This window comes from Microtus oregoni, unplaced genomic scaffold (assembly GCF_018167655.1).
Source record: "Microtus oregoni isolate MIOR12 unplaced genomic scaffold, Mior012 000022F_ref0000154, whole genome shotgun sequence".
Classification (NCBI taxonomy): Eukaryota; Metazoa; Chordata; class Mammalia; order Rodentia; family Cricetidae; genus Microtus; species Microtus oregoni.
The window spans coordinates 10,890,744-10,961,529 of NW_024543081.1; the positions used below are offsets into that span (position 1 = coordinate 10,890,744).

Consider the following 70,786-nt stretch of genomic DNA (forward strand, 5'->3'; position numbering starts at 1 on the left):
ACTGGCATGGACTTAGAGAACATGTGATATAGCTTACACACACACACACGCACACACACACACACACACACACACACACACACACACACACAGAGAGAGAGAGAGAGAGAGAGAGAGAGAGAGAGAGAGAGAGAGAAAGAGAGAGAGCAATTAAGGGCAACAGAGATCACAGCACTTCTGGCTGCACATAATGATGTTGAAGCCACAGGAGAGACAGGGATCTGGGTCCCCAAGATGTAGACATTGCAGCTTCCTAGTGACAGGCTCTGTGGGGTCTGACGTTACTTTGGACTTTTTAAATTAGTGCAAGGTGTGATGGAAAAACCCGGAAGTGTGACATCACATGGCTGCTGGCAGGTGAAGTGTTAAGAAGGAGTCAGATATAATTGGAATTTTCTTCGGGCAGCCACTCTGCTCCCAAATAAAGACATGGAGACTTATCATTAGTTATGAATGATTGGCCTTAGCGTAGGCTTGCCCCACTAGCTCTTTTTAACTTAATTTAACCTGTTTTTGTTTATCTATATCTATCTTGTCTCTGCTTCCATTGGAGTCCTGTGATGGACATAATAGTACCTGAGTAACAGGAAGTGCAAGGCAAGGGACTTCCTAACCTATAGAAATGGCAGAAACATCTGGCTGCCTGGACAGTCACTCAAGGTTCCTCTGCACCATTGGGGCATCTGTCTTTGGTCATAGGCCTAAAGTATTTGACAGGCTTTTCTGTGAAGCAGGAATTTTAAAGAACTGTTTCACCTTGTCTTGGCAAAGTTCAACGGTCCTTTTTCTTTATGTTCTGATTGTTCGGTTTATACAGTATACTATCAGCAGTTGTGGCAAAGGCAGATTCTTGACCAAATGGACAGCTTTGCCACAATGAAATCAAACTCGATATGGAGGTTCTTCAATGCCTATCACCCTTTGATGATGTAGATTGGTGCTGCTAAGAGCAGACATGTCTCACTCTCATGACAGTCTTATGCCAAATGTATCCTAGTCTAAACATCTTAAATGTCATATTTTGTAGGTCTCTGAAGCATTTGAATATCACCTATCTAAAATATATTTGTCTAACCTTGAAAACACATCTAACAGTACTTTAAGTTTGGTTGTCATAGATTGGTAACCACTAACCTGCATTTTAATTATCATGAGCAATAACTTTCAGCACAAAAATTTTATATGCATTTTTAATAAGCTGCATTGATTCAACGACTTAGAGTAGAAACACACACACACATACACACATATATGGTATAAAATAACCCTAAATTTGTATCACATACAAAAAACTCTGCCAATGTAAAATGTTTGAGATGAATAGTTGTCTTTTTATCCTTTATTTTTATTTACCCACTAAATGATACAAACAACCAGAACCCACTAAATGACTAAAAACATTGGGGATGTGGTCATTGTATTCTCTAGACTGCTTCTTATTGTCTGAGGGTAATGGCATCCCCAGAGAGCCCTGAAAAAAATGAGATAATCATGAAATCTAAAAAAAAGTAGCTATAGCCTTTGTTGTCCAGCCTGTGTAATGGGAAAGTGCAGGCTTCTCTGAAGTCCTGGCTGGAATAGTCTGTGAGGCTGGACCATCTCAGCTAGCAAGCTTGAAGTTCTTCTTAATGCAGAACTCTGAAGAAAGTACAGCAGATGCACTCTGCAAGGCTGGATCACTTGGGTCACCCATTTTCATTGGTGTCTGATCCTCTATCCTGAAAACATACAAACTTTCAGAGGTAACATGTATATCAGCATTACGACAAGTATGGATTGTGTGTTGTACAGGAGCCAGCCAGAACAGAACAGAACAGAACAGAACGGGGAGCATGGTTCTGTTCCTGAAGACCCTTCTGAGTGGTGAGAGGGATCTTTGCCCACGGCGGGAGCCAGGAAACAGAGCAGGGTCATTTTGTAGCGGGGCCCCTGGCCAGCAGGGAAATCTGATCCTGTTTTAGAAGACCTATTAGATAGTATCAATAAGAGGAGATGGGCAGGTGCCAAGGCAAGAATTCACCCAACAATCTGAAAAACAACATGAAAACACCAGAACCCAATGATCTTACAACAGAAGGACTTGAACACCCTAACACAGAAGAAGTGGAAAAAAATGACTTTATGAAAGCAATAGAGTCCCTTAAACAACATGTAAAAAATGCCCTTATAGAAATGGATGAGAAGTACAACAAAAAGTTTGAAGAAATGAGTAAATACGTAAATGATATCCTGGGAAACCAATAAAAAACAATCAAACAGGTAATGGAAACAGTTCAAGAACTGAAAACTGAAATGGAAGCAAGGAAGAAAACACAAACTGAGGACCGGCTGGATATGGAAATTCTAGGTCAACGAGCAGAGACTACAGAAACAAGCATAATCAATGGAATACAAGAGATAGAAGAAAGAATCTCAGATTCTGAGGACACCATAGAGAAAATGAAAGCACAGATCAAAGAAAACAGCAAAGCCAACAAATTCTCATCACAAAACATTCAGGAAATATGGGACACAATAAAAAGACCAAACCTAAGAATAATGGGGATAGAAGAAGGAGAAGAGTCACAATTCAAAGGCCCAGAAAATATTTTTAACAAAATTATGGAAGAAAACTTTCCCAACATAAAGAAAGATATTCCTTTGAATATTCAAGAAGCATACAGAACACCAAATAGACTGGATCAAAAAAAAAGATCCCCTCGCCATATAATAATCAAAACACAAAACATACAGATTAAAGAAAGAATATTAAGAGCTGCAAAGGAAAAAGGTCAAGTAACTTATAATGGTAAACCAATCAGACTTACGCCTGACTTCTCTATGGAAACCATGAAAGCCAGAAGGTCCTGGATAGAGGTACTGCAGAAACTAAGAGACCATGGATGCAAGCCCAAACTACTATACCCAGCCAAGCTATCGTTCACTATCAATGGAGAAAACAAAACATTCTAGGATAAGAACAAATTTAAACAATACGTAGCCACAAACTCAGCCTTACAGAAAGTAATAGAAGGAAAATCACAACCCAAGGAATCCAACACTGCCAACAATACCTACAAAAACTTAGGCATCTAGCGACCCTTCACCAGCACAACTCAAAGAAGGGAGACACACAATCTCTACTACCGAAAACAATAAGAATAACCAGAGTAAACAACCACTGGTCATTAATATCACTTAATATTAATGGTCTCAATTCACCTATAAAAAGGCACAGGCTAAGAAATTGGATACGAAAACAGGATCCAACATTCTGCTGTTTACAAGAAACACATCTCAACCACAAAGACAGGCATCTACTCAGTGTAAAGGGATGGGAAAAGGTTTCTCAAGCAAATGGGCCTAAGAAAAAAGCAGGCGTGGCCATATTAATTTCTAACAAAACGGACTTCAAACTAAAATCAATCAGAAGAGATCGAGATGGACATTTTATACTCATAACAGGAAAAATTCATCAGGATGAAGTCTCAATCCTGAATATCTATGTCCCTAATATAAAAGCACCCACTTATGTAAAAGAAATATTACTAGAACTCAAGGCAGACATCAAACCACACACACTAGTAGTAGGAGACTACAACACACCTCTCTCACCAATGCACAGGTCAATCAGACAGAAACCTAATAGAGAATTAAGAGAATTATTGGAGGTAATGAAGCAAATGGACTTAACAGACATCTATAGAACACTCCATCCAAATAACAAAGAATATACCTAATTCTCTGCAGCTCATGGAAACTTCTCGAAAATTGACCACATACTCAGTAACCAAGAAAACCTCCACATATACAAAAAAAAATCAGTGTCCACCTGTGTCTTATCAGATCACCACGGGTTAAAGTTAGAAGGCAACAACAATGCTACCCCCAGAAAGCCGACAAACTCATGGAAACTGAACAGTCAACTACTGAACCATACCTGGGTCAAGAAAGAAATTAAAGTCTTCCTTGAATTTAATGAAAATAAAGAGACAACATACTCAAACCTATGGGACATGATGAAAGCAGTGCCAAGAGGAAAGTTCATAGCACTAAGTGCCCACTTAAAGAAAATGGAGAAAGCATACATTGGAGACTTAACAGCACACCTGAAAGCTCTAGAAAAAAAGAAGCAGACGTGCCCAGGAGGAGTAGAAGACTGGAAATAATCAAACTGAGGGCTGAAATCAACAAAATAGAAACACAGAAAACAATCCAAAGACTCAATAAAACAAAAAGTTGGTTCTTGGAGAAAATCAACAAGATCGACAAACCCCAAACTAATTAAATGACAGAGAGAGAACACGCAAATAAATAAGATCAGAAATGAAAAAGGGGAGCATAACCACAGACACAGAGGAAATTCAGAGAATCATTAGAGCTTTACTACAAAAGCCTGTATGCCACAAAACTGGAAAATGCAAAAGAAATGGACATTTTTTTTAGATAAGTACCATATACCAAAGTTAAACCAAGACCAGGTGAACAATCTAAATAGACCTGTTAGTCGCGAAGAATGAGAAGCTGTTATCAAAAACCTCCCTTCCAAAAAAAAAAAAGCCCAGGACCAGATGGTTTCAATGCAGAATTCTACCAGAACTTCCAAGAAGAGCTAATACCTATACTCCTTAAGGTATTTCACAATATAGAAACAGAAGAGTCATTGCCAAATTCCTTTTATGAAGCTACAATCACCCTGATACCAAAACCTCACAAGACTTAGCCAAGAAAGAGAATTATAGGCCAATCTCACTCATGAAGATCAACGCAAAAATTCTCAATAAAATACTGGCAAACCGAATCCAAGAACACATTAGAAAAATTATCCATTATGATCAAGTAGGCTTCATCCCAGTGATGCAGGGCTGGTTCAACATACGAAAATCTATCAATGTAACCCACCATATCAATAAACTGGAAAAAAAACCATATGATCATTTCATTAGATGCTAAAAAAGCATTCGACAAGATTCATCACCCCTTCATGATAAAAGTCTTGGAAAGATTAGGGATACAAGGATCATACCTAAATATAATAAAAGCTATTTACAGCAAGCCGATAGCTAACATTAAATTAAACAGAGAAAAACTCAAAGCCATCCCACTAAAATCAGGAACACGACAAGGCTGTCCACTCTCTCCATACCTCTTCAATATAGTGCTGGAAGTTCTAGCAATAGCAATAAGACGACATAAGAGTATCAAAGGGATTCATATTGGAAATTTGCAGATATTCGTTATTTGCAGATGATATGATAGTATACATAAGCAACCCCAAAAACTCTACCAAAGAACTCCTACAGCTGATAAACACCTTTAGTAATGTGGCAGGATACAAGATCAGCTCCAAAAAAATCAGTTGCCTTCCTATACACTAAGAATAAGGAAGCAGAAAGGGAAATCAGAGAAGCATCACTTTTCACGATAGCCACAAATAGCATAAAATATCTTGGGGTAACTCTGACCAAGGAAGTGAAAGATCCATTTGACAAGAACTTTAAGTCTTTAAAGAAAGAAATTGAAGAGGACACCAGAAAATGGTAGGATCTCCCTTGCTCTTGGATTGGAAGGATCAACATAGTAAAAATGGCAATTCTCCCAAAAGCAATCTATAGATTCAATACAATCCCCATCAAAATCCCATCAAAATTCTTCACAGTTCTGGAGAAGACAATAATCAACTTTATATGGAAAAACAAAAAACCCAGGATAGCCAAAACAATCTTATACAATAAAGGATCGTCTGGAGGCATTACCATCCCTGACTTCAAACTCTATTACAGAGCTCCAGTATTGAAAACAGCTTGGTATTGGCATAAAAACAGAGAAGTTGACCAATGGAATCGCAGAGAAGACCCTGACTTCAACCCACAAACCTATGAACACCTGATTTTTGATAAAGGAGCTAAAAGTATACAATGGAAAAAAGAGAGCATCTTCAACAAATTGTGCTGGCAAAACTGGATGTCAATCTGTAGAAGAATGAAAATAGATCCATATATATCACCATGCACAAAACTCAAGTCCAAATGGATTAAAGACCTCAATATCAGTCAAAACACACTGAACCTGATAGAAGAGAAAGTGGGAAGTACTCTATAACACATGGGCACAGGAGACCACTTCCTACGTATAATCCCAGCAGCACAGACATTAAGGGCCTCATTGAATAAATGGGACCTCCTGAGACTGAGAAGCTTCTGTAAAGCAAAGGACACTGTCACTAAGACAAAAAGGCAACCCACTGACTAGGAGAAGATCTTCACCAACCCCGCAACAGACAAAGGTCTGATCTCCAAAATATATAAAGAACTCAAGAAACTAGACCGTAAAAGGCTAATCAACCCAATTATAAAATGGGGCATTGAGCTGAACAGAGAATTCTGAACAGAAGAAGTTCAAATGGCCAAAGGACACTTAAGGTCATGCTCAACTTCCTTAGCGATCAGGGAAATGCAAATCAAGACAATTTTAAGATACCATCTTACACCTGTCAGAATGGCTAAAATAAAAAAACACTAATGATAGCCTTTGCTGGAGAGGTTGTGGAGAAAGGGGTACACTCATCCATTGCTGGTGGGAATGCAAACTTGTGCAACCACTCTGGAAAGCAGTGTGGCGGTTTCTCAGGAAATTCGGTATCAACCTACCCCTGGACCCAGCAATACCACTCTTGGGAATATACCTAAGAGAGGCCCTATCATACAACAAAAGTATATGCTCAACTATGTTCATAGCAGCATTGTTTGTAATAGCCAGAACCTGGAAACAACCTAGATGCCCTTCAATGGAAGAATGGATGAAGAAAGTATGGAATATATACATATTAGAGTACTACTCGGCAGTAAAAAACAAGGACTTCTTGAATTTTGCATACAAATGGATGGAAATAGAAAACACTATCCTGAGTGAGGTAAGCCAGACCCAAAAACAGGAACATGGGATGTACTCACTCATATTTGGTTTCTTGCCCTAAATAAAGGACATTGAGCCTATAATTCGCCATCCTAGAGAAGCTAAATAAGAAGGAGAACCCATAGAAAAACACATAGGCATCCTCCTGAATATTAAGCTTCATCAGGTGATGAAAGGAGACAGAGACAGAGACCCACATTGGAGCACCGGACAAATCTCAAGGTCCAAATCAGGAGCAGAAGGAGAGAGAGAACGAGCAAGGAACTCAGGACCGCGAGGGGTGCACCCACACACTGAGACAATGGGGATGTTCTATCGGGAACTCACCAAGGCCAGCTGGCCTGGGTCTGAAAAAGCCTGGGATAAAACCGGACTCGCTGAACATAGCGGACAAGGAGGACTACTGAGAACTCAAGAACAACGGCAATGGGTTTTTGATCCTACTGCACGTACTGGCTTTGTGGGAGCCTAGGCAGTTTGGAAGCTCACCTTACTAGACCTGGATGGAGGTGGGTGGTCCTTGGACTTCCCACAGGGCAGGGAACCCTGATTGCTCTTTGGGCTGACGAGGGAGGGGGAGTGTATTGGGGGAGGGGAAGGGAAATGGGAGGCGGTGGCAGGGAGGAGGCAGAAATCTTTAAGTAAATAAATAAAAAAAAAAGAAAAAAAAAGAAGGTGAACCCATAGAAAAACATATAGTCATCCTCCTGGATATTAACCTTCATCAGGCAATGAAAGGAGACAGAGACAGAGTCCCACATTGGAGCACTGGACTGAAATCTCAAGGTCCAAATCAAAAGCAGATGGAGAGAGAGCATGAGCAAGGAACTCAGGACCGCGAGGGGTGCACCCACACACTGAGACAATGGGGATGTTCTATCGGGAACTCACCAAGGCCAGCTGGCCTGGGTCTGAAAAAGCATGGGATAACACTGGACTCGCTGAACATAGCGGACAATGAGGACTGATGAGAAGTCAAGAACAATGGCACTGGGTTTTGATCCTACTGCACGTACTGTCTTTGTGGGAGCCTGGGCTGTTTGGATGCTCACCTTACTAGACCTGGAAGGAGGTGGGAGGTCCTTGGACTTCCCACAGGGCAGGGAATCCTGACTGCTGATGAGGGAGGGGGAGTGGATTGGGGGAGTGGGAAGGAAATGGGAGGCGATAGCGGGGAGGAGGCAGAAATCTTTAATAAATAAATAAATAAATATAAAAAAAACCGAAATAATTCAAAGTCAACAAAGCACCGTACAGGCTCCAAATTCCCTATGTATTTACTATCTTTACCTGGTTTACACTTTTTATATTACTTTCCTCTTTCTTTAAGACTTTACTTAGTTACTTTTAAACTACTATTCTTTCCTATGATCGTCTATACCCACTTTATTTTCTAAAGCACCGATGCACATTGTAAACTGTGTAATGGTTTTTCAGTCTGCTTCTGATCTACTGTGCACCTGTGTACTGTGACCATGTGAGCCAAATCTTAAACTGTTAAGTGGCAGCTCTGCCCTCTCCCTGTGGCTCTCTTGGTTGGCCACATCCCCTCCTTAGGTCCCTGAGAGCCCAGCCTTATGTCTGCAGGCCTGGCTGGCAGCTGTGTTTAACTAAGAGCTCCTTTCCTCTCCCCCAGCTCTAGGACTGGCAGTGTTTCACTTAGCTTGTTCTTCCTCTTAGTGTGCCAGCTGATCAAGGCTCTGTCCACAGCAGCTCCTCTAAAGAAACTTTATCCTGCCTCACCCCCTTTTCCAGCTTGCTGAGGCCCCTTGGGGAAATTTGGTGCCCATGTTGGATACCATTTGTGGTTGGAATTTTCTTTTGGCCTCCAAACCACTCCTAAATAAAGACACGGAGACTTATTTTTAATTATGAAAGCTGGACTTTAGCCTAGGCTTGTCTCTCTAGCTCCTTTGTCTTACTTTGATCTGTTTCTCTTCATCTACATTTTTCTTTGGGTATCTTTACCTTTCTTTCATTCTGTATGTCTTACTTTCCTGCTTCCTTCATGTCTGTCTGTCTGGTCCCTAGCATCTATTTACCTGTGTCTTCTTTTCTTTTCCTCCAGTCTAAAATCCTTCTACCATTTACTCTCCCTGCCAGGAAATTCTACCTATCCCTCCTCCCTCATTATTTCCATTCAGTTTTTTTGTTAGACCAATAATGTGCCTTAGACAAGCAAGTTAAAACAGCAACACATCTTTGAAAAGTTAAATGAATGCAAGATATCTTTCCATAGTTAAACAAACCCAACACATCATTGCATAGCTAAATATTCTGCAACAGTCAGAGGAGAGAGGCACAGCGTCTTGTCTTATTTCCATCTCCACCCCTAGGACTTCCTTTCAGTCCCAAGCCCTACAGAACAAAGTCACATGTAACATGACTATCTAACTCATGCCTGTCACTTTGAGTATAAAGTTCTTTGATTTGGCAAGATGTTGAATGTTTCAGGATATTTGACCATATTGTGAACACCAAGATTGGAAGAACCCCTTTCTAGTTGTGGTGTGGCTAAGCCCTAACACAGATCATTATTCCAAGTGCTTTCTACTTGAATATTGTAAACAGGATTAAATAAGGTCAATCATAGATCAAGAGGCAGAGCAAGTGACCAAATGACCTGAAGGGAACGTACGAGTCAGGAGGATGGATAGAGATACACAGGAAGTGAAAGGAGGGACGTAGAGTTTGGAGAGAGAGTTGTTTGAGGCAGTACAGGATATGACAATTTTGGGTGGGATCACGGATGAGGTGGAAGGTCAACTGCGTGCTTTTATTGCTTCTCTGAGCTGGTAGACTTTGACCCCAGCATCTGGCTCATGAGTATTTATTGCTAAAGTGAAACGACTGAGATTTTGTTGAAAACAACATCTGAAAATTTTAGAACATTGCAGAGGTAGAAGGCTCAGGGCACCCTGCAGAGCCACATCTGTTCTGGCCTTCATCCACCAGAGGGAGCTGTGTATCTAGGCCTTGGGAGTGGCCTTCTGGGAATCAACTGCAGGAGGAAATGCCTCAAACTTGACAAAGCTCTTAAAACACAAGGGGAGATGTGGATCAATGAAGGTCAGGGTTTCTAGAAAGGGACAGAACCTGTGCCACTGTGTACATGGAAGCCACAGAAGCCTGTAAGATTTTCAGTGTAGAATATTCCTTCTAGGCTGGGCGGTGGTGGCACATGCCGTTAATCCCAGCACTTGGGAGGCAGAGGCAGGTGGATCTTTGTGAGTTCGAGGCCAGCCTGGTCTACAAGAGCTAGTTCCAGGACAGGCTCCAAAGCTACAGAGAAACCCTGTCTCGAAAAACCAAAACCAAAAAAAAAAAAAAAAGAAAAGAAAAGAAAAAAAAGAATATTCCTTTTATTCACCTTGGCTGCAAGAACCTAAAGGCTGGACCTGAGACGGGTCCAGGTGGACACTGAGCAGAATCAGCACCCAGACCAGCCATATAGTCAGCAGTAAAGGAATTTTCCATGCAAGCCTGCATACCTGATTCAATCTCTGGATCTCATATTGATTGGAAAGAACTGAGTCTGTAAGTGTTTATTGTCTTCTACATTCTCACAAGGGCTAGTACACCTACACACATACACAAACCAAGCAACTCTTATGCCATACACACTTACACATATGCATGCACACTGTGCACACACTCTTACACATATACACAGCACTATGAACATACACTCGCATACATGCATTCATATGGACACATTCATATAACATGAACACATACCATGCAATATGTATGCTGTGATAGAGAAAGACAGTGCAGAGTTTCCTTCATCTCATATTCTTGCTGAAGCCATTTTAGGTTTGATTAGAATTTGAACTCCTTGGTAGAAAACTACCCAACTTGCTTCTAGGGAACCTGAGATAAAGAGGCCCCGGCTAGATTATTTTAGCTTCTAACTGCCTACTTATGCAAATCTCTCCAGCTAACTGCTTATCTTGGCTTTGTTAAACTGCTTGCTTGTGCAATAACTCCCACAGAGTTGCCTAAGACCTAAGTAGACTGTGGATTTTGCCTTTAAAAGTCCCTTTTTCTAAATACACAGTGCTACAGTTAGGTCTCGAATACCTGAGTGTAATCCCAGCCAGCTGAAGTAGACTTTCAGTTGTCTACAGACTGTGTCTGAGGGGTCATCACTAGTGGGTTTTCTCTAACAACACTGTGCACGAAGCCACATGTACACACACTTGCATAAATTCATAGATACTTACACATACCTGTCCACACACATTAATAAGAATAAAGGTAATTTAAAAGCTACTAAAAGGAAAGATGCCCTCAGCTACTCTCTGTGGCTGTCATGTGTGTTGAATGCAGTTTCATTGCTCCAGCATATCCTATGGCATCTTGGCAAAGACTTCTCAGAGCACAATCCATTTATGGGTTTGCAGTAGAGTCTGTTGACTGAGCCCAGATGATCTGAGTTCCTGTCCAACCACCCTGAGCCCTGACTGATGCCTTCCTGACTGACTTGGAAAGGTGAGAGCTGTGGGTTGTAGTGCTGGGTAAGGACAGGCAGGACAGAGTCTGTTGTCACACTTCCGGGAGACAATGGAAGGTCATTGTAGGCCTCCATCTGTAGCATGATTAATAGAAGCCCAGAGACAGATAATGGGGTTCAATCTGAAGGTCAGAAGAGCAAAACAGCCAGTCAGTGGCTCTTACCTCTACCTCAGTCTGAAATGATGATCCTGCCTCCAGGAATCCACAGAATGAGACTGACTGAGAGCTGTCTCCTCCTATCTTATATTCTTCTGTAGGACTGGGATTAAAGCCTGCACCACTTTTGCCCAGTTTCTATGGCAAATTAGCATGTCTACTGTGATTAAATCTGTGTCTTACCACTGCCTGGCATGTTATGCTGATCAGGGTGGCTGTTTTACTCTCTTATCCTCAGGCAAGCTTTATTTATTAAAATACAAGTGAAATATCACTACATTTCCTCTTCTTGTCTAAAATAAAAGATGACTATAAGTAATATGAGATAAACTATATACAATAAGTACTATGACTATATTCAATATATACAGGCAATAAATACATCAACAATGTCCCCTCCACTTGCGTTCAACATTTTCAGCAACAGCACTCCATATCTATCCTAGATTAGTGAGTCCAAGGGCTTATACTAATTTATTTTCAATCATAACTTGCTTTCTGCAAAGAAACAAGGAAAACTATAACTATCTAGTCTTCAACTTCCTCAGAGACCCAAGAAGGAAACAATATCAGCTGAGTAAGCAGGAAGTGTGAGCAAGCAACTTCCAAAAATACGTGAGTAGTGACGGGATCCAGGAATTATATGTGAGGCTGATTCTAGTATTTTACTTATGTCATATTTACATATGTCATACCGCATGAACATAAGCATACGTTCTGTGGCTTGTGTTTCCGTAGGTAACATCCTATCATACCATGAGGAGTGAAGTAACCATTCCGGTATGGGAGTTTCATGAACACCAAAAAACAAAACAAAAAACAAAACCCCAGGCCATCCTTTGCCCAGATGAGCTTTCCCAAGTCAACAGTCTGAGTCACAATGACCCCAGTGAGTCATCACTCTTCCCAAGCTGACTGGCTTTGCACTTCCCACCATGCTTAGGGAAAGAAAGCACAGAGCTAGGAATGGTTCTAGGTGTCACTGTTGGTCTTCACTCCAGTGAAGCCAGGCAGTTGAAGCCAGCAAAGGGAAGGGCACACAGGACAGTCCAGGAGAGATATGCCTAGGTTCCATTTGTTTTCTTCCAGAGGAGTGCAAAGGACAGTGATTAACTATCTGTTGAATCTGGGAACACTGCTGGCCAATGACAGCCAGGGACTCAGTTCCACCTTCCTGTTGTAGACATGGCACATCATGCAGCTGACATGGATTCCAAGACCCCAGTCCCCATGGAAGTCACACTGATCTTACAGGACACAAGTGCTCACGTGGCTGAGGGGCCATGGACTGAGGATGAAGGGAAGCAAACAGTGCTAGCAGGCAGATGTTACCAGAGCATCCAGGTCATCTCCCATGAGATGGTGACAGACCAGGAACCTGTACAACATACAGTGTGTGACACCCCTCACCTGCTCGGTGCACTTACCTCTCAGGGCCTCACTCAGCCTGAAGTAGGAAGATCAGACCCAGTCAGCACCATTGCTTCTATTTCACGTTATCATACGTGACACACAGAAGAGAGGTGGAGACCTGAGGAGAGGCAGGTGTGACAACTAGCATCCAGGCCTAGCCACTATGTCTCTGAAGTTACCATGTGAGCGTCCTGGAGCAAGCCAGGAGGAAGCCACCAGCCTGAGCCTATGAGTGACCAGAGCACAGTTGTCTCTGTCCCCCCATTCATGACTGTGACCCAGGTTGGTGTCCTGACCCCATTCACAGGTCTGTTCAGGCCAAGTTGGAGCTGGACAAAGACACTTGTCTGTGCTCCAACCTAGAGCACCATCCTCTTGATTAATAAATAAATAGGTAAATTTTAAAAATGTATAATGGTAGACAATATTACCATCCAGAAATTTAATAACATTTTGTTTCTACTATGGATTGTTATGACAAACAATGCTGCTATGAACATAGTTGAGTACATGTCCTTGTGGTACTATTGAGTATCCTTTGGGTATAGACCCAGAAGTGGTATTGCTGGGTCTTAAGGAAGGTTGTTTCCTAATTTTGTGAGAAGTCGCCATACTGATATCCAAAAGGGCTGTACCCCGTGGCACTCCCACCAGCAGTGGAAGAGTGTTACCTTTACCCCACATCCTCTCCAGCATAAGTTGTCATCAGTGTTTTTGATCTTGGCCATTCTTACAGGTGTAAGATGGAATCTCAGGGTTGTTTAGATTTGCATTTCTCTGATGACTAAGGATGTTGAACATTTCCTTAAGTGTCTTTCAGACATTTTAGATTCATCTGTTGAGAGTTCTCTGTTTAGGTCTGTACTCCATTTTTTAATTGAATTATTTATTCTTTGAATAACCAATTTCTTGAGTTCTTTGTATATTTTGGAGATCAGACCTCTGTCTGCTGTGGGGTTAGTGAAGATCTTTTCCCATTCTGTAGGCTGCCTTTTTGTCTTGTTGACTTTGCCTTTTGCTGTACAGAAGCTTCTCAGTTTCAGGAGGTCCCATTTATTAAGTGTTTCTCTCAGTGTCTGTGCTGCTGGGGTTATATTTAGGAAGTGGTCCTGTGTGCCACTGTGTTCAAGTGTTCTACCCACTTTCTCTTCTATGAGGTCTTTGGTTTCATGTTGAGTTCTTTGATCCATTTGGACTAGAATTCTGTGCATTTCAATAGACATGGATCTCTTTTCATCCTTGTACATGATGATACCCAGTTATGCCAGCACCATATGTTGAATATGCTTTCTTTTTTCCATTTGATATTTTTGGCTTCTTTGTCTGAAATCAGGTGTTTGCAGGTGTGTGGGATGATATCCGGGTCTTCTTTCTGTTTTCACACCAATACCAGGCTGTTTTCAGTACTGTAGCTCTATAGCAGAGTTTGAAGCCAGGGTTTGTGATGCAGAGGTGATCGAGGGTTCAATGGAGCATCAAACATGTCCTCGCTCATTCTGAGACAATGGCCTCAGGCCCCCAGCGCTCTTCCAGTGGGGCACATCGCTGACTGACTTTGCTTTACCTTCTGATGCTGTACCTTGAGGTATGGTCCAATGCTCTTCTGCCCACTGTACTCACAGTGCCAAAGGCTACATAACCACGGTGGTCAGTTCCCTGAGGAGAAGCTGAAGCTACTCCCATAAGAAGTACCCATCGAGAGAAGAGATGGCATTAACCTCTTAGCTTACTTGTCCTGGACTTTCCTGACCTCTTGCAACACAACCTGACTGAACAGTAAACACAGCTATTTGTCTCAAGGCAGAGAACAAAGTGCAGCCTTCTCCCCTTCATAAGGGACCAGGTGCCCAGTTTGTCTTCAGAGTGTCTTTCCTGATCCTAGGTGTCTGGATCAGGGATTCCCATACCCAGCCTGGGGAGCAGGGGCAGCCATGGTACTGCTGACTGGAGATGGCCTGTGGTCTGTGGTCCTATTCACAGCCATCTTCCTATTCCTGGTGGACCTGATGCACCGACGCAAGTTCTGGACTTCCCGCTACCCTCCGGGTCCTGTGCCCCTCCCTGGGCTGGGCAACCTTCTGCAGGTGGACTTCGAGAACATGCCCTACAGTGTGTACAAGGTGAGAGATGGCAGTGGAGGGCAGTAGAGGTCATGGTGCCCCCAGAAGTACGTGGTGGTGCTGATGCCACAGGATAGACAGGAAGATGACCACCAAGAGGAAGAAGGCTTAGTGGTTGCCTTGTGGCCCCTGTTCCATGTCTTAGGTCTCTGTGGACTTTCTACAAGCAGAAGCTCAGTATGGAAAAGGCCATTGAGGCAGGCAGGGAGAGTGGTTGGACAGGACAGAAGTTAGGGATACCACAGGTCCATTGTGATCCCATCAGTGGCTGAGGTCTTAGGGACAGAGGGGAGGATCAGGATTCTTGGTAATGTGTCAGTCAGGATGGGCTTCGTCTGCTATAATCTCTTGCTGCTGTGTGGTCTCAGGCCTTGCTCAGGAACCTTAATTTCCTCTTGTATGGATAGGTATGAAGATGGCAAGGCCATTGCTCTGGCAATGTCACCACTAAATGACCATATCTACTACGAGACCTATCTGGGTTTAGAAGACTGGCTACACCAGTCACAGGAAGTTAATTTTCAGGCTAGAGATATAGGTCAGTGATAGAGCATTTGCCCAGCATAGGAATGGACCAATGTTCAATAATGAATGCCATAAAAAGAAACTCAAGTTCATGTGTGTGAAATTCATGTTCATGTCAGCATGTACACACTCATACAGACATGTGATGAGCTTGGATCTTCCACTATGCTGGGACCTCCACTTACTAAGCATTCTATCCCTCTACTTCAGCTTCGTCAACGCTATGGTGACGTGTTCAGCCTGCAGATGGCCTGGAAGCCCACAGTCGTGATCAATGGACTGAAGGCGGTGCGGGAAGTGCTGGTGACCTGTGGAGAGGACACTGCTGACCGCCCTCCAATACCCATCTTTAATCACCTGGGCTATGGGCCCAAAGCAAAAGGCAAAGAGCTATAGTGGGGACAAGATATAAAGAATAAGACTTGAGGGGCAGTAACCAGAAAATGGACAGGTCCCAATGGGGGGGGAGGAATGTGTTCAGATAGTGGAAGGGAAATCACTGCATGGAGGGTGGAGCCTCCAAAGCTGCACGTGCTGATTGTGATAGCAAAGTGCTGGGGCGCTGATGGCTCAGACTGACCACAGAGAAAGGTTGGGAGCAGGGCAGACAGCACAGCCACGTATCCTTGGTTACACACAGATTTCCCCGCAGGTGTGGTATTTGCACCTTATGGACCTGAATGGCGAGAACAGCGGCGATTCTCTGTGTCCACCATGCGAGACTTTGGCCTGGGCAAGAAATCCCTGGAGCAGTGGGTGACGGAGGAGGCTGGACACCTCTGTGACGCCTTCACCAAGGAGGCAGGTGGGTGATGGGTGAGATGTAGAGATGAGGGCAGGCACTTATGAGCAATATCATGACTTGTTTGCATCTCTGCTCCTAGGCCAAGCATTTAATCCCACCACCCTCCTGAACAAAGGTGTATGCAATGTGATTTCATCCCTCATTTATGCCCAGCGCTTCGAGTATGAAGATCCTTTCTTCAATGGGCTGATGAAAACATTAGAGGAAAGTTTTGGAGAGGACACTAACTTCACTGCTGAGGTATGAGACTCAGGACGGTGTGCACGAAACCCTAACCTTTAAATCCTATCAGAATGAATATTCATTCAGGGTTGATAGGGTGAGGTTGCTTTGAAATAGTTGAATGCAGGAGGACAGGCCTTGCTTGACCTTGGAAAACCTTAGATAACTGGAGGAGAGGAGCAAACCAAGATCACACACTATAAGAAGAGGGTAAGCCTCTGCCCCTGTCTAATGGAAACCACACAAGGCTCTTAGATTTTGTTCACCCTGGGCTATAAGACAGCCTGAAGGAAGAACCTGAGGAAACAGCAGGGGTAGGTGGGGACAAACATTTCCTGAGACATTTGTGGAAGAGGCTGAGGCCCGAAAGCACCTAGCAGAAATCCAGAGGCAGAGAGATAGAAAAGGGAGGTGATGGAGCTTACCCAGCAAACCTGGCGATCTGAACCGGAAGTCTGTGAACTCTATGGGAGATAGAGCTGACTCTGCATGTTGTTTTTGGCCACGAAACAGGTACCATTGTGCATGTGAGAGGTGACAGTATGCAGGTGCGTGTGCGCGCGCGCGCGCGCGCGCGCACACACACACACACACACACACACACACCTTAATTAGGAATAAAAGCAACTAGACCTATTCTCTTTCTTCCATAGTTGCTGAACGCAGTCCCGGCGCTTCTTCGCATCCCGGGGCTGCCTGGCAAAGTCTTCCCCAAGGTGACAGAGTTCATGGACTCACTAGATAAGATGCTGATTGAACACAAGAAAACCTGGGACCCGGCACAGCCACCCCGAGACCTGACAGATGCCTTCCTGACTGAGATAGAGAAGGTGAGGACAGCCATCAAAATGGGGACGGGTTTTGGGTTGAAGTGTTCTGTGAGTTGTGATGGCAGGCAAGTGGTGGTTATGTGCCACTTATGGACAGTACCCTCAGGATACATGGGACGCAATGGTGGATCAATTTGGCCTTACTACCTGTGACTCTGAGCCTAACTTCTCTGTCTGGACCAGGCCAAGGGGAATCCTGAGAGCAGTTTCAACGATGGGAACCTGCGTGTGGTGGTGGCTGATCTGTTCACTGCAGGGATGGTGACCACCTCAACCACACTGTCCTGGGCCCTGCTGCTCATGATCCTGCACCCGGATGTGCAGAGTGAGCCTGGCTGGGGCTGTGAGGGAGGGTGAGGAAAGAAAGATAGAAGTATTTGAGAAGATGGGGGCTCCACTATCACCTTGACCCAGACTCCCACAATTCTGATGGCAGTCTCAAATCACCTACTCACCCAGTGATAGAAGGTCAAGGAAGAACAACTAAGGAACTGCTTTGCTGAGGGGAGGCTGTTCTTCCAGGCCGCGTCCAACAGGAGATCGATGAAGTCATAGGGCAGGCGCGGCGTCCAGAGATGGCAGACCAGGCCCGCATGCCCTACACCAATGCTGTCATTCATGAGGTGCAGCGCTTTGGTGACATCGCCCCAGTGAATTTACCACGTATGACATCCCGTGACATTGAAGTACAGGGCTTCCTCATCCCCAAGGTAGGCATGGTCACCTTTGTCTCAGGGTCACCACTGGGGAAACAAAGGCTATAAAGACCAAGAGCTGTACATCCTGGATTTGCAGATGGTGAAGGGACCAGCCTGGGTGTGAGTACACTGCAGCCATTGCCCAGGACTCCCCAGGGAAGAGGGATGGCTAGTGGAATAAGCCACAGGATTGCAGGGAGCACTGCACACAGGGGCAGCTTCTGATTTGGGCACTTAGGATAGCTTTGTCATATGACCTTGTATGGTACCAGAAAATGATTCCAAGGGGATCTGAGTTTGAGGTGAATGAAGGAACTCTGTGTATATAGGGAGAGGTTGTGCATGTGACCATGGTAACCAGGGTATTGACAGCCCTACCCCAATCCATGATCACACCATGTGCCTCCTGCCAGGGAACGACCCTCCTCACCAACCTGTCCTCAGTGATGAAGGATGAGACTGTCTGGGAGAAGCCCCTCCAATTCCATCCTGAACACTTCCTGGATGCCCAGGGCCACTTTGTGAAGCATGAGGCCTTCATACCATTCTCAGCAGGTCCTGTGGGATGCCTGTCTCCATGTCTCTTCCCAGGGTTCCTTGGAGGGCAGAGCATCCATCAGGCCCCAGACTGACTGAGGCCCTGTTCTATTTACAGGTCGCCGAGCTTGCCTGGGGGAGCCCCTGGCCCGCATGGAGCTCTTCCTCTTCTTCACCTGCCTTCTTCAGCGCTTTAGCTTCTCGGTGCCCAGTGGACAGCCCCGACCCAGCGACTATGGCATCTTCACATTGCCAGTTACCCCAACCCCCTACGAGCTCTGTGCAGTTGTGCGCTAGCAAGAACAGCAGCTCCATCCTTTTCCCCAGCTTGTGCTGATTGATGTCCAATAAACCTGGTCTGTGGCTGCTACTCAGATTCCTGGTCCAACCCCCATCCTTGTCTCTATTGTGTCCCAAGACAACAGGCTACAATCTTTCCTCTCCTCCTCAGACCTCCCCTATGAACAACTTTAATGTTGTAAGAAGAGTTTACTGAGGCAACAGCAATGGCACAGGCCTGCAGTATAGCACGAGGGCGGCTGAGGCAAGAAATTTTCAAGTTCAATGCCAGCCTGGGCTGTATGGCCTTACTACTCATTGAGATCCTTTCTCAAACAAAGGAATTGGGTGGAGGAAATCAGGAGGTGATGCAGACATGGAGGAGGGAATGAAAGGAAGAATGAGAGGAGGAAGCATTGGGGGAAGAGAGGTCGTTGTGCTGGTGTCCAGTGATTGACCATAGATCACATGAAAATACCCATCGACGGCTGCTGGGTGGGTGACAAGCCATGGCAGAAGTCACTACCCTGTGGCTCTTGTGAGGAAATGTGAATTGTTTGTGCTGGGAATCAGAACAATCCTTGCTTTGGTGACAGATGTTTGTAGATGTCCCCAAGATCCCTGAAGTGTCACAAATGGTTATGAGGTCTCTCACTACTAGAGAAACTGCTGTCCTCACAGCTCAGCTTGCTGCAGTGAAGGGATGCAGGAGGACATCTGCTGTAGGAAAGGTGTCAGAATCCAGGAGGATGGGAGGGATCCTGCTGTGCTGACTGGGGCCATCTCTCCAGACCAGGGAGAGTGCTCCTGTCCAGTACGTGGGACAGATATAATGTGTTGTGCTCACTAGGAAAGCTCATGAATCTTGGAGTCTTGAAAATTTGGAGGTTTGACGGGGCCAGGGAGAATATGGGGGTATGTATCATCCCTCAAGGATCACCTTGATGTCAATATAATCTGAGACCAGACAGCAACATCCCAAGCCCCCATCCCCTATGTCATGCCTGGAGACACAGCTGTGCAGACCCTGATATTGCTTTTGCTTTTGTAAAAAAAAAAAAAAAGAAAGAAAAAAGAAAATGTCCTCCCACTGACTCTCTGTCATAGAATGTTAGGGAATCCCCCACCACCCATCAGTAGTCAGACCTGGCTTTTGTAATGTTCAGGACCAAACACTCACAAGCTGCTGTAACTTCACAGTCCTGCCTCCTCGCTGCCTACAGGAATAGCCACATCGATTGCCAGCATTCCTCTTTATCTCTCTTTCCCCCCTCTTCATTGTATGTGCATGGATATTTGCCTTCATGTGTGCAGTGCTGGGGAGGACAGGAGAGAGCATGGGATCTCCAGGGACGCGAGTCACAGTTAGTTGTCAACCTCCTGTGGATGCTGGGAATCAACCCTGGGTCCTCAGGAAGAGAAGTCAGTGTGCTTCCCCGTGGAGCAATCTCAACAGCCCTCTCTCACCCCTTGAATCATGATGGAAGGCCTTACTCTAGTCTGAGGCGACGGCCTATATTTCCTTAAATTCTGCATGTGTGGTGTGTCAGACAAGTGACTTTTTTATGTCCCTGGGAGCAGGGGTTCACTGACAATTGTGCCCCATGCTCAAAGTCCTCAGCCTAACATAACCAGCATGCACAGCTGCTGTGGACTCTGCCCACACCTCCTGATGCCCTTCAGATAGTAAGCACCTGGGGAGGGAAGAAGAGGTGGGAAACTGAGGTAAACCTTCCTAGAGCGCTCTGGCCCCTCCCCTCAATTAGACTAAAGAGAAAACACAGGCGCTCAACTCAAGTCATAAGAAAAAGGTCAGCTTTGCTTTCTTTGTTGGGAACTAGCTGTCAGGTGACAATATGATGTCTCCTTCCTCTTATCTGGCTGAGGTGGTTGATATAAGATGTTTCCAGAAAGACCTAGGAGCCATGCTGTATCCCTTAGGTAGCTGACTGGAGATGAACTGTGGCCTGTGGTCATGTTCATTCAAGTCACCTTTGATCCCACTAAAGGATGAGGTCTTGAGGGTCTGGAAGAGGAATCAGGGTCTAGTGGAACATTTTAGTCAAGAAAGCACATGGAGAGATGTGCTGTGTGATCTTGACGACATTGCCTGGCTCAAGGAACCTAGCTTTATTTGTATATGGTAGCATGCTAAGAGGCCCAATGGTAATTCCGAGGCTCTGCCAAGGTCAAGGTCACAGCTCGGACGATGTATCCTTCCGATAGGCACTCTTTGTTGAACTCACAAGATGTGGCATGCCCAGAAACAAGGTAACAGATAGAGCAGAGGTACATAGGAGGGACTGGGTACAATAAGTACCAAAACTCTCAAGACATGAAGGTTTGTGTGCTGAGTCTGGTTCTCGCATTCTCACAGACCTCTGCTTGGAGGTACTCTGACCCTTATCTTCAGTTCCCAAAATACTACAAAGATGTGTCCCACTTACAGATAGAGTGAAGACTGAGGCTATGATCAATAAAGAGGAGGCTATGCAGGGGACAGTGGTGCAAACCTTCTTCCAGTCTCCATCTTGGGCCAACCATGCTTCATGCCCAGTTCTAAAGTCAAAGATTGTGTTGGCAGAGTCGGTCGGATGTGGGCATTGGGCTTAGTGAGCAACAGTGGTGGTGTGTGATCAGCCAATGAAAGGGAAACCATTGAATTTCAAGGTGGAACACCAGGGACATGTGCTAGAGGGTGGTGGCACATTTTGGAGGACCCATGGGTGGAACTAGACCCCGATGAGAAGAGGAATGTGGCAACAGGACAGCATAGCCAGGTCTCCTTGGTTACACTTACATGGTGTATGTTCAGGTGTGGTCTTGTCATCTTATGGGTCTGAATGGTGAGAGCTGTGGTGATTTTATCAACTCCTGCCTGGAGCAGTGGGTGACTGAGGAGTCCACTGTCTTCCTATCCTTGTTCCTGTCACCAACCTGGTTGAGAGGTGGTGTGTAAAGGAGTCAGGTGTGTTTAGAATTTTCTTTGGGTTGTCAACGAGCTCCCAAATAAAGACATGGTGACTTATTATTAATTACAAATGCTTGGCCTTAGGGTAGGCTTATCTTGCTGGCTCTTTTAACTTGATTGAACTTGTTTTTATCCATCCACATTTTGCATTGGGGTTTTTAACTTTCTTTCATTCTGTATGTTCTACACTCCTACTTCCTCTGTGTCTGGTTGCCTGACCTCTGTTGTCTCTCTGCTGTCTCCTTTTCTTTCTTCATTAAGCCTAAATTCCTTCTCCTACCTATTCTCCCTGCCACAAAGTCCCACCTACACATATTCCCTCACTATTTGCCATTCAGACCTTTATTAGACTAATCAAGTGTCCTTTTGCAGGCAAGGTAAAAACAGCAACATGTCTTATGCTGCAACAAAAACAAATGCAACTCTTCTTTGCATAGTTAAGCCAATATTCTGCAAGATTTCCCCACTTTTGTCTAAATAAAAAGATTTTCATTTTAATATAATAAGACTATATATAATAAGAACAATTAGTAAGTAAGAATTACACTTATAATAGTCCATTTGCATTTGGCAAATTCAAAGAAAATACTTCATTATCCTGTCCTATCTTGGTGAGTACAAGGTTGTTTACCTAATTTTCTTTCTATACTAACTTGTATTACCAACCCCAAATTATCTTTTTTATACCTCAAAACATTTTTACAGAACAATTTAAGCTATTATGTTTCTCAACCTTATAAACTTTACATCTTTTTGTGTAAGCTTCTGAATTTGGTAACAAGGAAAACTATAACTAAACTATCTCATCTTCAACTCCATCAGAGACCTGAGAAGGATGTAATATGGCCTAAATAGACAGGAAATGCAAAGCAAGAAACTTCCAAAACTATAGAAATGACAAGCATCGAGCTGCCAGGACAGTCATCCAAGTTTCCTCAGTACCATTGGAGCATCTGCCTTTGACCACAAGCCTAAGATATCTGACAGACTTTTATGTGAAACAGGAATTTTGAAGGACTGTCCCACCTTCTCTTGACAAAGTTCAGAAGTCCTTTTTCTTTGTGTCTTGCTTGTCTAGTTTATACAGTATACTGTCAGCAGTAGAGGCAAGGCAGTTTCTTGCACAAACAGCTAGCTTTGCCACCATAAAATCAAACAACATATGGAGGATCTTGGATGCCCATCATGCCTAGATGAAGTACATTGGTGCTGCCAGGAGCAGACATATCTCACTGCCATGAAAAGTCTTATGTTGTTAAACATCTTAAATATTATATTCTGTAGGTTACTGAAGGGTTTAAAGATTACCTAATATATATTTGTTTAAGCTTAAAACTATACTGACATGACTACAAGTTTGATTGTCATAGATGGCTAATATTAACCTGCATTTTCTAATTATTCTAAACAGTTTGTTATAATAGTTTTCAAGGACTAGAATTTTATGTTATAATTTTAAATGAACTGTGTAAGTACAATACTTTAAATAAGAATAGAAACATATATGCAGTATAACAAAAATAGCCTTAAATTTGTATCACTATATTAAAAAACACACCAATGTAAAATATTTGAGATAAATAATTGTCTTTTTATCTTATATTCCTATCTTCCCACTAAATGATTAAATCATCTATAACCCACTGAATGACCAAAAATCACCCACCCAATCTCTTGGGAATATGGCTGTTGTGTTCTCTAGACTGTTTACTATTATCTGGGGATGACAGCATCCCCAGGTGACCCTGAGAAAACTGATGACAGCATCCCCAGGTGACCCTGAGAAAACTGAGATAATGGTCAGGTCCTAAGAAACCTCGGTATAACATTTGTTGTCCTTACTCTGTGGAATGGGAAAATGCAAAGCTTATCTGTAGTCCTGGGTTTCTACAAAGGGAGAGAACCTGTGCCCTCTCTCTACATGGAAGCCACACAAGCCTGTGAGATTATCTGTTCACCCTAAGATGCAAGAGCCTAAAGATTGGAATTGAGGAGGAGGCAAGTTTGGGGTGAAAAAAACAGGTCTGGGTGTAAAACTCTAGAATAACTCTAAAGCCATTTCTGACAACTCTGAGGCCAATTTTGAGGCCTCTCAGCCTTAGTGCCCCCCTTGAGAACCAAGGATCTAACAACTATACATTACATGTACTGAAATATTGGGAACTTTCCATCATCTCCCTGAGTTCTTGTGAATGTTCTCCAAATAGAACTCAGTTATTGAATAGGGGCAAGATAACCGTTAGGTGTTGACTCTGTTTCTGGTGTTTTGACTCAGTCCCTGGGAAAGGGGCAAAGTGACCCTCAGATGTTCCCTCTTACCTCATCTAATCTGGCAGCTGCTCTCCAGCCAATTATTGGTAATAGCCCTTTTGAATAAGCCAATCATAATAGTTAAAGAACAACCCCAGACACCCCTTATTTCTGTGGCTTTTTACTTTTAAAAATAGCCTGTACCAGACATTTGGGGTCTTTTTGGCTTCTCGAATGCTGAAAGACCCTGTCATAACAGACTTAATACAATCCTCATGCTTTTACATCAACTGTGGTGTGAGAGATGGTCTCTTGGAGCAACTCCTCCTCGGTGATTGGACTCTAGGATCCAACACTGGGTTCTAGTAAAAGAGTGTGGGAACTGAGGCTGATCCAGGTGGACACTGAGCAGGATCAGCACACAGGGCCAGCCAGATAGTCAGAGGGTAGAGAATTTGCCAAGCAAGCCTGGAGACCTGATTCAATCTATGGATCTCATTTCAGGTGGAAAGAACTGACTCTATAAGTGTTTACTGTCTTCTACATTTTCACAATGGCAAGTATGCCTACACACACACACACACACACACACACACACCATACCATGAAACACCTACAACATACACACACTTACACACATATGCATGCACACTATGCACACATTCTTACACATATGCACACAAACTATGCACAAACACACACACTACACTCATATACTGTACATGTGAACACAGTAATACATCTTAAACACATACTATATACACACTGTGACAGAGCTAGACAGTGCAAAGGTTCCTCTATCTCATAGTCTTGCTGAAGCCATTTTATGTTTGACAAGAATTTTAGGTTTGATTTGCTTGATGGAAAATCCCATGGAAAATTGTCTCACTCTATTTTAGGAAACCCAAGTTCAAGAGGCCCCAGCTACCTTATTTTAGCTTCTATTTATTTTGTCCAGCTAACTGTTAATCTTGCCTTCTATTAAACTGATTCCTTGCACAAAACCTTCCTGGGAGCTGCCAAGCAAAATAGCAGGATGTGGTTTTTGCCTTTAAAAGCCCCTTGTTTTAAGTGCACAGGGCTACATTTGGGTCTTAAATACCTGAGTATAGTATAGGAAAGGATGGAGAGAAACTAAGACAGAAGAAAACGAACTAACGCATCCAGCAAATGACAAAAGCACACCTAGTATCACACAAAGAGACCCACTGGCTACTGGGCTGGTGACAAACTACTAGAAGAAGTCAAGGCTCTGAGTCTCAGAGTGGTAGGGGTGGTGTGGGGTGGAGTCAGAATGGTTTCTCTTGGTAATTAGCACAGTTCTTGCTTGGGAGACAGACACTGGTGGCTGTGGGAGCTCCTTCAGCCCATAGTCTTTAAGATGCCAGCCCACCTGGGTGTGGTCTCTTACATTATAAATGCTGAGGTAAAGTGCACACTCACTATCTCTCTTCTGACTGCTGGATTCAGTTTATGTTCCTCATTCATGCAGAGGACTGTGATCTGTGAGTCTACCCCTAAATAAATAACACTTTACTTACTCAATTCTGAGCTAGTGTGGGATTTCTTTTTTGCGTCCATCTGCATCTAACACAAAGGATAGCCATTGTCCAACTCCAAAGTCAGCTTATATATATGTGTGTGTGTGTGTGTGTGTGTGTGTGTGTGTGTGTGTGGTGTGTGTGTGTACATACATATAACTAATCTCTCTCTCTCTCTCTCTCTCTCTCTCTCTCTCTCTCTCTCTGCAAAACCCCACCACAGTGTAGCTAAGTGTAGCAACTTGGAAATTTCCCATGCTCACACATGCTCCCCACCCCCACTGTCATTTTCCCTTCCGCATAGTGACATGTGCAGCTTCCACTTTGTGCTCCCTGCTCATGAGCTCTGGGCTCCTTGCTCCATGTACAGAATTGATTTAATTGCTTTTAATTTGTCAAGCAAATCATATTTGTCAGTATTTAACCAAGCACCAATGAGAGAAACCATAGTGGCACAGGACTACTAGTGCCATGGCCAGTAGTGTCTCTTTACCACATGGCTGCAACCGTGCCGCCTGCTGGCCGATAATGATTATTGCACCTACTCCAATTCACTATAATTGTAAGATCTGAAAAACTACAAACATTACAAGTAACATAACCATCCAGGAGTATAATAATTATTTTGCTTATGCTATAGATGGTATTTTGCAAGGCTTATGTGATTTTCCTTATACATCCCTTTATTTGATGCTAGGGATTAGTTTTGTTTTTCATATTATTTAATTAAGAAAATGGTTTGATAACAGAGCCAAGAATGAGGCACTTTTAGAAATGATACAGTCTTTACAGACTAATAATGAACAGTTAGCTGGAAAAAATCAGCACTCTGGAGAGAGATACCATTAATTTAACAAACAAAATTCAGTCAATGTCAAAGGGTGCTGAGACTTTATCTGAAAGAATTTGTGATGCTGAATATAATACTCGGATCTGTTGAAAAGTTATGATAGATTAATGGATAAGATATCTCTCCAAGAAGCTAATATTCACACCATCAAAAATATATCCAAGGATGAGACATTATTGTTACTGGACAAATTTTATATCTTGGAATCCTCAGTGAGGGCATTAGAACAGAACACCGGACAGGAGATTCAGACTCTGCAAAAGGCAGTAGTAAAAATATTTGAAAAGATTGAGAAATCTATTGAAACTGATGAACAGGGACAGAAGGAACAAGGACAGGATTTAGCCTTATCAATACATGACAGACTCCATGATGACTTACCCAGAGTTTTAACAGCCTATCTGGTAATTTCCTTGGAAAGACCATCTGTCACAAAGTACCCTAAGGTGGTGGTCAAAGAATATACAGGGGAACCAATATGTTTGAGTGATCTAAAAAACATTAAACAAACAATAGTAGCTTACAGACCACATTAACCACTTGTTAGGGAAATGGTGAAAATGTAGGCTTCAAACAATAGGGCTATCCCACACAACTGACTTCAGTTAATCTCAGCGGTCCTAGAAGATGGACTTCAGCTGCTTTGGAAGTGTTATTTGAGAGAAGAGGCAAAAATTTTAGAACAACAGGGGAAAGCAAAAGAATTTGAGACTTCCCAAGATCAAACTCTTGGCAAGTACCACTACTCTGATCCTCAGGACCACACTTCTATGATGAATGCACCTTGTCCCTATGTAGCACAACAGCTTTAAATGCTTGGGACAGAATTCAGGATCTAGGAAAGAGAATTGAATCATATATTAGGGTTAAATAGGACCAGAGATCCCTTTAGAGACTTTTAACAAAGATTAACTAAGGCTGTACAAATAGGAGTAACAGACCCAGAAGCTAAACATACACTTACTGAATCATTGGCTTTTGAAAATGCCAACTTAGAATGCAAAAACATCCTTGGGCCTTTGAAGGTCTGATCAGTATCCATAGATGAATGGATCTTGCATACAATGAATGTTGAGACATTTGACTATAGAACTGAGGCTTGGGTAGGAGAAGTGAGTTCTAGTAGTATAAGGAGACACCAAAATGCCAAATGTTTTAATTGTGGTAGAATAGGACATCTGAGAAGAGATTGCATACAAGGAATTCCTAGGAATAATGTCTCCTCTAGGAATGGCAAGAATAGACAGTCTAGGTTTCAGCCTTCTGGTATATGTAGGAGGTGTGGCAAAGGCCTACATTGACCAATGAATGTAGATCAACAGAAGACAGGCAAGGCAACCCGATACCATTGGCAAACTCCTTGGGGGGCCTCTCACAGGCCCCCATGTTAAACAAGGTCCATTCATTCCCAGTCACTGTGGAGAACATGTCTTGCCAGGAAAATTAAACAATCCAGCGCCTACTTTTTTTTTTTTTCAAAAAAAAGCATACTGTTCTGGATGATGGAATACACATGGAGAATGAATCAAAAACTCCAATAGGAAATAGAAAATGTATATTTTGTCAGACTTCTATAAATAATCAAAGACCAAAGATAAGAGTATGTATAAATGACAGTGTAATTGAGGACTTAATAGATATGGATGTGGATGTGAGTATATTCACTCCAGAATCTTGGCATTCGAATTGGCCTCTTCAAGAGGCAGATATTCTATTCCTAGGAATTGGAACCCTATCTCAGATGAAACAAAGCACAAAATGGGTTGAATGCATAGGCCCAGAAGGACAAAAAGGAAGGCTGAGGCCATATGTAGCTAATATAGCTGTGAATTTATGGGGCTGTACCTATTGCAGCAATGGAATACCCAGATTAATATTTCTGTTTCTGGGAAGTATATTATAAGGTATTATAAACAAAGGTCACCAGTCATTCAGGCTGTACAAGAAACACAAAGCATCTAGCAAACCTTCAGAGGTACTAATGACCTTGCCTTTAAAATGGTTAAGTGAGAAACCAGTATGTGTTAAACAATGGCCTTTAACAGAAGACAAACTTAATGCTCCAGAAAAGTGGGTACAGGAACAACTAGATGCTTAGCATATTGAAGAATCAACCAGCCCTTGGAATTCTCCTGTATTTATGGTTAAAAACAAATCCAGAAAATGGAGAATGGTTACAGATCTAAGAGCTGTCAACAAGAATATTAAACTTATGGGCCCTATGCATTCTGGAATTCCTCTGCCTTCTCTATTACCAAAAGGATGGTCTCTCATAGTTATTGATTTAAAAGATTGTTTCTTCACTATACCTTTACAAGAAAAGTATGGAGAAAAATTTGCCTTCACAGTACCTAGTTATAATAATTCTCAGTCTATGAGGAGATACCAATGGACTGTCCCCCCACAGGGAATGCTCAATAGCCATACCCTGTGCCAATACTTTGTAAGTCAGCCATTGGAAATAATACATAAATAATTTTCTAAGTCTATAATTTATCATTACACGGATAACATTTTGCTATCTGATTCAAGTGCAGATACTTTAGAAAGAATGCTTGAAAAAGTAAAGAAAGTTTTACCTAAATGGTGATTACAGATTTCTCCTAAAAATGCAAAGAGGAGATTCTGTCAATTACCTAGCTTACAAAATAGGTTTACAGAAAATTAGAACACAAAAGGAACAAATTAAGAAGGACCGATTGTGATCTTTTAATGACTTTCAAAGATTGTTAGGAGATATGCCCAGTTAATGACTGGCTATTGGAATAACACCTGATCTAACAATTCATTTAAACAAAACTTTAGATGGTGACAAAGACTTAAATAGTCCCAGAGAATTAACAGCTGAAGTGGAAAAAGAATTGGTGGTCGTTGAAGAGAAATGGCAGGAAACACATGTGGATAGAATGAGTCTAAATCCTAACTGTATTCTAGTCATATTGGCTTCCAGAATGAACCATGGTAAAGAGCTTATGTTAAACTTTTGGAGGAATTAATAGCAATTATCCCAAAACCAAGAGAATTGACCCTATAAAGAGAAATTCTTGGATTCTTCCCCAAATTGTACATAACACACCAAACTGCAGCCCATACATTTTATATCGATGCAAATAAAGTAGGAAAAGGAAGGTTACAAATCAGAAGAACTAAGTAAGGTGGAACAAAGCCGTTATAAGTCTGTCTGAAAGGTAGAGTTATATGCTATTCTCATGGTACTGAGGGATTACTGATTCACAATATACAAAAAGATTTGTCTTGCATATTGAAACCACTGAATTGATACCAGAAGGTACAAAATTGACTTTATTATTCATTCAGGTTCAAGACATAATCAGGAATAGACATAACATACATCTGATGCCACACAGGTCTGCCAGGTCCTCTAGCACAAGGTAATGCAAATATTGATTGATTATTGATTTAAAATGTACTGTAGGCCTCAGAATTGCATGAAAAACATCATGACAATAGCAACAGTTTAGAGAAAGAGTTTCCAATGACTAACATGGCAACAAGTTAAGGAGATTATAAAGAGATGCCCTACTTGCTCTTCCTATAACCAAACACCATTACTTGCAGGGAGTAACCCAAAGGGAATGACATCTGGTAGATGGATGTGTTCCACTTTACAGCATTTGGAAAATTAAAATATGTAGACCACACCATTGACACATCCAATGGGTAATTGCCTTAAATTCTGCAAAGGGTATTTCAATAATCATACATTTATTCAGCCATTATGGGTATACCTGTGAAAATAAAGACAGATAATGGTCCAGTATATGTCTCTTAGAAAAATGAAACAGTTTTTGTTTATTACAATATAAAGTATATTGCAGGTATACCAAACAATCCTACAGGTCAGGCAGTTATAGAAAGATCAAATCAACTATGAAGGATATGCTAAACAAACAGGAGGGATGGAAATGCTTTATTAACCCTGAATTTTCTTAAACCAAATGGAAAGGAACAACAACAGCATTGGATAATAGAAAACCTTCTGAATTAAATCAGTCAGTACATTTCAAGGATGTGTTGACCTCACTATGGAAACCAGGAGATGTGTTTTCACAGATCTCAAGGGATTTTGCTTTTGTTTCCACAGGAGAAGAAAACTACAGATACGATCAAAATTAATAAAGATTCACTTTGAAAAAGAGAAACCTCTTGAGAAAGACAAATGACAGCTCATCCATAGAGGTGACAACCATACACATGGTAAGAAAACCTCATAAGGGTTGGGGCAGGGTTCTGTTCTTGTTTTTACTGTAAAATACACATCTTCAAAAAGTCAAGGGATCCTGGATGTTTGGATGCCTAAAGAGGAAAAAATAACTATACAGAAAGAATCACCAAGCAAAAAAGGAATATGACTTATGAGGACAGGTGATCTGAAAAAAATGAAAAAGAAAAAATTCACTATATATATGCACATACATATTTATGAATATATAAAGCTAACTTTGGAGTGGGGCAATGGCTATCCTTCTCTAAATCCAAGCATGTTGTTAAAAAACATTCAGAATTTCTGTTTCATCTCAGAAGCCATCTGGTATGAGACAGAAAGAAGAAAGAATTAGGAAAAATTTTACTTTTCTCATGTCAATTTTGTCTGTATCATATCTTGTATTGAATATATGTCTATATGACTAATGTTTAAGTTCTCCACAATGAACAGTAGATTTTCTTGCAGTAATCTTTGAAGTTTTCAGAAAGAAGATGGGGCCCCACAACAATGACTCCACCTGATCCGTATGATGTCACGATGTGATAATGTGACTCCAAGATGGATTTTGGGTCCCAGCTGCTGTAATGGTGCATCTTCTCACAACATTCTGGCCAGAACTCCAAATAAGAACTTCAAAAAACCCCTATTGACTACTTAAAGGCCATTTGCAATTATACCAGACAGTAATCTTGAAACTTAACCATCATTTTAGTTTTACAGGATCCCATAGAAAGAACATCACCCCCATGACAGCTGGAAGCAATTCTAGAAGATGACATCCCCTCTCCCAACAAAGTGTGTCCTCAGAGTTATGGACACCATTTAGGGGTTGGTTATCACTTGTATATGGTTGGGGGTTAGAGTGGAAATAATGTAGGCCCAGAGGGAAAATTGAATGGGATAATAGGTAGATTCATGGGAACTTATTTACACTAATAATAATAATAGTGAGTAATAGAGTGAATACTTGTGAGTTTTATTTATGGATAATTTAAATTGGTATAGATTTTTGTATATTGACACAAGTTCAAATTATATTTGTTATATTGAATATGCTCCTATTACTGTTTACAATATTTGTACACTATGCAAAGTAATTTTCAGATTGTATGTATGCTTGTTTCTATCTCTGTTTAAGGTATTTTGTATAGTGATACAATTTTTAGAATATATTTATCATATTGTATATATATTTCTACTCTGATCAAGATACTTATACATTGTTTACATTTTGATGTCATTGCCCTCATTTACTATATAGTTGTTTAAAGATTGCTTAATATTCTGATATGAAGTCTTAGTATTTAAGTTATATAGGTATTAAGTATTATAGGTCAATAGTCATTCATGTTTGCTATACTTATATTCAGATTAATTAGGTTCTTTATATACACAGAGATTGTATTCTGCATTGATAGGTAATCTTCAACCACTTCAAAGATCTGTAGAGCATGTCATCTAAATAATTTAGGGCTCTGTTGACACAAGACATGATTGCTCCTGGTAGAACTAATCTATTCCCAAGAGAATGTTGAGCACTGAAGACACTCCACTGGGAGCTCTCTTTCTTCTTGGCACAACTGGCCGTGGACAAGGAACTGCCCATGCCTCAACCACTGACAAAGTGCAGGATATCCAGACTGGACAAGCAGAATTCAAGGAAAAAGGCTTTGTAACCTTGCATCACTATAGGTGAACTCATACCTCCAGGTCTTTGATCCATTTAAACTTCATCTTTGTGTGTAGTGTTGGCTACTGCTAGTCGCATTCTTAGGCATGTGGTTGCTAAGCTGCCCAGTGTCATTCCAAACTGTCTTCTATATGGAACATTCTTAGGGTTCATCATTCACCCATCTATATTACACCAGGGCATGCGTTCTGAAATGTACATTAGGTAATTTCCTCATGCAGTTCACAGAGCCTTACCGATTCAAACTCAGTCCTACTGCATGCCAGCAGTGGGAGGAAGAGGGTGCTGCTCCAAGGCTACCAAGGAATGCCACAGACAATGGTAACACCATGGCATTGAGTACAGTGAGCTAGGTGACAGCAATGTTCAGCACCATTATAACCTTATCAGAGTACATACATATATACATACATATGTATGTGACCTTTCACTGAAAGGCACTAATGGTCACATGACTGTCCTGGGGAGTGATTTTCAGATGGTCTCCTTTGGGGAACGTCGTCTTTGTGAAACAATACCATGATCAGGCTCATATATGTAATCCAGAACATCAGTGTAATGGGCTTTTTTCACTGTGTGGTATCAAAAGTGATAGAATTCCAGTGGTAACTAAACTTCATATGCTTTTACTCTTGTTCGACTTGTGTTTTGTTAGCTGAAATGAGGTAGCCTAGGCTGTCCTGGGTAATGTCAGACTTTCTAATCAGAACCCTAAGTGATGAGCTCACAGGAACGTATCACACGCTCAGTGTATACTCCAGATTTTGAATATTGTCTTCTTACGCCACGTGAGTAGGAACCTCTGGGGATGGTGTACGGGAAGTAGTTATAACTCTCAGTCGGCCCCAGTCTCTCAAGAATTACTCACAAGCTCTGCAGTGTGCCATGGTGCTGTGCTGGAGGTTAGAACGTGAAATGCATTGTAGCTTATGCACCAGGTCTTCTGGGATTTAGCCCTATCATAAGCCAGAGCCGAGTCCTGTTTGAAAACAGGAGATGCAGTCAGGCGGTGGTGGCACACGCCTTTAATCCCATCATGGAGGCAGAGGCAGGTGGATCTCTGAGTCTGAGGCCAGTCTGGTCTAAAGAGTAAGTTTCAGAATAGCCAGGGCTGCAGAGAGAAACTCTATCTCAAAAAAAAAAAAAACCAAACCAACATAAACAAAAAAGGAAATGTGTGCTTTCCAATGTGTGTGTGTTTGTGTTTGCACATGTGTGTATTCATGTGCGTGCATAAGAACATGCATGTGGAAGTCAGTGATTAATGTCAGGCACTTTCTCCAATCACTATCCATCTTGTTTTTAGACACAAGGCCCCTTTCTGAGTCTGTCCTGAGCACATTCTCACCAACGTGACTAGACTGTCTGGGTAGCAAACCCCAGGGTCTTTCTGTCCTCCCAGGTATAGTGTTAGATTACATGCATGAGCCAGTGTTTGGTTCTTGGGCTCTGAACTCCCGTCCTCATGTTCCTGTACAGTTGTTTACTAATTAAGCCATCTCACTATCCCCAAACGTATCATTTTTAAAGATGTTTGACAGTATTTGTAGTCGCTCAATAGTCCATATAAATTTTAGTAATTTTGGAATAAGATAGGAATTAACTTGAATGAGTAGATCCCATTGAGTACCAGAGCTTTTCCCAGGATTTCTTTCCAACTCATGAACAATGAAGCAAGCCTTCCTGTCTTAATGTTCTCTTTAAAATTCTACTTCTCCTGTGCATTCCATTTACATACCAGTCAGTCCCTGCTGACAATTTTTACAGGTTACTATGCAAACATTTTATTAATTGTATGTATGTGTGTGTACATATTTGTGTGTGTGTATGTGTGTGTGTAACTTCTTCAGAGGGGAACGAATGCACATGTATGCATGCCTTCATTTCTGTGTAGAAAACAGAGGTCAAAGCTGAATGTATTTTTCAACTCTTCTCCACCTTGTTTATTGAGATGGTTTCACTGAACTTGGAACCCACTCACTGAGCTAGACTGGCTGGCCAGCACCTGAGCACCCAACTTTTCTGCCTCCCTAGCACTGGGATTGCACTAGTGGTTGGTGGGCCCAGATGCTCGGGAATGAATGCATGTCCTCATGCTCACACAGCAAGCAGCATACTGTGAGAGCCACTGCCTGCCCTAAAATATTTGTTCTTTTAATGCTATTTTATATATAATACCATTTGTCATTCAGTTCTCAAATGGATCATTGTTTAATTAAGAAACAAGTGGTTTTCTTGTGTTGACTTTGTATCTGCTGAATTTGTTTGATGTTCTCAGCACTGTATTGTGAAACCTCCCTGTGACCTACATGCACGATTATATAATCTATGATCAAGGATTGTGGTCCTTCTTCCTACCTGTGATGCATTGTCTCAAGTGAGCTGTGCTCCTGGGGCTCACAGAGATGCTCACACTTCTACAACACTCAGAACCAAGAGCCTCCAGTGTGTCCACCATATTCCGTTGGAGTTTAGGCTTTCCTGAGAGTGATGACCCTGCTCCACCCGCATAGGAAAGAGTGCAACTGGATAACCCTATTCAGTGGCTGCTGGGCTTATTCCTACACCCCACCCCCTTGGACTCTGTTCATTGTGACCAGAAGTCATGGGCTTATTCAGGTTCCAGAACTGACAACTACCTCTACAGCATAGGAGGTTGAAATTAAGATTCCCTCAGTGTGAATTTGTTTTCATTTGGGGAATAAACAATGCTAATCTAGGATTTGTTTTGTTTGGTTTAGTTTTTAAGAGACAGAGTTTCACTCTGTAACAGCCCCAGTTGTCCTGGATTTCGCAGGCTGGCCTCAAACCCACAGAGATTCACCTGTCTCTGCCTGCCAAGTGCTGGAATTAAAGGCCTGCACCACCATCACCTGGCCTGATCCAGGAATTATATATGAGGTTGACTCTCAAGATTTTACTTATGTCATCTCAAGCACAGGTTCTGTGGTTTGTAATTCCATAGATAAAATCCTATAATACCATGAGGGGTAAAGTAACCATTGGTGTATGAGAACTTCACCAACCCCAACCAACCTTAGACCTTCCTTTACCCAAACTAAGATTTCCTAAGGCAATGGTCAGAGGCAAGTCACTCCACAATGAGTCCATCACTCTTCACAAGCCAACTAACTCAGCTCTTGCCACCATACCTAGAGAAAGAAAGCACAGAGCTAGGAATGGCTCTTGTATTTACCGTTGGTCTTCATTTCAATGAACCCAGGCAGTTGAAGCCAGCAAAGGGAAAGGGCACACAGGACAGTCCAGGACAGACATGTCCAGGTTCCAACTGTCCTCTTCGAGTGGAGTCCAAAGGACAGCGATAAAATATCTGTTGACATGTGAACAGAGAATTGTGAACTTGGAGCACCCCTGAACACAGATGACCAGGGACTTCAAGTTCAAGCCTGCTGTAATAGACACAGCACACTTGAATACCTAGACCTATGCGCCCCTGGAAGTCACACTGATCTTACAGGACACAAGTGTTCACGTTGCTGAGGGGCCATGGACTGAGGATGAAGGGAAGCAAATAGTGCTAGCAGGCAGATGTTACCAGAGTATCCAGGGCATCTCCCATGAGCTGGTGACAGACCAGGAACCTGTACAACATACAGTGTGTGGCATTCCTCACCTGCTCGGTGCACTTGCCTCTCAGGGTCTCACTCAGCCTGAAGTAGGAAGATCAGACCCAGTCAGCACCGTGACTTCTATTTCACGTCATCATACGTGACACACAGAAGAGAGGTGGAGACCTGAGGAGAGGCAGAAGGTGTGACAACTAGCATCCAGGCCTAGCCACGAGGTCTCAGAAGTTACCCTGGGAGGGTCCTGGAGCAAACCAGGAGGAAACCACCAGCCTGAGCCTATGAGTGACCAGAGCACAGTTGTCTCTGTCCCTCCACTCCTGACTGTGACCCAGGCTGGTATCCTGACCCCATTCACAGTTCCGTTCAGGCCAACTTGGAGCTGGAGAAAGACCTCTGTCTGAGCTTCAACCTAGAGCACCATCCTGTGTAACTGGGTTTTGCATGGCCAGGAGTCATGGAGAGGAAGAGGAAGCAGATGTCAACAAGCATGGAGTCCTCTATAGGCCCTGGTGACACAGATGTGGGCAGAGAAGGGGCAGCAGGTGCAGTCGAGAGGAGATGACCCAGGGTCTAGTCCTTGCTGAGGGCTGCATGGTGTGGACTCGGCTCATCTCCTCTAATTCAGTTCCTGTCTCCCTTCTGCCACACTGGAGGGAGCAGCAGAGATCAGTGTCTGGATTCCACTGGGACTTCTGAGTCTTTGATCTTCACAGCTCTGGATCTCCAGCAAGGACAGGCTCTGCACCTTCACTAACACTAGGGAGTGATAAGTTGCCATGTGCAGTGTTCCCGGCACTGCACAACTGCCATTTGCTGTTAGGCTTAGGGTCATCTTATTTTCCTCATGGTCACCCATCCTAACCACAGGCCTCTGGGATTAGGAGGACACTGCCTACATATCCCCATGTGGAGGAGTGTTGGGAGAGAGATGGACCCTCCAAAAAGCAAAGAGTGAGAAAAGACAGAGGCCACCATGTGCCGTGTTTCTGGCCCAAATCAGTGGCCTCTCCAGGATCCTCAGGTCATGCTCAGCTATCTCAGAATGGATCTGAAAATTCTCCAAGTTGTGTGTCTGGCCTTCCTCATCCACTGAGTGACCTCAGATTTGGACTGAAGATTACAGAGGCTCCAACTACCTTCCCCAGCTGCCCATAGGAGCTACAGCCTCCTTCCCACAACTGCAGGGGAGACCCTCCCACTGTCCACACACCCACAGAAGCCATTGACAGTCAATCCCTAGTGTCTCCACAACCAAGTATTCCACAAGGCTTTGGCGAGGTCTTACTGTCCCCTGAGGCACTGTCCTCAAGCTCTCAAAGCTTCATGTGTGGCCTTCCAGGTGTTTCACTACGTGTCATGGTGGTACACCTTGAGGCGGGGGTGCCCTGGGCATCTGCCTACCATGCTCAGACCAGAGGAACCACTGTGCTCAGCTCTGGGAGGGACTGCACACCTCTGGCCCCTCCTTACACTTGACTAAATAAAACACAGCCACTGCAAGCAGAGGACAAAGAGCAGCACTGGCAGTCCCTTATAAGGCTGCAGGCTCCAAGCTGTGGGACTTCCTGACTCCAGGTGGCTGTCGTGGGTGCTGGTCCTTATTCTCTAGGAAGCCCGGGCAGCAGTGGGATAGCCATGGGGCTGCTGATTGGGGATGGCCTGTGGCCTTTGGCTATATTCACAGTCATCTTCATATTACTTGTGGATCTGATGCACCGGCGCCAACGCTGGACTGCCCGCTACCCACCAGGCCCTATGCCGTTGCCTGTCCTGGGCAACCTGCTGCAGGTGGACTTCAAGAACATGCCATACAGCATGTACAAGGTGAGGAAGTCCACGGTGGATGGGAACAGAGGTTACAGTGCCCACGGCAGTACATAGAGGGGTGGAAACACAGGTTAGACAGGGAGCTGGACCCCCAGAAGGCTGGACCCCCCAGAAGGAAACAGGCTTAACAGCTTCCGGATGGCAGACAATGCCAGATTTGAGGACATTCTGAACTTTCCGGAGCAAAAGGTTTTGGTGGGGAAGCAAAGTACAGGAGGTGAGGCAGGTTGTGACAGCAGAGTTCACGTCTGGTTGGACAGGGTAGCAGTTAGGAAGGTCCCAAGTCCCTTATGATTCTGTCACAGATGAGGTCTCAGTATGGTGCCAGATCACAGGCCTAGAGCAGCATGCCTTTCAGGAGACCAAGTGCAAAGAGACGGGCTGTGGCTGCTTGAAACTTGCTGCTGTGTGGTCTCTGGCCTCACTGCCCATCTCAAGGAACCAGAGTTTGAAATGCTGATTTCCTGGCCCTGGTAAGGTCACAGCTGGGTGACCAAATCTACTGAGTCCTTTGATAAACTTAAAAGATGAGATGCCCCAGCCACAAGGCGCCAGATCTCAGGCTAGGGATGGAGCTCAGTGGAAGAGCATCTGCCCAACGTATGTGAGGACCAAGGTTCAATAACAGCAACACACACACACACAACATGCATGCACACACACGCACACCGCACCACACACCACACATGCACACACACACACACACGAGAGAGAGAGAGAGAAAGAACCTGGTTCTAGGATCTTCAGGGGACTGCCACTTCTTGAGTGCTCTGCCCCTCTACTGCAGCTTCGTCAACGCTATGGTGACGTGTTCAGCCTGCAGATGGCCTGGAAGCCCACGGTCGTGATCAATGGACTGAAGGCGGTGCAGGAAGCGCTGGTGACCTGTGGAGAGTACACCTCTGACCGCCCTCCAATGCCCGTCTTTGAACATATGGGCGCTGGCCCCAAAGCTAAAGGCAAAATGCTGTGTGGGGGTGGAGAAGAATTCGAGAAGGCATGGGTAACCGTGAGCAGAGAAGGACAGGAGACAGGGAGCAATGTGGTTCAGCAGGTCAACAAAAGGCCACTGATCCATCACAGAGCCCACCTCGCATGCTGGAGTGGGGTGGAGATGGCTTGGGGTTGAAGGTGCAAGGTTATGGTGATACTGATCCCAAGAAGAGGACAACACAGTCAGGTATCCTTAATAACACACAGATGTCCCTGCAGGTGTGGCGTTAGCACCGTACGGGCCTGAGTGGCGAGAGCAGCGGCGATTCTCTGTGTCCACCATGCGCAACTTCGGCCTGGGCAAGAAATCCCTGGAGCAGTGGGTGACGGACGAGGCTGGACACCTCTGTGACGCCTTCGCAGACCAGGCTGGTGGGTGAGGGGTGAGGGGTGCAGAGGGGCACAGGGAGACACAAGCAGCACAGTGACTTGCTTAACTCTCTACTCCCAGGACGACCCTTCAATCCCCACAATCTCCTGAACAAAGCTGCATGCAATGTAATCTCGTCCTTCATTTACGCCCGTCGCTTTGAGTATGGAGACGCACACTTCACCAATATGCTAAAAACATTGGACGACAATATGGGAGAGAACACTGGCTTGATTCCTGAGGTAGGAGGCTCAGGGCAGCCTGCAGAGCCACGTCCTCCCCTGGGAGGAAGTCAGCTGCAGGAGGAAAGACCTGGACCTGGACACACCTCAGACAACAGACAGGGAGGATGGATCAAACTCAGGGTTTCTTGAAAGGGAGAGAACCTGTGCCCTCTGTCTACGTGGAAGCCACACAAGCCTGTGGTTTCCAGGATAGACTATTCCTTTGTTACCCCTGGTTGCAAGTGTCTAAAGGTTGGAACAGAGGAGGAGACAGGTGATGGGTGGGGGGAAAACAGGCCCTGGGTCCATTGTGGAAAAAGCTGGGAACTGAGGTTGGCTGAGACCAACATTGAACCAAGGTAGCCACGAGACAGACAGATGGTCTGTGGGTAATGGAGCTCAGCAAGCAAGCATGGGGCTTGAGTTCGATTCCTGGAGCCATGTAGTAAGGAGAGAAATAACTCTGGAAGTGTTCCCCTGACCTCAGCATCATTGTCATGGCAACAGCACTCCTCACATCATGCATATACAAACACTGAAATCATAATCATCATAGTAGAAATCTTATTTACTTGACACATTAAACTTAAAACCAGCAGGAACGCCATGCACTTTGCACGGCTGTTACAGGTTATGAACACGTTTCCAATTCTCCTGCGCATCCCGGGGTTGTTTGACAAAGTCTTCGCTGGGCAAAAGATCTTCATGGACATGGTGGATGACATTGTGGCTGAGCACAGGAGGACCCGGGACCCTGCCCAACCACCCCGAGACCTGACTGATGCCTTCCTGGCTGAGGTGGAGAAGGTGAGAGACTATGGGATGTGGTGTCCGGTGCACTGTGAGGTCAACCCCCAAGTATGGCCTCCTGGAGACAATGGGACGGAATTGTGGGGCTTCTTCCTCTCTACTCTGTCTGAGTCTACTGTCTCTCTCTGGCCCAGGCCAAAGGGAACCCTGAGAGCAGCTTCAATGATGCAAATCTGCGTTTGGTTGTCTTTGACTTGTTTGGTGCTGGGATGGTAACAACTACAATCACGCTGTCCTGGGCCCTGCTGCTCATGATCCTGCACCCGGATGTGCAGAGTGAGTCTGGCTGAGGCTGGGAGGAAAGAAGAAGGAGGGCAGAGGTCCACACCTTAAGCTTACTTAGGACACTTGTGGCTCTCCAGCAAGGGATGATGGCCATCTTTCTCCCATGGACTCCATGGGGGGGGCTTCTTAACTGAGGGAATGTTGTCCCCTCCCCCAGGCCGCGTCCAACAGGAGATCGATGAAGTCATAGGGCAGGCGCGGCGTCCAGAGATGGCAGACCAGGCCCGCATGCCCTACACCAATGCTGTCATTCATGAGGTGCAGCGATTTGCAGACATCGTTCCAATGAATATACCACATATGACATCCCATGACGTTGAAGTGCAGGGCTTCCTCATCCCCAAGGTAGGCATGGCCGCTCCTACCATAACATGGCCACTAGCAAACAAGGGTAGTAAAGACCAAGACAGCCACATTCTGGATTAGCACATGGTGATGGGACCAACCTGCAGCCATTGCCCATGATTCTTCAGGGGAGTTGGGCATCCAATGAAATAAACCACAGAGGATTTGGGAAGCACTGCACACAGGGACAGGTCTTGGTTAGGGACACCTTTTTTCAGTGGTGAAGGTGCGAAGATGCTCTGGGAAAGGAATTCATAGAGCACAGCAAGAAGCTGTGCATGTGAACTCGGTAACCACTCTCTTGGTGTTGCCGCCCTGGACAATGTTCACACTGTGTGCCTCCTGCCAGGGGACGACCCTCCTCACCAACCTGTCCTCAGTGCTGAAGGATGAGACTGTCTGGGAGAAGCCCCTCCAGTTCCATCCTGAGCACTTCCTGGATGCCCAGGGCCGCTTTGTGAAACAGGAGGCCTTCATGCCATTCTCAGCAGGTCATGTGGGGTACCTGTCTCCATGTCTCTTCCCAGGGAGCCTTGGAGGGTGGAGCATCTATCAGGCCCCAGACTGACTGAGCCCTTTTCCTACTTACAGGCCGCCGAGCTTGCCTGGGGGAGCCCCTGGCCCGCATGGAGCTCTTCCTCTTTTTCACCAGCCTTCTGCAGCGCTTTAGCTTCTCGGTGCCCAGTGGACAGCCCCGACCCAGCGACTATGGCATCTTCTCATTGCCAGTTATCCCAACCCCCTACGAGCTCTGTGCAGTTGTGCGTTAGCAAGGACAGCAGCTCCATCCTTCTCCCCAGCTTGTGCTGATTGATGTCCAATAAACCTGGTCTGTGGCTGCCACTCAGAATCCTGGTCCAATCCCATCCTTGTCTCCACTTTGTCCCAAGATAATAGTGTACAATCAGTCTTTCCCCTTTGCCCCAGACCTCCCCTAAGTACAACTTTAATGTTGTGAGAAAAGTGTTTACTGAGGAAGAGCTGTGGCACAGGCCTGCAGTATAGCATAAGGGAGGCCGAGACAAGAAGATTGCACTTTCAAGACCAGCCTAGGCTGTATGGCCTGAAATATCTAACAGGATCCTTTCTCAAAATAAATAAATAAAGGTAGCAGGAGGAGGAGGTCAGGAGGTGATGAAGAGATGAAGGAGGGAATGAGAGGGAGGATGAGAGGAGGAAGCATCGGAACAAAATAGGAAGAGCAGTTGTTGTGCTGGTGTCCAATGATGACCCTAGATCACACTTAAAAACCCGTCCATCCTCTGCGGGGTTGGTGACAAACTGCAGACAGAAGTCAGTACTCTGTGGTTCCCGTGAGGAAGTGTGAATGACGTGTTGTGGGATTCAGCACTACTCTTTTTTGAGGACAAATGTTGGTGAAGATCCCCAGGATCCTGAAGTGTCACACATGGTTAGGGGGTCTCTCACTGCTAGAGAAGCTGCTGTCCTCCCAGCTCAGCTTGCTGCAGTGAAGGGATGCAGGAGAACATCTGCTGTAGGAAAGGTGTCAGAATCCAGGAGGATGGGCTGGATCCTACTGTGCTGTCTGGGACTATCTAGGCCAGGGAGAGTGCTCCCAGAACGGACATGGGACAGATATAATGGGAACTCACCTAGTGCAATGATACAGCCTGCACTTTCTGCACTTGGAAATCTATGACAGAGAATGGCAAGTTTGGGGCTAGCCTGGGCTATAGAGCAAGGTTTAGGACTGTCAGAGTACATAATGATGATACCCTGTCTAACGTACACATAGCTAGGGGAGAGAAAATACTCAATAAGAAAGAAGGGAAAGAAAGAGAGCAAGATGAAAGGAAAGAGAAGAAAATGTTGAGATTCAGGAGTGACAAGTGACCCTTTGTCAATCATAAAGACACGTGAGTGGTGACTGAGATGGTGACACACGCCAGGTAGAGGTCAGGCTTCCATGGGTCTCAGGGACAGGTGTAATAAACCTGAAAGGAAGCAGCACTGCTCCTGTCTGGAGACCGGGCTGCATTGATGCAGAGACCCTGAGGCACACGAGCGCCTGGAAAGGCTCCCGGAGCTGGGCAGCTGCTGTCCTCACAGTTATGGCTGTAGAGAAAGGACAGAGAAGAAAAGCAGCAGCAGGTAAAGGGACAGCAGAGCTCAGGCGTTGATCACACTACCAGCTGTCAGTCAGATGTGTCGGGGGAGGGGGTGGACTCCCAGCCACCAATGTGACTCAGATTGAGGACATTGCTCACAGGGAAGATCACCAAGTCTCATTGCAAAGGGATTTGGGAGTCCCATAGACATAAGGATGGTTTGGGGGTGTACTAACATGGCACTGCTGACCTTGGTCTTCACACAATCCAAGTCTGACTCAGGCAATCCGAGGCCTCTTTCCTAAACCCCATTGCTGATAGAAATGGTGCCCCAGCTGTGTGGAGACACAGCTATCAACATGTCCCAGGTCTCAGACATTGCCTCCCCACGGGCTCATGGGTCTCAAGCACTTGTCCTGGAATGTGCAGGACAGAACTGCCTGAGCTGAGGTCACATGACTGCCCTGGCCACACTCCATTGCACACAAATCCAAGTGTTTTTCTGAGCATCTTTCTGGTTTTGTGTTGGTTAGGCATCGCTAAAATTTATCAGCCTTACCATTTTATTTCTCATGGTGTTGGGAATTGATCCCAAGGACTTATGTATGCTCAGCCAGCATGCTCCAGCGCTCCATGCCTCAGAGTGTATGAATATGGGTTCATATGCTTATTATGTAGGCATATGTGTTTATGGTGTAGGTGCATTTGTATATAGGCTTGTTTGTGGTGTGTAAGCATATGTGGGGGTGTATGTTCGTGCGTGCTGGCATATGAGATGGTTGTGTATGCATGTATGTGTGCATGCGTCTGTGTGCGCGTGTATCTCTGTGTGAGTATGTTTCTATGTGTGTGGGCCTGTGTCGATGAATGCATATATATCTGTGTGGGCATGTATCTGTGTGCATGTAGCTCTGTGCATGTATGGGTCTGCAGGTGTGTGCGCATGTGTTTGTGTAAACATGTATATCTATGGGATCATGTGTCTGTTGGCATGCGTCTTTCTGTGTGTGAGCATATATCTGTGTGTGCATGTGTCACTGAGTGTGTACACATGTCTGTGTGTGTGCATGCAATGTTGGTGTACGTCTCAGTGTTTGTATGCGTGTTAGTATATGTAAATGTGTCTGTGAGTATGTGCGTATATGTGTGTGCATAACTGTGCTTATGTGTTTTTGTGTATTGTGTGTCCACATGTGTACATATTGTGTTTATGTGTGCACAGGTGTGGATGTGTGCATATCTGTCTGTGTTTATGTCTCTATATGTGTACCTATCTGTGGTGGGGTGCACTGCTTTTGTATTGATGCTACTGCCTGTGCATCTGTATGTGAACACTATGGGTCAATGTCAAGTGTCTTCCAACGTCCCCTTCAATATTTTTATTTTATGTTCATTAGGGTTTTGCCTGTATGTCTATCACGTGAGAGTGTCAGATTTTGGGGGTTACTCAGTTGTGAGCTGCCATGTGGGTGCTGGAAATTGAAGCTGTTTCTCTGGAAGAACAATTAGTATTCGTAAATGCTGAGCCATCTCTCCAGCCCCCACATTATTAAGACTATGACTAATAATACTACTATTATGAGAACCTGGATCTCGTCCATTCAGCCAGAGTAGCCAGCCAGTGATTTCCCAGGATGGACCAGTTCCTGCCACCACAGCAGTGGATACTGTCATGCATCACCAAGCCCAGGCCTGCATAGGTACTAGGACCTGAACTCAGATCTTTCTGCCTCCACAGCAAGCTCTTTAACCCCGGAACCATCTCCCAAGCTGCCTCCTGCCAAGTCCCGTGCATGTGGTCTCAGAAGCAGAAAACGTGAAGCACATGGTATTTCTCTTTCATTTAACTTAGGTTGCTTCCGTCCTTGGAGTTTTTCTTTTCTTCGTTTCTCTGTGTTTTGGATCCACTATACAAATTTCCAGAAGTGCTCTACCACCTGACATTCCCATGAAGAGAACGAGGAGGGCCCAGTCCCTGCAGCCCAAGCCTACCTGTAACCTCCAGATGTTCCATCATTTCTAACTTCTGGGGTCCCCAGTCCTTCCTGAAATGCCTCTGATAGGGGAAGGACACAAGCGTGTGGGCTGAACCATCTCTCAGAAGACTAGAAAGGAACAGCCAATGTAGCGGTGGCAGAAAGGAAGAACCTACACGGTTGAAGGATCCCTCTTCCCTGCTCTTGCCTGGCCACATCCTGTCACCTTGCTTATCCCTGTATACTAAGAGAAGCCATCCTGTGCCTGGCCCAGTGGAGCTGAAATCCTAGTAAGTAGAGATGATATCTTTGACCCCCTGGCCTCAAACATGGAATAAACAAATGCTTTACCACTGAGCTACATCATTGGCTCGGCACTAGCTCTGGGTTTCTGCTTGTTTTGTTTCACTGTTTTTTTTTTCCTTTCTATTTTTAGAAGAAATTGGTTTGTTTGGTTTGGTTTGGCTGTCGCTTGTTTTTGTTTTCTATTCTTTAAACTGTTTTAAGACAATGTTTTATGTTGGTCAATCTTTCCTTGCCCACCTCCTCTCAAAACCTCCTGTCCTCTGCACCACCCAAAGTTCCTTGATTTTAACATCAGTGTTAACTGTCATAAATCCCCCTCTACTTACTGTCTCTGAAAACAGGCTAAAGTCCTGTAGGAAGAGAAAGCGCCAGTTGTTCAAATGAGCCCATCAGACTGCCTGCGAGCAAGTCCACAGTGCACGTACTTAATTGACCAGTGATGTGGGAGGTGCCCAGCTCACCGTGGTGATGCCAGCCCTGGGCAGGTGGTCCTGAGTGGTACAAAAAATGACACTGACGAGCCAGGAAGCAGCATTCACTCCTCCATGGTCCCTGCATCAGTTCCTGCCTCTGGGTTCCTGTCCTGACTTCTCTAGGCTCCACTCAGTTTCCATAACCTCTATGGTCTCAGTCTGGCCAAACTATAGCTCTCTTTGATAACACTACCCACAAATATTTTCTTTAGTGTTAAATGTGCTGCAGTTTCTACAGAATCCTCCACAGTAGCAGCTCTCACTGGTTTACTATATGTCTGTTCTAATGTGAGCCTTGTGTGGTCCAGCACACATCCCCATATGTCCATCAGCCTTGTGTGGTCCAGCACACATCCCCATATGTCCATCAGCCTTGTGTGGTCCAGCACACATCCCCACATGTCCATCAGCCTTGTGTGGCCCAGCACACATCCCCATATGTCCATCAGCCTTGTGTGGTCCAGCACACATCCCCACATATCCATCAGCCTTGTGTGGTCCAGCACACATCCCTACAAGTCTGTCAGCCTTGTGTGAGCCAGCACATCACTTACCTATTTCTTCAACACAATAGGAAACCACAATATCAAAGCCCCAGGAACACTGTGTTTAGGAACCTCTCACTAATGCTCCATCAGTTCAGTGTCCCCAATGTTTCCAAATGTTCTCCTCAGCTAACATGAGTACTTTTAAAGCAAAGACCACCAATGCACAGCTGCCTCATTGCTGGAGATTTTTGGGTTCAAGGCCCTCCATTCTTAGAACTGACCCTTTGTTCTTCCAAGCCATTTCCCTCTGGGACCTAACTGATACTCTTTTGCTGTATGTGATTCCCTATTCCTTTTAGTTTTGTCTTTTATCAGTTTTCTCATGTTTACCTTCTCATTTAAATCAAAATATGTATAAATTCTACAATTCTTTACATACAAACTATATGCCATTGACAGCATTGGTTCTGTGGTTTGAGATTCCATAGGTAACATCCTATCATAATTGCCCAAGCTCCCACTGTGGCCTCAAACCATGAAGTAACTATTCTTAAACAAAGGCTTCACCAGCCCCAAACAACCCGAGGCCTTCCTGTGCCCAAATCAGCTTTCCCAAGCATCACATGACCCCAGTGAGTCACATCACTCTTTCCATGCTGACTGGCTTTGCACTTCCCACCATGCTTAGGGAAAGAAAGCACAGAGCTAGGAATGTCTCTAGGACTCACTGTGGTCTTCACTCCAGTGATGCCAGGCAGTTGAAGCCAGCAAATGGAAAGGGCACACAGGACAGTCCAGGACAGACATGTCCAGCTTCTATTTGTCCTCTTCCAGTGGAGTCCAAGGGACCATGATTAATCATCTGTTGACAGGTATATATAGAATTGCAAATTTGGGAACACCCCTGAACCCTGATGACCAAGAACTCCATTTCAGTTTACTGTTGTAGACATGGCACATCTGTGCAGATGACATGAATACCAAGACCCCAGGTCCCCGGAAGTCACACTGATCTTACAGGACACAAGTGCTCACATGGTTGAGGGGCCATGGACTGAGGATGAAGGGAAGCAAACAGTGCTAGCAGGCAGATGTTACCAGAGCATCCAGGTCATCTCCCATGACTTGGTGACAGACCAGGAACCTGTACAACATACAATGTGTGACACCCCTCACCTGCTCGGTGCACTTGCCTCTCAGGGCCTCACTCAGTCTGAAGTAGGAAGATCAGACCCAGTCAGCACCATGGCTTCTCTTTAACGTCATCATACGTGACACACAGAAGAGAGGCAAAGACAACTAGCATCCAGGCCTAGCCATGAGGTCTCAGAAGTTACTCTGGGAGGGTCCTGGAGCAAACCAGGAGGAAGCCACCAGCCTGAGCTTATTAGTGATCAGAGCACAGTTGCCTATGTCCCCCTCACTCCTGATCACAACTCAGGCTGGTGTTCTGACTCCCATTCACAGCTCCATTCAGGCCAGTTTGGAGCAGGAGAAATATCTGTGTCTGTGCTCCAACCTCATGTCCTATGAACCAAGCGTTCAGTGGAGCCTCAAATGATCTATATCCATTCTGAGACAATGTCCTCAGGCCCCCAGAACTCTGCCTGTGTGGCATATCACACACTGACTTCGCTATACCTTGTGATCCTGCACCTAGAGGCAGGGTCCACTGATCCTCTGCCCACTGTGCTCACAGTGCCAAACCCTACATAACCACTGTGTACAGCTCCCTGAGGAGAAGCTGAAGCTAGTCCCATGGATAAATATCCATCGAGAGAAGAGAAAGCATGAACCTCTGAGGCTGACTTGCCCTGGACTTGCCCGACGTCTTGTTATACAACCGGACTGAACAGTAAACACACCTACTTGGCTCAAGGCAGAGAACAAAGTGCAGCCTTCTCTTCTTCATAAGGGACCAGGTGCCCAGTCTGTCCTTAGAGTGTCTTTCCTGATCCTAGGTGTCTAGAGCAGGAATTCCCCAACCAGCCTGGGAAGCAGGGGCAGCCATGGTACTGCTGACTGGAGATGGCCTGTGGTCTGTGGTCCTATTCACAGCCATCTTCCTGCTATTGCTGGACCTGATGCATCGACGCAAGTTCTGGACTTCCCGCTACCCTCCAGGTCCTGTGCCCCTACCTGGGCTGGGCAACCTCCTCCAGGTGGATTTCGAGAACATGTCGTATAGCTTACACAAGGTAAGAGAGATGGCAGTGGAGGGCAGTAGAGGTCATGGTGCCCCCAGCAGTATGTGGTGGTGCAGAAGCAATAGGATAGACAGAAAGATGACCACCAAGAGGAAGAAGGCTTAGTGGTTGCCCTGTGGCAGTTGCTTCTGGGTCTGAGGATACTGTGGACTTTCTAAGAGCAGAGGTTCAATATGGAAAAGGCCATGGAGGCAGGTGTGGAGTGTGATTGGACAGGACAGAGGTCAGGGAGGCCCCAGGTCCTTTGTGATCCCTTCAGTGGGCGAGGTCTCAGGGACAGAGGGGAGGAGTCAAGTTCCCAGTGTAGTCTGTCAGTCTGAAAGCAAAGTAGGAGAGAGGCTGCGTCTGCTATATTCTCTTGCTGCTGTGAGGTCTCAGGCCTTGCTGCCCATCACAGGAACCTGAAATTTCTTCATGTATAGTGGGGTATGAAGGACATTTCTCTGGCAAAGTGACCTCTGAATAAGCACTACTATAAGAACTTTGTTGACTTAGAAGAAAGAAGTGTGCAATCATAAGGTGTCATACCTCAGGCTAGAGATGTAGGTCAGTGTCAGAGCATTTGTCCAGCACAGGGCAGGATCAAGGTTCTATAATGTGTAACACGCAAATGAAAACACGTTTGCACACATACTCACATACACACAGAGATACATGTGCTTTGCATGGATCTTCCATTCTGCTAGGGATCTCCATTTTTAAGCATTCTATCCCTCTACTTCAGCTTCGTCAACGCTATGGTGACGTGTTCAGCCTGCAGATGGCCTGGAAGCCTGTGGTCGTGATCAATGGACTGAAGGCGGTGCGGGAAGTGCTGGTGACCTGTGGAGAGGACACTTCTGACCGCCCTCCAATGCCCATCTATGATCACATGGGCTATGGGCCCAAAGCAAAAGGCAAAGAGCTATAGTGGGGGACAGGGCAGAGAGAATAGGGCTTGAGGAGCAGTGACCAGAAGATGGACAGGGCCTAATGGAGGGGAAGTGCTCAGATAATGGAAGGGAAATCACTGCATAGAGATTGGAGCCTCTAAAGCTGCACGTGCTGATTGTGATAGCAAAGTGCTGGGGCGCTGATGGCTCAGACTGACCATAGGGAAAGGTTGGGAGCAGGGCAGACAGCACAGCCACGTATCCTTGGTTACACACAGATGTCCCTGCAGGTGTGGTGTTAGCTCCTTATGGGCCCGAATGGCGAGAACAACGGCGATTTGCTTTGTCCACCATGCGAGACTTTGGCCTGGGCAAGAAATCCCTGGAGCAGTGGGTGACAGAGGAGGCTGGACACCTCTGTGACGCCTTCACCAAGGAGGCAGGTGGGTGATGGGAATATGGTAGCCATATGAGCAGGCACTTATGAGCAATATCATGACTTGCTTGCATCTCTGCTCCTAGGACAACCTTTTAATCCCACCACCCTCCTAAACAAAGGTACATGCAATGTGATTTCATCCCTCATTTATGCCCAGCGCTTTGAGTATGAAGACCCTTTCTTCAGCAGGCTGCTCAAAATGTTACAGGAAAGTTTGGGAGAGGACTCTGGCTTCATTGCAGAGGTATGAGGCTCACGACAGTGTGCATTTATGCTGTAAATCCTATCAGAATAAATATTCATTCAGGGGCAATAGGTCGACAGTCTTGTGGGATAGTCAAATGCAGGAAGAAAGACTTTGACCTTGGCAAATCTCATATAACAGGAAGGGAGGAAGGGAGGAAGGTCAGTAACTCTAGCAAGGGGTCAAGGCCCTGCCCACTGTCTACATGGAAACCACATAAGACTGTTAGATTTGTAGAGTAAAATAGGCATTTGTTCACCTTGGGCTTAACACAACCTACAGAAAGGACCTGGGGACGAAGCAGGTGATGTCTGGGGACAAATGGACCCTGAGTCCTTTATGGAAGAGGCTGGGAACTAAAAAGAAAAAAAAAGAAAGGAAGAATGGAAAAAAGGAAAAAAGGAAGAAAAGAGAAAAGGAAAGAAAAAGGAAAAAAGAGGCCTGGAACTAGTCTGGTCTAGGCGAACACTGAGCAGAGTAGCATCCAGGGTCAAGAGAGATGGCCTGTGGGTAAGGAACATAGCAAGGAAGCCTGGAGATCTGAGTTGGATCCTGGGACTCACTGGGAGATAGACCCTACTCTACAAGTTGTTCTCTGACCTCCAAACAGGAGTCTTTGTGCACATGTACGTGTGTGAATGAACATACAGGCACACACACACACACACACACACACACACACACACACACACGATTCTTAATTAGGAATAAAAACAAGTAGGCCTGCTTTTTTCCACAGGTGCTGAATGCAGTCCCAGTGCTCCTTCGCATCCCTGGGCTGCCTGGCAAAGCCTTCCCCAAGCTGACAGAGTTCATGAACTCAATGGATAAGATGTTGATTGAGCACAAGGGAACCTGGGACCCTGCCCAGCCACCCCGAGACCTGACAGATGCCTTCCTGGCTGAGATGGAGAAGGTGAGGATAGCAATAAAGATGGGGACAGGGCCTTTGGGCTGAAGTGTTCTGTGACTTGTGATGCCAGGGAAGTGGAGTTTGTATGTCATCTATGAACCCAACGCCTGTGGTCTTGAACACAACGGTGGATCATGTTGGGGTATACTGCCTGTGTCCCTGAGCCTACCTTCTCTGTCTGCCCAGGCCAAGGGGAATCCTGAGAGCAGTTTCAACAATGGGAATCTGCACGTGATGGTGGCTGACCTGTTCTTTGCTGGAATGGTGACCACCTCAACCACACTGTCCTGGGCCCTGCTGCTCATGATCCTACACCCGGATGTGCAGGGTGAGCCTGGCTGGGGCTGTGAGGGAGTGTGAGGGAAGAAAGATAGAAGTATTTGAGAAGATGGGGGCTCCACTATCACCTTGACCCAGACTCCCACAATTCTGATGGCAGTCTTAAATCACCTACTCACCCAGTGGTAGAAGGTCAAGTTAGAGCCACTAAGGGACTGCCTTACTGAGAGGATATTGTTTCTCCAGGCCGCGTCCAACAGGAGATCGATGAAGTCATAGGGCAGGCGCGGCGTCCAGAGATGGCAGACCAGGCCCGCATGCCCTACACCAATGCTGTCATTCATGAAGTGCAGAGATTTGCAGACATCGTTCCAACCAATGTACCACATATGACATCCCGTGACACTGAAGTACAGGGCTTCCTCATCCCCAAGGTAGGCATGGTCACCTTTGTCCCAGGGTCACCACTAGACAAAAAAAAAAAAAAAAAAAAAAAAAAGGCTATAAAGTCCAAGACCACAACATCCTGGATTTGCAGATGTTGAAGGTACCAGCCTGGGTGTGAGTACACTGCAGCCATTGCCCAGGACTCCCCAGGGAAGAGGATGGCTAGTGGAATAAGCCACAGGATTGCAGGGAGCACTGCACACAGGGGCACCTTCTGATTTGGGCACTTAGTGTGGCTTTGTTATATGGCCTTGAATGGTACCAGAAAATGATACCAAGGGGATCTGAGTTTGAGGTGAATGAAAGAACCCTGTGTATATAGGGAGAGGTTGTGTATGTGACCATGGTAACCAGGATACTGGCTTCCTCATCGCAATCCATGTTCACACCATGTGCCTCCTGCCAGGGGACGACCCTCCTCACCAACCTGTCCTCAGTGCTGAAGGATGAGACTATCTGGGAGAAGCCCCTCCGCTTCCATCCTGAGCACTTCCTGGATGCCCAGGGCCGCTTTGTGAAACATGAGGCCTTCATGCCATTCTCAGCAGGTCCTGTGGGGTATCTGTCTCCATGTCTCTACCCAGGGTGCCTTGGAAGGTGAAGCATTTATCAGGCCCCAGACTGACTGATTCACTGTTCTATTTACAGGTCGCCGAGTTTGCCTGGGGGAGCCCCTGGCCCGCATGGAGCTCTTCCTCTTCTTCACCTGCCTTCTTCAGCGCTTTAGCTTCTCGGTGCCCAGTGGACAGCCCCGACCCAGCGACTATGGCTTCTTCTCATTGCCAGTTATCCCAATCCCCTACGAGCTCTGTGCAGTTGTGCGTTAGCAAGGACAGCAGCTCCATCCTTCTCCCCAGCTTGTGCTGATTGATGTCCAATAAACCTGGTCTTTGATTCCACTCAGACTCCTGGTCCAACCCCATCCTTGTCTCCACTTTGTCCCAAGATAATAGTGTACAATCAGTCTTTCCCCTTTGCCCCAGACCTCCCCTAAGAGCAACTTTAATGTTGTGAGAAAAGTGTTTACTGAGGCAAGAGCTGAGGCACAGGCCTGCAGTATAGCACAAGGGAGGCAGAGGCAAGAAGATTGCATGTTCAAGACCAGCCTGAATTATAGAGCCTGAAATATCTAATGTGATCCTTTCTCAAAAAAAAAAAAAAAAGATGGCAGGTGGAGTAGATCAAGAGGTGATGAAGAGACAGAAGAGGGGAAAATGGGAGAATGGGGGGGGGGCTCTGAACAAAGTAGGAAGTTTGTTGTGCTGGTGTTCAATGATTGAGCCAAGATCACAGGTAAGACCCATCTATGGCTCCTAGGTTGGTGACAAGCCACAGACAGAAGTCAATACTCTATGTTTCTAGTGAGGAAATGTAAATGGCTTGTGCTGGAAATCCAAACAATTCTTGTATTGATGACAGAAGTTGTATAGGTCCCTGAGATCCTGAAGTGCCACAAATGGTTAAGAGGTCTCTCATTAGTAGACCTTACAGCCCAGGCTTGCTGCGGTGAAGGGATGCAGGAGAACATCTGCTGTAGCTAAAGGTGACAGAATCCAGGAGGATGAGCAGGATCCTGCTGTGCTGTCTGGGACCATCTCTCCAGACCGGGGAGAGTGCTCCCAGCAAGCATGTAGGACAGATATAAATGTGTTATACTCATTATGAAAGTTCAAGAATCTTGGAAATTTGGGAGTTTCTGGGGCCAGGGAGAACATAGAGGCATATTGTACCTCTCAAGGCTCATCTTCGTCTCCATATAATCTGAGAGCAGACATAAGTATCCCAAAGATCCTGAAATCTATAGCATGCCCTTAGAACAGAGTGCAGACTGATTTTGATTTTGCTTTTGTGGGGAAAAAATGTCCTCCCACTGACTCTCTGTCATGGAATGTTAGGGAAGCCCACACAGCCCATCAGTAGTCAGACATTGAATTTTGTAATGTTCAGGACCAAACACTCACCAAACTGGGGTAACTTTACTTGGCAGGCCTCCTCCTTGTTGCCTACAGTAATAGCCACATTGTTTGCCAACTTCTCTTTTTCCCTTTTTTCACCCTTTATTTTTATTGTTTATTAAATTAATGAGTATTTACTTGCATGTGTGCGGCACCTGAAGAGGACAGGGTGCACATGGGATCTCCAGGGACGGGAGTCACAGTTAGTTGTCAACCTCCTGCGGGTCCTGGGAATCAAGCCTGGGTCCTCAGGAAGTCAGTATGCTTCACTGTCAGGACATGTGGACATCCTCTTTCCCCTTTTAGTGGATCTGGAAGGTCTTACTCTAGTCTGATGTGATGTCCTATATTTCCTTAAGCTCTGCATGTGTGGCATGTCAGATGAGTGACTTTTCTATGTCCCTGGGAGCAGGGGTTCTCTGGACATTTGTCCCCCAAGCTCACAGTCCACAGCCTAACATAATCAGCATGCGCAGCTGCCATGGACTCTGCCCCCATCTCCTGATGCCTTCCAGATAGTAAGCACCTGGGGAGGGAAGAAGAGGTGGGAAACTGAGGCAAACTTTCCTAGAGTGCTCTGGCTCCTCTTGTCACTCAGACTGAAAACAGGCTCTTAACTCAAACCATAAGACAAAGGACAGCCTTGCTACCTTTACTGGGGACCAGAAGTCAGTTTCTCCTTCCTGACCTTATGTGGTTGTAGTGATTAATTTAATATGTTTTCAGAAAGACCTAGGAGTTGTGATGTGCCCATGAGGTAGCTGACTGGAGATGAACTGTGGCCTGTGGTCATACTCACGGTCATCTTCTTTTAATGGTGGACCTGATTCAATGGTGCAATTTCTGGAATTTCAGCTCCCACCAGACCCTGTGCCACAACTGGGCAGGGACATACAGTATATCTTACACACACACACACACACACACACACACACACACACACACACGTCAATTAAGAGCAACAGAAATTACAGCACCTCTAGAAGCATACAATGGTGCCGAAGCCACAAGAGAGACAGGAAGTTGAACAGACACATAAAAAAACTCAGTATCTTCCTGGTGACAGGCTCTGTGGGATCTGAAGTTACTTGGACTTTCTTAATGAAAAGTGTGATGGAAAGACCAGGAAGTGTGGCAGCACATGGCTGCTGGCAGGTGGCGTGTAAAGGAGTCAGATATAGTTGGGGCTTTCTTTGGGCAGTCACCCAGCTCCCTAGTAAAGACATGGAGACTTATCACTAATTATGACTGCTTGTCTCACTAGCTTTATAAACTTAATTTAACCTGTTTCTGTTTATCTATAACTATCTTGTCTTTGCTTCCATCAGAATCCTGGGAAGGACATAATAGTAGCTGAGTAAAAGGAAGTACAAAGCAAGGGACTTCCAAAACTATAGAAATGGCAGAAAGAGTTGACTCAAGGTTCCTCTGCACCATTGGGTCATCTGTCTTTGGTCACAGGACTAGACTGTCTGACAGACTTTTCTGTGAAGCAGGAATCTTAAAGGATTCCTTGTCTTAGGAATGTTCAGCAATCCTTTTGCTTTGTGTTCCGGTTGCCCAACTTGTACAGTATACTATCAGCAGTTTCTTGCCCAAATGGACAGCTTTGCCACAATGAAAGCAAACTCGATATGGAGGTTCTTCAATGCCCATCATCCTTTGATGAAGTAGATTGGTGCTGCTAAGAGCAGACATGTCTCACTCTCATAATAATTTTACTCTATCAAATACCTAACGTGTCATATTCTGTAGGTCTCTAAAGCATTTGAATACCAACATTTAAAATGTGTCTGTATAGCCTTGAAAACATATCTAACATGACTACAAGTTTGATTGCCATAGAAGACTAACTACTAGCCTGCATTTTTAATTATCATAAACATTTTGTAATAATATCTTTCAAGAACCAAAACTTTATATATATTTTTAAATGTGCTGAATAGGTAAAATAGCTTAAACAAGAGTAGAATCATATATACAGTAACTTTAAATTTGTATAACATACAAAAATATTTGAGATGAATAGTTGTCTTTTTATCCTATATTCCTATTTTCCAACTAAATGATTACAAACATCCATAACCCACTGAATGAACAAAAAACACCCACCCTACTGTTGTGGAGAGGGCCACTTGTTGATGGATGAGGGCCTGCTAGCTCGTTCCCGCCACCTGGCTAGCTTACACCTGAAATAACCACACAGAAACTGTATTAATTAAAACACTGCCTGGCCCATTAGCTCTAACTTCTTATTGGCTAACTCTTACATCTCAGTTTAACCCATCTCTATTAATCTGTGTATCACCACATGGCAGTGGCTTACCAGAAGTCTAACCAATGTCTGTCTCAGGTGGAGGATCCATGGCTTCTCTCTGACTCTTCTTTCTTCCCCCCAGAATTCAGTTCTGTTTTCCCCACCTACCTAAGTTCTGCAATATCAAAAGGCCAAGGTAGTTTCTTTATTCATTAACCAATGAAAGCAACACATAAACAGAAGGACCTCCTACACCACCCTACTTCTTGGGAATATAGGCATTGTTTTCTCTAAACTGTCTCCTGTTGTCTGGGAGTGATGCCTCCCCAGGGGATCCTGGGGAGATTATGGTCAAATCCAAAGTAAATTAGCTATAACATTTGTTGTCTAGTCTCTATGTGTTGGGAAAGTACAAGTTCATCTGAAGTCCTGGCTAGAATAGTTTGATAGGCTGGACCATCTCCACTTGCAAGTGTGAAGCTGTTCTAAATGCAGAACTCTGAAGAAACTGCAGCAGATGCACTCTGAAAGGCTGGATCACCCGAGTCGCCCACTTTCATTGATGTCTGTCATGGGAACTCCTTCAGCCAATAGCCTTTAAGATAACAGCCCACTTGGACATGGTGTCTTATATCATAAATGCAGCGTAAGCATATTCATCAGTATTTAACCAGGCACCAAATGACTGTATCTCTCCACTGCCGGCCCCATCTCTCCACCATACAGCCACAGTCATGACAGCAGCTGGTTAATAAAGAATATTACAAGTACAACAATTTACTGAAATCTCCTAATAAAGAAAAGTGAATTAATAAATTTGAAAAATATATGATTGCAGATAATATTACCATTCTAGAATTTAATAACCTTTTTGTTTATACCATGGAATGTATTCTGCAAGGCTCATATGGCTTTTCTGATGCATCCGTTTATTGGATATTGGGACTTGGTTTTCTTTTTCATATTACATCTAAAGAAAATGGTTTGATAACAGAGCCAAGAATGAGGCACTTTTATAAATGATACAGTCTTTACAGACTATTAATGAACAGTTAGCAGACAGGATTAATGCCATGTAAAATCAAAAGTTAGCTGAAAAATTTTAATATCATTGAAAAGTATAACATTAATTTGACAGACAAAATTCAATCCGTGTCAAAGGATATTGAGAAATTATCTAAAAGAATTCATGCTGTTGAATATGACAAACAAAACGTGTTCTAAAAAGTTATGATAGGTTAGCATATAGAGTATCTCTCTAGGAAGGCAATATGCACACTATCCAAATAATGTCTATGGATATGATGTTATCTTTAAAGGAAAAACTTCATACCTTGGAATCACTTGTGTAGAATGAGGATCAGAGGCTAGGTACATCAATGAGATTACTAGAAATATATACATGTCAAGAGATTCAGGGTTTACAAAAGGCAGTGTAAAAAAAATTAGAAACAATTGAGGAAATTATCAGAGCCGATGAAGGTACAAGGACAGGAGTTAACATCACCAGTATATGTCGGAGTCAGAGATGACTTACCCAGGGTTTTAGTTTCCTACTACCCTCTAATCACCTCTGAAAAAGCATCAAGTTCTAAATGCCCAAAAGGTTCCAAGGAACGTAGATGAAAACCTATAGGTATGAATGATCTAAAAGAAATTAAGCAAGCAGTAGTATCTTATGGCTTGCATTCAACATTTGTCAGGAAGATGGTAAAGACATGGGCTTCCACCAATAAGACTGCTCCACACAATAAGTTTTAATTGGTTTCAGTGGTCCTGGAAAACAGGCCACAACTACTGTGGAAATGCTATTGGTGAGAAAATGAAGAAATTTTAGAACAACAGAGAAAACCAAAAGGATTTGAGGCTTCCCAAGATCAAACTCTTGGTGAAGGCACTTATGCTGATCCACCAGATCAAGCTCTTTATGATGAACATATCTTGCCCTATGCCACACAACAGCCTTAAATGCTTGGGACAGGATTCAAGAACTAGGAAAATGAATTAAATAATATATTTTGGTTAAACAGGGCCAGAGAGAACTCTTTAGTGACTTCTTACAAAGATTAACTAAAGCTGTACAAATAGGAGTAACAGACCCAGAAACAAGACAAGTACCTTTTGAATCTCTGGCTTTTGAAAATGCCAACTTAGAATGGAAAAGATACTTGGGCCTTTAAAGGTTAGATCAGCACCACGGGGTGAATGGATCCTGCATACAATTAACATTGAGACAGTTGGCTATAGTACTGCCCTGGTCATGCTCCTTGGCATGCACACAAATCCACATATTTGTCTGAGCATCTTTCTTTTTATGTTGGATAGACATCACTATATTTATCAGCCTTACCATTTTATTTCTCATGGTGTTGGGAATTGATCCCAAGGACTTAAGCATGCTCAGCCAGCATGCTGCAGTGCTCCATGCCTCAGAGTGTATGAGTGTGAATTCATATGTTCATTATGTAGGCATGTATTTAACTAGGTGCATTTCTGAATAGGCATGTGTGTGGTGTGTAGGTATGTGGGGGGTGTAGGTTTGTGTGGGATGGTGTATGTGAATGTTGTGTATGCATGTATATGTGTCTGTGTGCAGGTACCTCTGTGTATGTTTCTATGTGTGTGCACCTGTGTCTATGAATGTGTGTGTGTGTGTGTGTGTGAGCGTATGTCTGTGTCTATTTGTCTGTCTGTAGGTGTGATCATGTATCTGTGTGCATGTAGCTCTGTGTGTGCATGGGTCTCTGTGTGTGTGAATGCATGTGGCTCTATGTGTGTACATGTGTGACTGTGTGTGTGAATGTCTATGTTTCTGTCTGTCTCTGTGTTTGCATGCATCCTAATAAGTGTACATGTATCTTGTGTGAGCTTTTGTGTGTGTGCATGTGCATGCATTTATATCTAGTGATTATGTGTCTAGGTGTGTGTATGTGTCCGTGTGCACACATCTGTGTATGCATGTGTCCACAGGTGTGGGTGTGTGGCATGTGTGTCTGAGTGTATATCTCTATGTTGTACATATATGGGAGGGTGCGAGCACTCTTGTGTTGATGCTACTGCCTGTAAATTTGCCTGTGGATACTAGAGGTCAATCTGCAGTGCCTTCCAAAATCCTCCTCCCTGATATTTTTATTTTATGTGCATTGGAGTTTTGCCTGTTTGTCTGTCCATGTGAGGGTGTCAGATCATAGTGTTAGACAGACAGCTGTGAGCTGCCATCTGGGTGCTAGAATTCAACCTAGTCCTCTGGAAGAACAGCTGGTATTCTTAAATGCTGAGCCATCTCTGCAGCCCCCACATTATTAAGACTATGACTATTAATATTACTATTATGAGAACCTGGAGCTCGTCCATTCAGTCAGAGTAGCTGGCCAGTGATTTCCCAGGATGGACCAGTTCCTGCCACCACAGCAGTGGATACTGTCATGCATCACCAAGCCCAGGCCTGCATAGGTACTAGGACCGGAACTCAGATCTTTCTGCCTCCACAGCAAGCTCTTTAACACCAGAGCCATCTCCCAAGCTGCCTCCTGCCATTTTGCCTGCACATAGTCTCAGAAGAAGAAAAAAAAAAAAAAGACATGAAGCACGTGGTATTTCTCTTTCATTAAACTTAGATAATTTCTGTCCTTGGACATTTCGTTTTCTTTTCTCTGTGTTTTGGATCCACTATACAAATTTCCAGAAGTGCTCTACCACCTGACATTCCCATGAAGAGAAGCTGGAGGGCCCAGTCCCTGCAGCCCAAGCCTGCCTGTCACCCTCCAAATGCTGCAGCATTTCTAGCTTCCGGGGTCCCCAGTCCTTCCTGGAACACCTATGGTAGGTGAAGGTCACAGACCTGTGGGCTGAACCATCTCTCAGTAGACTACAAAGGACAGCCAACATAGCACTGGCACAAAGAAAGAACTTGCAAAGTTCAAGGATCCCTCTACCATCCTCCTGCCTGGCCCCATCCTGGCACCTTGCTTGTGGTGAGAGAAGCCATCTTGTGCCTGGCCCAGTGGAGCTGAAATCCTAGTAAGTAGAGATGATATCTTTGACCCCTGCCCCTGGCCTCAAACATGCTATAAACAAATGCTTTGCAACTGAGCTATATCCATGACTCAGCAGTAGCTCTGCGTTTCTGCTTTCTTGTTTATTTCTTTCTCTTTAGAACACATTGGGTTGTTTGTTTTGTTTTTGTTGGTTTTTGCCTTTGTTTTCTATTCTTTAAACTTCTTTGAGACATTGGGTTTTTTTTTTCTCAATCTTTCCTGCCCACCTCCTCTCAGAACCTCTCGTCCTCTGCACCACCCAAAGTTCCTCGTTTTTAACATCAGTGTTCACTGTCATAAATCCCCCTCTACTCACTGTCTCTGAGGTGGTGCTGTCAGCTTGGTACAAGCTAGAGTCCTGTAGGAAGAGTCCACAGTGCACTTCTTTATTGACCAGTGATGTGGGAGGGCCCAGCTCACTGTGGGTGAGGCCAGCCCTGGGCAGGGGGTCCTGAGTGATATAAAAAATGACACTGATGAGTCAGGAAGCAGCACTCACTCCTCCATGGTCGCTGCATCAGTTCCTGCCTCCGGGTCCTGTCCTGAACACTCTAGGTTCCACTCAGTTTCTACAACCTCTATGGTCTCAGTCTGGCCAAACTATTATTCTCCTGTATCTTTTATAACACAACCCACAAACATTTTCTTTAGTGTTAAATGTGCATCAGGTTCTACAGAATCTCTGTAGCTCACTGTTTCTACTACATATCTGTTTCATGTGGTCCTAATGTGAGCCTTGTGGTCCAGCACACATCCCTACGTGTCCATCAACGCTTTGTGGTCCAGGACACATTCTTACAGGTCTGTTAGACTGGTTTGGTCCAGCACATCCCTGATCTATCTCTTCCACACAACAGGAAGTCACAGTATCAGAGCCCTAGGAACGCTGTGTTCCTGGGTCTCTCACTAACGCACCATCTGTGCAATGTGCCCAATGTTTCCAAATGTTCCCCTAAGCTAACATGAGTACTTTTAAAGCAAAGCCCACCAATGCACAGCTTCCCCCATTGCTGTGGATCCTTGGGATCAAAGCCCTCCATTTGTAGAACTGATTCTTTGCTCTTCCAAGCCATTTCTCTCTTGACCTAACTGATATGGTTCTGTGGTTTGAGACTCCATAGGTAACATCCTATCATAATTGCCCAAGCTCCCACTGTGGCCTCAAACCATGAAGTAACTATTCTTAAACAAAGGCTTCACCAGCCCCAAACAACCCGAGGCCTTTCTGTGCCCAAATCAGCTTTCCCAAGAATCACATGACCCCAGTGAGTCACATCACTCTACCCAAGCTGACTGGCTTTGCACTTCCCACCATGCCTAAGGAAAGAAAGCACAGAGATAGGAATGTCTCTAGGACTCACTGTGGTCTTCACTCCAGTGATGCCAGGCAGTTGAAGCCAGCAAAGGGAAAGGGCACACAGGACAGTCCAGGAGAGACATGTCCAGCTTCTATTTGTCCTCTTCCAGTAGAGTTCAAAGGACAGTGATAAAGTATCTGTTGACAGGTACTGAAAGAATTTGAACTTGAAGCACCCCTGAGCCCAGATGACCAGGGACTTCAAGTTCAAGTTTGCTGTTGCAGACACGGCACACCTGTGCAGCTGACATGAATACCAAGACCCCAGTCCCCATGGAAGTCACACTGATCTTACAGGACACAAGTGCTCATGTGGCTGAGGGCCCATGGACTGAGGATGAAGGGAAGCAAACAGTGCTAGCAGGCAGATGTTACCAGAGCATCCAGGTCATCTCCCATGAGATGGTGACACACAGGAACCTGTACAACATAAAGTGTGTGACACCCCTCACCTGCTCCGTGCACTTACCTCTCAGGGCCTCACTCAGCCTGAAGTAGGAAGATCAGACCCAGTCAGCACCATGGCTTCTATTTCACGTCATCATACGTGACACACAGAAGAGAGGTGGAGACCTGAAGAGAGGCAGAAGGTGTGACAACTAGCATCCAGGCCTAGCCAGGAGGTCTCAGAAATCATCCTAGAAGGGTCCTGGAGCAAGCCAGAAGGAAGCCACCAGCCTGAGCCTGAGTGACCAGAGCACAGTTGTCTCTGTCTCTTCACTCCTGACCACACCCAGGCTGGTGTCCTGACTAAGATTCAGGCCAAACTGGAGCTGGAGAAAGACCCTTGTCTGCGCTCCAAACTAAGGTGCCAACCTGCTTAACTGGGTTGGGCATGGCCAGGTCATGAACGGAAACAGGGAGCAGACTTGGGTCTTCAGGATGTCAACAAGCAAGGAGTCCTCCACAGGCCCTGGTGACACAGATGTAGCCAGAGAAGGGGGCAGCAGGTCTAGCCCAGAGGAGATGACCCAGTGCCCATTCGTAGCTGAGGGCTGCATGGTGTGGGCTCGGCTCAACTCCTCTAATTCGGTTCTTGTCTCCCTTCTGCCACACTGGCGGATGCGGCAGAGAGCACCTGCCTGGATTCCACTGGGACTTCTGAGTCTTTGATCTTCAGAGGTCTGCATCCCCAGCAAGGACACGGTCTGCACCTTCATTGACCCTAGGGAATCATGAGTTGGCATATGTCGTATTCCCAGCAGTACCCAGCACGGAGGTAACATTTGTTGAGAAACTCAGACTCATCTTTCCATTTTCCTCAGGGCTGCCCATCTTAACCAGAGGCCGCTTCCATGAAGAGGACTCTGCCTACATAGCTCCATGTGGAACACAGTTAGGAGAGAGACTGACCAACCAAGAAACAAAAGCTGAATAAATGACAGAAACCATCGTGTGACAAGAACCTGACCCAACATTATTGCCTCCAGGGACTCTGACAGTTGTTGACATTTTCACAGCTTTCTCGGGTCTCATGTAAGAAGTGCCTGACTCTGAGTCTGGCCTTCCTAATCAATTCAGTAACCTCCAGCCTGTCCACAAGACCCCACGGGCTGTAGTCACATTCCTCCCACTGCCCCTCACTAACTACAAAATTGATCAATGGCACTTGCTGTCACAGGCAAGTGGTGTGTTCTGCAGTGCCTATAAGTTCCTTGTGTCCTGCTCACAAAGTAACCCTGAGCCTCTAGGGTGGTCTGACCCCAGCATACTGGGTGGTCTTGTGAGTCAATTTGACACAAGCTAGAGTCATCAGAGGAAGGAGCCTCAGTTGAGGAAATGACTGCATGAGGTCTGAAACCCATTTTCTCTTTTATGGTCAATGGCACCATGAGGAGAGCCAATGAGAGGCTGGCAGTGAAAAGTGCAGCCCACTTGCAGCAGAGACCCATGTTGTGGAGATGTCAGCACCACGGGACAACAGCAACCAAGAAGAGCAGCAGCAGTGAAGTGGAACCAGCAGGAGCCTAGCAAACAAGCTGTGTGTGCTGCAAGGGCAGAGCTGGAGAATGACCCAAGCCTTTCTAGGAGTCCAGGAGATTGTGAGTTGAGCCCAGATAATTGGACACTGAGTTATTTATACGGTTGGAGTTTGGTTTTGCTTGGTTCAGACTCTGAGAGGGCCCTGGTTCTTCTCTCTTAAAAAAGGTATTTAATTTTGATTTTTAAAGGAGCCCACAGATTAAACACTTGAACTTTTAAAGAGACTGGATATTTTAAAGAGACTGAAATTTTAAAGACTACATTGTAAAAACCGTGGGACTTTTTAAATTATCTATGATTTTAATGTGAGATCTTGGGGATGAATAAGAAAGGAATGCAGCTTGACAGGGATGTGTCTGTGTGTCAAGTTGACAAGGGGTCAGTTGTACTGGCTGGCTTTGTGTGTCAACTTGACACAAGCTAGAGTCTTCAGAGGAAAGAGTCTCAGTTGAGAAAATGCCTTGATGAGATCCAGCAATAAGACATTTTCTCATTTAGTGATCAGTGGGGGAGGGCCATGGTGGGTGGTGCCATCCCTGGGCTGCTGGTCCTGGGTTCTATAAGAAAGCAGGGTGAGCAAGCCATGGGAAGCAAGCCAGTAAGCAACACCCCTCCAATGCTGTTGTATCAGCTCTTGCCTCTGGGATCCTGCCTTTTGAGTTTCTGTCCTGACTTCCTGGATGAACAGCAATATTGAAGTGTAAGCCAAATAAACCCTTTCCTAACCCAACTTGCTTTTTGGTCATGGTGATCGTTTCAGAAAAAAAAAAAAGAAAGAAAGAAAAAGAAAAACATAAGACACCCAGTCTGAGGAAATGTTCACAAATCCCTCAAAACTTTGCCTTCATGGCTTGTCAACTGTCTGAATACTCCAGAACAGGCCTCCAGTGGCCAGTTGCCCACCGCGCTCACAGTGCCCAGCCTCGCATGACCACTACACACAGTTCATGAATTCCTCTTTCCACATGAAGCTGCAGCTCCCCTGGACAGCATCTGGGAAGGAAAGAACCTTGGAGCTGACCTGCCTGGCCTGCTCAGTCCCTGTCCTACATGCTGGGCTTAATGGTAAACACATCAAGTTGGCTCACAGCGGAGGGCAAAGGGCAGCCTTGCCCCTATATAAAGGACAGGGTGCCCAGGCTACGGTCAGAGAGTTCTTACTGTTTCCAGGTGGCTTGAGTAAAGATTCCAAGGTTTTCTCAAAGAGCAAAGAAACTCAGTGAGACAGCCAGCCATGGGGCTGCTGGCTGGGGATGGCCTGTGGTCTGTGGCTATATTCACAGTCATCTTCCTGCTTCTGGTAGACCTGATGCATCGGCGCCGGCGCCGGACTGCCTGCTACCCGCCAGGCCCTGTGACAGTGCCAGTACTTGGCAACCTGCTGCAGCTGGACTTCCAGAACATTCAATATAGCATGTACAAGGTGAGGGAGACGGTGATAGAGGAGAGCAGAGGGCATGGTCATCCTAGCAGCGTATGGTGGTGCTGGAGCCACAGACTGGACAGAGCTGGTCCTTTAGGAAGAAAGCCCAAGAGACTTCCAGGGTGGGAGGGTGCTTCAGGGCCCAAGGACACTGTGGACTTTTGAAGGGAAAGGTTTCAGGAGGGCAAAGGATGGGAGGAGGGGCATTGGGATTCAAATGGACGAGACAGAACTAAGTCACCAAAGCTCTAAGTCCCTCTGATTTCAACAGTGAATGGGTCTTAGAGGTGAATGAGAGACACCTGGATCTAGGGTACTGTGTCAGTGAGGAGAGGGGCTGTTGAATCTCTTGCTGCTGCATGATTTGAGGTTTGGGTCTCAATGAATCTTCCCTTCCTCACATAATGGTGGGATTCTAAGGGGACTATGAACACTATCCTCAATGTGGCAAGGTCACAGCTGGCTGACCAATTCTATTCTGAGTCCTTTGATGAACCTAGAGGACAACCACCAGAGCTCATGCTGGAGATGTAGATCACATTTGTCAGGGCCAAGGTTCAATAAAAAGCAAGACACATACAAACAGAGAGAGAGAGAGAGAAAGAGAGAGGGAGGGAGGGATGCAGGGAGGAGAGGAGATGAGAGGAGAGGAGAAGAGAGGAGAGGAGAGAAGAGGAGAGGAGGGGAGGGGAGGGGAGGGGAGGGGAGGGGAGAGGAGAACCAATGTTTATGCAGTGAGCCTGGTTCTAGGATCTTCAGGGGAACTCCAGAACTTCCTAAGCATTCTGTCCCTCTACTTCAGCTTCAAAACCGCTATGGTGACGTGTTCAGCCTGCAGATGGCCTGGAAGCCCGTGGTTGTGATCAATGGACTGAAGGCGGTGCGGGAAGTGCTGGTGACCTGTGGAGAGGACACTGCTGACCGCCCTTCAGTACCCATCTTTGAATACCTGGGTTTTAAGCCCAGATCCCAAGGTAAAGGGCTGTGTGTGGCAGAGCTGGCATTGGAGATACGGCAATGGACAGAGGAAGTTTAAAACATGAATGCTGGTTGTAATGTGGTCAAGCAATTCAACAAAAAGCCACTGAGCCGGCGATGGTGGCACACGCCTTTAATCCCAGCACTCTGAGTTTGAGACCAGCCTGGTCTACAAAGCTAGTTCCAGGACAGGCTCCAAATCCACAGAGAAACCCTGTCTCGAAACACCAAAAAAAAAAAAAAGCCACTGAAATCCTGGATAGTTTCTACCCAGGAGGCAAGTGCTGGATTGTGGTAGCAAAGTTCTGAGAGGCTCCTGGGTAGGAACCCAGACGAGAAGAGCAATGACAGCGGAGGACAGCACAGCCAGGGGTCCTTAGTAACACGCGTGTGTCTACAGGTGTGGTTCTTGCATCGTATGGGCCTGAATGGCGAGAGCAGCGGCGATTCTCTGTGTCCACCCTGCGCAACTTCGGCCTGGGCAAGAAATCACTGGAGCAGTGGGTGACAGGGGAGGCAGGCCACTTATGTGACGCCTTCGCCGACCAGGCTGGTGGGTGATGGGTGAGGGGTGCAGATGGGCACAGGGAGACAGGAGCACTACAGTGACTTGCTTGCGTCTCCACACCCAGGGTGTCCCTTCAATCCCAGCACCTTGCTGAACAAGTCTGTATGCAATGTGATCGCGTCCCTCATTTTTGCTCGTCGCTTCGAGTACGAAGACTCCGACCTCACTAGAATGCTGACACTAATAGGAGAAAGTTTGAAAGAGGTCTCTGGCATCATTCCTGAGGTAGGAGGCTCCGAGCAGCCTGCAGAGCCACTGCTATGCTATCCATGGTCACAGAGGAAACTTTGTGCAAAAGCCATCATGGAGCCTTCCTGGAGCTTGGCTAACATCAGATAACAGGAGGGGAGCAGTGGATCAAAGTCACGGTTTCTAGAAAGAGAGGGACCCTGTACCCTCTTGTCTACATGGAAGCCACACAAGCCTGTGGTTTCCAGAGTAAAATAGTCCTGACCACCCAGGCTGAAAGAGCTTGAAGGTTGGAACTGAGGAGGAGGCAGGTGATGGGTGTGGACAAACAGGCTCCGGGTCCACGGGGAAGGAGGCTGGGATCTGAGACTGGTCAAAGTGGACACTGAGGAAACTGAATGGTTAGTAGGTAAGGGGCTGGCTAAGCAAGCCTGGAGACCTGAGTTTGATGCCTAGGAGCCATGTAGGGTAGAGACGATGGACCCTATACATTGTCTTATTACCTGTTTTGTATACAATATCCGATGCATATACGATAATGAATAATAATTTTTAAAGTGGAAGCACTGAGACTTCCTCTGTGGCTGTCACAGGTTCTGAACTCATTTCCGATGCTCCTGCGCATCCCAGGGCTGGGTAACAAGGTCTTTGAAGGTCAGAAGAACTTCGTGGCCATGGTGGATAACCTGTTGACTGAGAATAGGAGGACCAGGGACCCTGAAAAGCCACCCCGGAACCTAACTGATGCCTTCCTGGCAGAGATGGAGAAGGTGATTGGCAGCTGAAAGAGGTGGGGTCAGTGGTTGTGGGCTGAGGTCCTGTGAGTTGTGAGGCCAAATGAGTGGGGTCCTGTGTACAACCAGCCCCTGGGCTGCCTGGGGACAATGGGAGGCCATTGCAGACGTCGCTCCCCACTGAGACTACGTTCTCTGTCTGACCCAGGCCAAGGGAAACCCTGAGAGCAGCTTCAATGATGAGAACCTGCGCATGGTGGTGGGTGACCTGTTTGGTGCAGGGATGGTGACCACCTCAACCACACTGTCCTGGGCCCTGCTGCTCATGATCCTACACCCGGATGTGCAGAGTGAGCCTGGCTGGGGCTGGGAAGGAGGAAAGAGAGGCACACTCTGCAGATACCTGTGGCTCCCAACACTAACTTAACCCAGACTCCAGCAGCACTCACAGACATATTTCTTTCTTTCTTTCTTTTTTTTTTTTTTTTTTGGTTTTTCGAGACAGGGTTTCTCTGTGGCTTTGGAGCCTGTCCTGGAACTAGCTCTTGTAGACCAGGCTGGCCTCGAACTCACAGAGATCCGCCTGCCTCTGCCTCCCAAGTGCTGGGATTAAAGGCGTGCGCCACCACCGCCCGGCTTTCACAGACATATTTCTTACACGAACTCTCAGCCTTTAGCATGGTTGTAAGAGAGGAGCAGAGGGAAGCCCCTGGGAATGCTTCACTGAGGGGAGGCTGTTCCTCCAGGCCGCGTCCAACAGGAGATCGATGAAGTCATAGGGCAGGCGCGGCGTCCAGAGATGGCAGACCAGGCCCGCATGCCCTACACCAATGCTGTCATTCATGAGGTGCAGCGCTTTGGGGACATCTCCCCATTGAACTTGCCACGTATAACATCCCGTGACATTGAAGTACAGGGCTTCCTCATCCCCAAGGTAGGAATGGGCCCTCCTCCTATTACATCATGACACTAGCACACAAGGGTGGAAAAGAACAAGAGCAACCTAGCCTAGATTTCCAGCGTGCTTGCAGGACCTACCTGAGTGCACATACATTGCAGCCTTGAGAGTCCTCAGGAACGAGGACTGTCCAATGAGAACAACCAAAGGAGCTTTATGGAAGCACTGCACACAGCGTCAGGCTTGGGCACTCATGCAGACCTGTAACAGGATCCTCTACAGGCCTGAGATGCTTCTGGGGCCGAGCTTACATGAAAAGATCAAATGTATGAGGTAGAGACTGTGCATGTGACCATGGTAACCAGGATATTGACAGCCCTACCCCAATCTATGTTCACACCGTGTGCCTCCTGCCAGGGGACGACCCTCATCGTCAACCTGTCCTCAGTGCTGAAGGATGAGACTATCTGGGAGAAGCCCCTCCGCTTCCATCCTGAGCACTTCCTGGATGCCCAGGGCCGCTTTGTGAAACATGAGGCCTTCATGCCATTCTCAGCAGGTCCTGTGGGATGCTTGGCTTCCCTCCCCCTTCTCAGAATGCCCTGAATTGTGAGGCCAGACCCTTGACTTACTGAGTCCCTCTCCCACCCACAGGTCGCCGAGCTTGCCTGGGGGAGCCCCTGGCCCGCATGGAGCTCTTCCTCTTTTTCACCTGCCTCCTGCAGCGCTTTAACTTCTCCCTGCCCAGTGGACAGCCCCGACCCAGTGACTATGGCAATTTCCCAATTCCAGTTGCCCCCTCCCCCTACCAACTCTGTGCTGTGATGCGCCAGCAGGGACACTAATTCCAGTCCTTTTCTGTAACTAGGGCTGAACCATGAACAATAAACCAGTCTGGTAGCTGCCGCTATTTCCTGCTCCAACCTCAGTCCGTGCCTCTGCTGCATCATCAGACGACAGTAGCCTTTGACAAGCTACTCTTCCCTCCCCAAGGGACAGCTAATGTCGTGAGAAAATGGTTGGCACGAGCCTGCAGGTTCAGCACATGGAAGCCTCAAGCAAGAGGATTACGTGTGTATGAATATCCTGGGACATAAAGGAAGGTCTAAGTTGGTTTGGACTACAGAACCAGGAATCTCTGCCTCATAAAACTAAATGAGAGCTAGAGGAAGAGGGGAAGAGGGAGAATGAAGAGAGGAAAAAGAGAAGGAGGGGGAGAGGAAGGAAGGAGAGGGAAAAGAGGTAGACTGAGGTTCAGGAGTGATGGCTGACCCTATGTCACCCATGAAGAGCCATCAATGAGCAGTGACTCGGGTGGTGACAAACTACAAGTAGAGGTCAGGCCTCCATGGGTCTCAGGGACAGGTGTAATAGGCTTCCACTAAGAATCGGCAGGGTCCCGAGGTGCACGAGCGCCTGGAAAGGCTCCCGGAGCTGGGCGGCTGCTGTTCTCACAGTTATGGCTGCAGAGAAAGGACAGAGAAGAAAAGCACGAGCAGGTAAAGGGACAGTAGAGCTCAGGCATTGATCACACTACCATCTGTCTCAGGTTGAAGACAATGCTCACAGGGACGATCACAGAGTCTCGCTGTCCAGAGGTATGAGGCGTTCCATAGACATGAGCATGGCTTAGGGGAGGAAACACTTGGCTGACCTTAGTCTCCGCACCCTCCGAGTCAGAACTGGGCAATCCGAGGCAGCTTTCCTAAACCCAGTTCCTGGTATAAATGGTGCCAAATGACCTTCAGCCCCAGCTGTGTGGAAACACTGCTACCAACATGTTCTCAGGTAACATCCAGTGACAGGCCCAAGGGACTCAAGCACTTGTCCTGGAATGTGCAGGACAGAACTGCCCAAGCTGAGGTCACATGACTGCCCTGGCCATGCTCCTTGGCATGCAAGGCAAATTGAAGCATTTGTCTGTGTGTCTTTCTGGTTTTATTTTGGTTAGACATCACTAATATTTACCAGCCTTACCACTCTAGTTCTCGTGGTGTTGGGAATTGATCCCAAGGTCTTATGCATGCTCAGCCTGCAGCTCCAGTGAGCCACACCACAGCCCATCCTCCGCATTTGCAGAGCACAGCTCAGGGGCATCAGTCAGTCCCAGTGTGCAGCCACCACCACGATTCCTCCCGAGATCGCTTCATCTGCTAAAACTGGAGCTCTGCACCCCAAGACAGTAGCTCCCCATTCTCTCCTCTGTCCAACCCTAGCACCCAGCATCCCGCCGTCTGTTTCTGTGATGTGACAGAGTGCAGCCTTGCACTGGCTGTCCGTGACTGACCTAAGTCTTCAAGGCGCCTTGGTGTTCAGCAGGCGTCACTCTCGCTCTTTAAAGCTGAACGAGCGTCCACTGTGCGAGTGAACGGTGCTCACCCAGAACTCGTCCTTCTCTAGTTTCAATTACAGCAGAAAACCATGGTCCAAAAGTATTACCTGGAAAGTTCCATAAATGAACAATTCTCAGATTTGGAATTGTGTACTATTCAGAGGAGTCTCACTAAATCTCTTATATTTTTCACCATCGCTCTTACATTGGGAACATAAGGGTATCTTTGTCCCAAGTGTTCATGTTATTAGGGACACTATAAGGGTTTGGGTTACTGGATCTGCCTCTGTAGTACCTGTAGGACCACAGTACGGTCCTGTGGTCAAGGAGGAAGGTGATGGTGTCCTGATGCTGTGTCACAACGCCCACATCCTCATTCCAGCTCATCATC

The 70,786-nt window shown here is 45.5% G+C and overlaps 4 protein-coding genes across 5 annotated transcripts; all 4 read left to right on the forward strand.

The window, feature by feature from the left end:
- Window positions 1-14,837: 14,837 nt before the first annotated feature.
- Window positions 14,838-19,092, forward strand: LOC121461044 (cytochrome P450 2D20). Its single transcript, XM_041671745.1, has 9 exons — window positions 14,838-15,101; window positions 15,837-16,008; window positions 16,279-16,431; window positions 16,511-16,671; window positions 17,307-17,483; window positions 17,667-17,808; window positions 18,006-18,193; window positions 18,595-18,736; window positions 18,837-19,092. Exons 1-9 carry the CDS (start codon window positions 14,913-14,915, stop codon window positions 19,013-19,015), a joined length of 1,503 nt encoding a protein of 500 aa, XP_041527679.1. The 5' UTR covers window positions 14,838-14,912; the 3' UTR covers window positions 19,016-19,092.
- Window positions 19,093-37,665: 18,573 nt separating this feature from the next.
- On the forward strand, window positions 37,666-41,821 carry LOC121461043 (cytochrome P450 2D3-like). Its single transcript, XM_041671744.1, has 9 exons — window positions 37,666-37,941; window positions 38,732-38,903; window positions 39,157-39,309; window positions 39,389-39,549; window positions 40,162-40,338; window positions 40,476-40,617; window positions 40,784-40,971; window positions 41,321-41,462; window positions 41,563-41,821. The coding sequence occupies exons 1-9, from the start codon at window positions 37,753-37,755 to the stop codon at window positions 41,739-41,741; spliced, it is 1,503 nt and encodes a 500-aa protein (XP_041527678.1). The 5' UTR covers window positions 37,666-37,752; the 3' UTR covers window positions 41,742-41,821.
- Window positions 41,822-48,210: 6,389 nt separating this feature from the next.
- On the forward strand, window positions 48,211-52,583 carry LOC121461047 (cytochrome P450 2D20-like). Of its 2 annotated transcripts, none has more exons than XM_041671748.1 (9): window positions 48,211-48,481; window positions 49,215-49,386; window positions 49,653-49,805; window positions 49,921-50,045; window positions 50,785-50,961; window positions 51,145-51,286; window positions 51,484-51,671; window positions 52,091-52,232; window positions 52,333-52,583. In XM_041671748.1, exons 1-9 carry the CDS (start codon window positions 48,293-48,295, stop codon window positions 52,509-52,511), a joined length of 1,467 nt encoding a protein of 488 aa, XP_041527682.1. In that variant the 5' UTR covers window positions 48,211-48,292; the 3' UTR covers window positions 52,512-52,583. The 2 variants fall into 2 exon arrangements, with proteins under 2 accessions (XP_041527682.1, XP_041527681.1); XM_041671747.1 differs by having other exon boundaries at window positions 48,212-48,481; window positions 49,885-50,045.
- An 11,837-nt stretch (window positions 52,584-64,420) lies between these two features.
- LOC121461196 (cytochrome P450 2D10-like) lies at window positions 64,421-68,973 on the forward strand. The gene is made up of 9 exons (XM_041672108.1): window positions 64,421-64,696; window positions 65,499-65,670; window positions 66,075-66,227; window positions 66,307-66,467; window positions 67,025-67,201; window positions 67,374-67,515; window positions 67,912-68,099; window positions 68,481-68,622; window positions 68,718-68,973. The coding sequence occupies exons 1-9, from the start codon at window positions 64,508-64,510 to the stop codon at window positions 68,906-68,908; spliced, it is 1,515 nt and encodes a 504-aa protein (XP_041528042.1). The 5' UTR covers window positions 64,421-64,507; the 3' UTR covers window positions 68,909-68,973.
- The last annotated feature ends 1,813 nt before the right edge of the window (window positions 68,974-70,786 follow it).

Bases quoted from the DNA above. Each gene is read 5' to 3' on its own strand.
- LOC121461196 (XM_041672108.1), top strand. From the start codon at position 64,508: ATGGGGCTGCTGGCTGGGGATGGCCTGTGGTCTGTGGCTATATTCACA. The intron at 65,671-66,074 runs GTAAAGGGCTGT...GTGTGTCTACAG, and splicing joins TTTTAAGCCCAGATCCCAAG to GTGTGGTTCTTGCATCGTAT. The intron at 67,516-67,911 runs GTGAGCCTGGCT...CTGTTCCTCCAG, and splicing joins CCTACACCCGGATGTGCAGA to GCCGCGTCCAACAGGAGATC.
- LOC121461043 (XM_041671744.1), top strand. From the start codon at position 37,753: ATGGGGCTGCTGATTGGGGATGGCCTGTGGCCTTTGGCTATATTCACA. The intron at 38,904-39,156 runs GCAAAATGCTGT...ATGTCCCTGCAG, and splicing joins CGCTGGCCCCAAAGCTAAAG to GTGTGGCGTTAGCACCGTAC. The intron at 39,550-40,161 runs GTAGGAGGCTCA...CGGCTGTTACAG, and splicing joins ACACTGGCTTGATTCCTGAG to GTTATGAACACGTTTCCAAT.
- LOC121461047 (XM_041671747.1), top strand. From the start codon at position 48,293: ATGGTACTGCTGACTGGAGATGGCCTGTGGTCTGTGGTCCTATTCACA. The intron at 50,962-51,144 runs GTGAGGATAGCA...CTGTCTGCCCAG, and splicing joins TCCTGGCTGAGATGGAGAAG to GCCAAGGGGAATCCTGAGAG. The intron at 51,672-52,090 runs GTAGGCATGGTC...GCCTCCTGCCAG, and splicing joins AGGGCTTCCTCATCCCCAAG to GGGACGACCCTCCTCACCAA.
- LOC121461044 (XM_041671745.1), top strand. From the start codon at position 14,913: ATGGTACTGCTGACTGGAGATGGCCTGTGGTCTGTGGTCCTATTCACA. The intron at 15,102-15,836 runs GTGAGAGATGGC...CCTCTACTTCAG, and splicing joins TGCCCTACAGTGTGTACAAG to CTTCGTCAACGCTATGGTGA. The intron at 16,672-17,306 runs GTATGAGACTCA...TTTCTTCCATAG, and splicing joins ACACTAACTTCACTGCTGAG to TTGCTGAACGCAGTCCCGGC.